General features: G+C 37.3%; 2 protein-coding genes across 2 annotated transcripts; both read right to left on the bottom strand.

Moving 5' to 3' along the window:
- Window positions 1-25,927: 25,927 nt before the first annotated feature.
- Window positions 25,928-42,099, bottom strand: emx3 (empty spiracles homeobox 3). The gene is made up of 3 exons (XM_028009661.1): window positions 41,327-42,099; window positions 32,907-33,091; window positions 25,928-28,076 (listed from the first exon to the last, which is right to left on the bottom strand). The coding sequence occupies exons 1-3, from the start codon at window positions 41,712-41,714 to the stop codon at window positions 27,909-27,911; spliced, it is 741 nt and encodes a 246-aa protein (XP_027865462.1). The 5' UTR covers window positions 41,715-42,099; the 3' UTR covers window positions 25,928-27,908.
- A 7,230-nt stretch (window positions 42,100-49,329) lies between these two features.
- ccdc69 (coiled-coil domain containing 69) lies at window positions 49,330-70,629 on the bottom strand. The gene is made up of 9 exons (XM_028009561.1): window positions 70,481-70,629; window positions 60,263-60,326; window positions 56,379-56,557; window positions 54,614-54,701; window positions 53,285-53,358; window positions 52,604-52,705; window positions 52,406-52,525; window positions 52,227-52,324; window positions 49,330-51,536 (listed from the first exon to the last, which is right to left on the bottom strand). Exons 1-9 carry the CDS (start codon window positions 70,499-70,501, stop codon window positions 51,368-51,370), a joined length of 915 nt encoding a protein of 304 aa, XP_027865362.1. The 5' UTR covers window positions 70,502-70,629; the 3' UTR covers window positions 49,330-51,367.
- Window positions 70,630-72,089: the final 1,460 nt, after the last annotated feature.

Below are 72,089 nucleotides of genomic sequence, written 5' to 3'. Positions count from 1 at the left end.
GTATGTATTGTCTGTCTACTACAAGATGCAGTATACACAGTAAAAATGCTGAAGAAACAAAGATTAACTCATCTATAAAAATCAGGCATCTCAACAAATAGGACCAGGAGAAGAGTCTCAGAGGGACATCACACCTCATATTCAACAGCGATAACATCTCAAATTGACTGTAGAAGCTGCAATGTTAGGCATTGTTTATGTTTATCAGCATTTTTCAATAGATATGATCAAGGCAAACATTATTCATACCCATGGATATCTGTTTTCCTTAAAGCTGCAGTATGTAAACAATTAAAAAGAAACATTATATTTTTTTTTTTACATATTTCTTGAAACTGTCACATTGTCGTGACAGTAAGTTATGAGACAGATTAATGTGTGAAAAAATTTGCTCCTTTGGCTTCTCTCAGTGCTCCTGGTTCTAACTACCAACAACCAATCAGAATAAGGAGGCGGGTCTTAGCACTTGTCAATCACAATCTCGTGTGGCGCTGCTCATTCCCCTTCCCTAAATTCCCTCTTGCTCTCTGATACCATAGCTTTCCCCTGTCATCAGGTCTTAAAAAAAAACAACTTATTATTATTTAAAAGTTACATACTGCAGCTGCACCTTCATCATTTGAAAAGGATTTTTGTATCTATTTGTCATCTTCATCTGATATTAAAATTTGATTATCTAAAATATGTATGTGTAAGAAAAAGCCAAATCTGGTAAATCAAAACATTTAAAAGTCTAAATCAATTTCATGTATCTCAATTATTCCAACTTGATCACTCTTTTAATTTCCATAGCACCTCATTTAATTGAATATTGACCATAAAGCAGGATTATTATGCTTTTCTCCCAACTGTTTTGTGACTTTTTTATTGCCTGTCGTGCTCCAGTCATTCGGTCTTTTTATTTCCGCTACTCCTTTCTCTTTTCTTTGTATTCTTATTTCTTCCTGTGTTTCTTCTCATTGTCAGTCATTCTCTGAGTTCTCCCCTTCTTAAATCTTCTCTCTTCTTCCTCACTTCTTGGTCTATATTTAGCACTCTTCCTCCACTCTCACCCTTCGTCTTCCTCCGACGCTCCCACATTCCTTTCCTCACATTGCAATCTGTCTCACTTCTTTTTGTAATTCAACTGTTTCGCCGTAATCCTAAATCTATCACTGGATTATTGGCCAAGACTTTGTGTACAAACAAGGAATTTGACTGTGGTTTTCAAGCACTCATAACGTGCAGACATAAAATATAAATACAGAAACTGAAGATGAAATAAAGGATACATTAACAGTATTTACATATATACAGACATTTTTTGTACAATGAAAATATGAAACAAAGCTGGGTTATGACTACATAAATATGCTTATATTGTTTCACATAAGGGTAGCTGACTTCTCCAGCTAAAATATTATCATTGTGTTCATCAGGAAGACACGTTGGTGGAAGAGGTTGGTTATGTAGCAGTTCATTTTTGCAGTGCCGACTTGAAGGTAAAAGGGTTACACTTTGTTGTTAGGACATATGGAGTCTGTAGGGATTTTAGATGCTTTTGTCCTCACCCTAAAATTGCACAAGTCTTAGATAAAAGAAAGGTCAGCCTCTGTTATCCTCTTGTCCAGTTTGCGGTTGAGCCAAACCACACAGTAATGGCTTTCCACTGGACATACAGTAACATACAGTACATAAATGTACTGTATGTTAGCAGTGCAGAGGATGACCTGAGCTTGATTGCTGGAAGATACTTCTTGAGTTGCCGCAGGAAATGTAGTCTTTGATGGGCTTTCTTCCAAGCAGTCAGTCAATCAGTCTGTCTCTGTCTGTCAGTCTGTCAGTCCGTCAGTCAGTCTTGAATTCAACTGAATTCAATTGACGTGACTCATTGCATCAGTGGACCAGCTGATCCTGTCCTGTCTCGTCATTGTCCTGGATCAAACCAGGGGTCATCTGCAAACTCCAGGAGTTTCACAGATGAAACTGATATGGGTGTGAGGTCAGTTGATAGATAGACCAGTTACCCATCTATCTATCTGTCTGTCCGTCCGTCCGTCATTTTGTAAATACTTCTTCCTTTTTTATCTCATTCATTATTTATCTCTTTATACAGCAGTGCAGTTTTAGTTCCTGTTTTTGACACATTCTAAGGTCTCCTTCATCCTCCTTTTCTCCATCTTTGACACATTTCGCCTCCCCTCTCATCTGTCAGGACAGACACAAGCACACACACACACTCAGCTGAGGAGAAGTCGAGAGGCTTGTCTTAGCGTGCCATCTGTCCTCGGCGCTGACGTTGGCTCTAATTACCACGTCTCCCCTGGCTAATGCTGCCTCATTAGGCCGCCGGAGCATGTGCAGCCGACACAAGCGCCACCGAGAATTTGCACCAGGAAAACACGAGCTCGAGCCATTATGGGATCAGGAAATCTGTCTGGTGTGAAAGGCAATTCACACCAGCGGCTAAACGCTCATTTTGCTTTTCTCTCTCCCTCTCCCATTACTTCTTCCTCTCTGTGTCAAGCTCTCTCGCTCCTCTCGTTTGGCTTTACAAAGTGTTTAAGAAGCCCAAGTCCAAGCACCAAAACAAAAGAGTCAAGCATGAGTTCTTCTCCAAGAGAGATGAATGTTATACTTGAATATTCTGATTTCTGAGAGCTAACGTTGTACCTGGGTTCTTGGATGCTTTTCAGTCACTCTAAACACACTTTGAAGCAACACTTAAGGAACCAAAAACCATTTTGTAGAGTAAAGAACCACATAATTGTTTTGTTTTGTTTTTTTTCTTTTCTTTTTTTGTATATCATATGTGTCATTTTTCCAGGTTAGCCCTCATGGGTGAAAATTAACACCTCCCAAAAACCAAATGTTGTTTACCGCACCCTTTTCTCAGGCAGCAGAAGATTTTTTCTATTTTAAATATAAACCCATCTTAATGAGCAAAGTACGTCTGGTGAAATCTAACCACAACCCTAACTATTGTTTCCTTGTTCTGACTTCAATCTGTGGAAACTGATAAATATACTTTATTTATAACAGATCCTGTCACTAACTGTAAATTTCCCTCCATCCTTTTTAAACAATTTGTTTCTAGAAGTTGCCCTTGACAAATTTACCCAAGAAACCATCAAAGCATGATCAAATTATGTATATGGGAGCGAACTGAAATATGCAATATTAAGGGTACAAAATCTTCCATGTATTTAACTAAGTGAAGAATGTGAATTCAACCACGGTGGGCTGACTTCAGGTGCCTGGACAGTTCCGTTTAATGACCCAAAAACAGCACGTTTCCATATTCCTGTAGGTGCATTACAAGCCACAATCATCAGCCCTCTTCCACCATGCTCAACAGCTGGTGTGAAGTATTTGTGTTGATATGCTGTGTTGGCTTTTGAGCTGTGCATATAGGGCAGTCATCTGTACTGTCGACTCATCTGTTGAACAAATATCATTCTAGATGTCTTGCCTATGGACACCAGTCCATATTAAATGAAACTCTGTAACACATAAAATCACACTGGTCATACATTGCTTTAAAACCAAACTTATGGTCCATGTAGTTTGCTCCCATATTAAGTAAAAATAACAAACTCAAGTACTATGTATTTATCATTATTCTAGTCACTTCCACAGGAAAGAATGGATTTAATTAGTTTCTCATTTGTGTTACTGCTGGACCAGCATGTAAGTCAGTATGGCGTAAAATATGTCATTTATAAGTTGCAAATACATACAAAAATTGTTAAAATGTTAAAATAAAATGGAGAGAAGGATTATAAGATTTATAATAGTATAATTTCTGATGATAATTACCTCCATCACCATCTAATTCAGCCAAAATTATTATTATTATTATTTTTTTTTTTTTTTGATGTAGCATCTTCACTTAGTTTTTACTGGTCTCAATGTTTCCTATATTTTTATTTGAGTTGCAAAGAATATTTCAAAGAGTGTTGCTTTTAAAAATGTTGCTAACATTTTTAGTATTTGAAACTGTTGTCTTCTGCACAGATATTCAAACATATCTGCTGACAAGAAATTAATTTTCTGTGCAGTCCAATCTGCTCATACTGGGCACAGACAAGATTTTATCTTAAAAAATGTGACCTTATTGATGATTGGTTTATTAATCTCTCAGTGCTGTCATTGTTTTAACCAATTTAAAGATTCATCATTCTTCCCAGACACCCACACTGAGGCTTCAGCCCAAAATACAACCAACAACGCTGACCTCAGCTCCCCAACATCCACCTTCTCAGTCAAACATCTGAATGGAGGCCTTGATCCAGACCGACGCCCACACTGTAACGTCAGCCTTCACTGGGCCAAACTCCCACCGCCTCCATGGTCCATGGGTGCCGACCACTACCCACGTCCGAGCACATCATCTGGGAGAGAGCTGGGCTCTTACCACTGTCGTCTGTTCGGGTGAGCCCTCAGACACCCACCATGAGTGGAGGGGATGCTGAGGAACAATTACAGCATTCTCATCCAAGATCTGGAAAATAACTGGAAAATAAAAAGAACACCTACTCATACAGCTCATATTATTACAAGGAATAATGATAAATAACTCAATTTTTTAACATTTATTTATTAACAACATGGTCCAGGGAAAGTTTGAAACAAACTGTTGAAGAATAAAGATGAGCTTCTTTTTCTTGATGGATGTTTATGGCATAAAATCAGAAATGATGACAGTATATCGAGTAACTTCTTTAATCTGCTTAAAATACGCTGACCAACAGTTATTTCCGAGCTTCCCTGCTTCTATTTTCAGAGCTACTCAGTGGCAGATGAATAAAAGACTCTATCAGAGCATCTCATGCGTCTGCAGCAGGTGGGGGGTTAAAATGTCAACTCGAGGCCCGCGCGCTCTGTGCTTTCGTGACTGGACGTTCGTCATTGTGTTTGCAGCCGGCCGTTGGCAAATGGGAGCTGCTCCAGCCATCCGTCTCGAGAAGCAAATTTCGGACTGGGCTCGAGCCGGCCATCTGCAGCTCCAGGCCTTCAGCAGCCAAGCGCAGAAACACTTCAGCTACCGGAGCGTTCGGGGGAGGGAGGATGGTGGAAGGAGTGTTCCTGTTACATTTATTTTTGAAGCAAAAGCTTTGAGTAGTCATGACAGCATGAAAATGTAATATTTTCTTAAAAACTGCGCTCCCAGATTCTACTTTTGCACCATTTCAGAATTTTAGAAAAAGGTCTTTTTGATGCTGCAACAGTTTGATAATAAGACTATTTAACAGGAACCTTAGATAAAGAAAATTAGAAAACTACAACATTTGGAAAGGCAAGAGATGAACATTTGGTTTGCATCTTTCACTTTTACTTTAAATGTAAACTGTATATACACTGTGTGTATATACAGTATATATTGTATAGAGTATTCAATTTGGATATATATATACCAGAAAAGTACATCCACCAAATAGAGAGACACATATGCATTTTTTTTCTAACTGCAGGAAGTTCAATCTGAAGAAGCTTCTCTTGTACTAGATCAGCTAGAATGACAAACAAATATTTCTACTTGCCAACTGCCACACTAATGAAAATAAAATGTGTCAGTATTGTTTATTAATCTCTTCAAAATCGGAAGTTTACATACATCTCATCAGAATTTGCTAGCATTGCCTTTGAAATGTATGACTTTATTCAAATATTTTTGCTTTTCTTCCAAAAGTTTTTCACAGTACTTTGCCTGAGTTCTGGTCCATTTCTTCAGACAGAACAGGTGTAAGTCAATCAGGTCTGCCCACAAATTATCTAAAGGATTAAGATCAGGGTTTTTTATTAGCCACACCAAAACATTGACTTTGTTATCCCAAGCCCCCTTGGAACCACTTTGACTGTATGCTTGGGAAGACCCATTTGGAACAGAGCTTTAACTTCATGGCTTTTGTCTTTAATTTAAAGATTTTGGGTCTAACCTAAGGTGTATTTGAAACTGTTCACAGTTTTATCTAACTTTGCCAAAACTTCTGTTCCATCTGAAAAAAGAAAGCCCAGACCATGATCCTGCCACAGTCACAACCTCCTATATCAACCATCGTATTTCACCCACAGTGAAATACGATGGTTGATATGGATGAAATACGATGGTGATATGGGATGTTGTTTCTGTACCAAATTAGATTTTGAAACTGTGGCAAAAAATAGGATTTTGTATTTAGCAGATTCTCCCAAGAGGTTTTCTTTGGGAGAAGTCTGGACATTTGAAGAATACTGGAGGTTGTTGTCAGATGGAGAAGACAACCAATACCAACTAGAAATTCTTGCATCTTTTTCAATGTTACCTTCTAAACAGGTTTTGTGATCAGTTTGTTTTTTTATCAAGTATAGAGAAATATCCAGTTTTCTCCAACTCTAAACCTATAAAAGCAAGCAAAGGCACTGTGATTATTTGGGAAATTTGCTGCTGTGAAACCTTGGGTTCTGCCATCTACATACGTAGATGCTACACCTCTGACACATCCACCTGCCTAAGCACTGTTGGAAGACACATACCACCTTTCATCGAAACGGTACTCGCTGACTCATCCTCTTTTTTTTAGGAGCTTGTTTGCTCCTAATGGAATCACAGGTTGGTATCTTAAAAAACAACCAAAACAGAAATACTGCTTTAAAAAAAGTCAAATACTGGACTGAAACTGAATGTTTTAATGCTGAACTCCTTAAGGAGAACTGTGCCCTTATAAACATTTTCAGAAAACAGATCATTTAATTAATACCTGTTAAGCTAAAAAAAAATAAAGTGTGACAAAAAACAGCACTTTCAGTCTTAATGTGGATTTCTTGCATCTTTGTTTTTTTTCTAGCTTCAGGTAAATCTCTTGTGTGTATGTGCGTGTGTTCAAATCACAGTCTGCAGAAGCTGCTGCTTGTTCAGGTTCTTTGTTGTTTAGGAGGAGGAAGGAAGGTGAAATTATTTCCACATTTAAGACAGCGGAGCTGACACCTCCAGCTCTCAGACAGGTGAGAAGGTACAAACAATCCAGAGCACGTAATGAGGACGACTGCTGGTCCCAACCTGACACATCTGCACTGAGACAATGGGTGTCTGTTCAGGTTAGGTCTTTAAACAAATTAAGTGTAAAAATTCAGAATTAAAGGTTAATTATCATTTACTGCCACAAACATTTTCTGTTTTGCATAATATATGTAATATATAATATAGGTTACCCATCAAAGTCTATATCAAAATGTAAAGATTACAAGACAAAACAGTTTGGTTTGTCATGTATTACGTAGGAATGTATTAGCTCACAGCAGAGGTGCTGGTGCTTATCTCCAGCAGTCGTTGGGCTGGAGGCGGGGCACACCCTGGAGAGGTCGTATTAATTTAATTGTATTAAATTAATCTTTTCCTCAGAACTCTACACACAAATATATTATTATGGCCCTATTTTGGAAAAAGTAAGACAAAAAAAATCCTTGAGGTTGGAGTATACAGGTCCTCCTGGTAATTTTAACTAGGTTTGTCAGAACACTGTAAAAGGAAGATTGAGTAATAGTAACTTGTGCAATTTTAGTGAGCATAGCTTAAATCTGAGTATGTTGTAGTTACTTAAGCAATACCCAAAGCGTATTCATATTTTTTCTTTTATATGTAAATAAACCACAAAGCTATCTGAATGGCTTTTTATTTATTTCTCTACTCAAAATTTAACATGAAATATAGAAAGCAGTGATATTTTGCTCACTTATTTCAGCAAATGCAACACAATCATATGCAAAGCTGCCTCCTAAGGCAGAGTACGATTGTCATGAATATGAACACACAACTTCCTCATGGTACAGGTTTTTGTGTGCAAATGTACATGCAAAAAAATAGCTAATAAGAGGTGTACTGCTTCACTAGATGAACAACTGCTTCGTATAACTACATAAACAATAAGCTAAAACCACTCAATTAATTTGATCAAAGTCTAATTTGTTTTTCACTATATACAAAAAACTTAGTTTGACTTAGTTTGCATTACCAAAACCTTAACCGTAGTAAAGTTATATTCACTCGTCTTTTTCAATTAAATGAAATGCTATGATTTACAGTGAAGTCTTTAAGAAAGACATTTGTTTTGTTTCACAGTTTTAATTTTCTTTTAATTAGTTTAGATTGGTCAAGGCATGGGCTTGACCAATCTAGCCAACTGCACTGCAGTGCAGTTGGCTTGCATAACAATTTTTAACAGGAAGGTCCTGGGTTCGATTCCTGGCCCGGGCTCTTTCTGCATGGAGTTTGCATGTTCTCCCTATGCATGCGTGGGTTCTCTCTGGGTACTCTGGTTTCCTCCCACAGTCCAAAAACATGACTGTCAGGTAAATAGGTCTCTCTAAATTCTCCCTAGGTATGAGTGTGTGTGTGCATGGTTGTTTGTTCTGTCTGTCTCTGTGTTGCCCTGCGACAGACTAGCAACCTGTCCAGGGTGACCCCACCTCTTGCCCGAAACGTTCGCTGGATATAGGCACCATCACCCCTCCCGACTCCACTAGGGACAAGGATGTACAGAAAATGGATGAATGGATGGTCAAGACATGTGACACTTAATAATTTGTACTCACCAAAAAATGTTGGATTCTTGGCATGGCCCAGGACCTATTGTGTCCTAAAAACTGAGGGATTTTCTTTTCTTATCACATCCAGATGTCATTTTGTTGACTACTATAACCATACTGGTAAAATAATTCTCAAAGTTGCTTTAAATCAGTTTTTCACTACACTGATAAAATGAGAAGCATACTTTCAGGAAGTGATGTAGAAAATAACATGCATTAGGTGTCAGGATCTGTGTTTTTCTGTGTGTTTATTTTGAGTTTCCTGTGTATGGGTGTCTCTGTATTGTCCTGCCTCCCTTTGATTAGTCCCCAGGTGTGTCTCGTTCCCTGATTACCTCCTGTGTATTTAGTGTCACCTGTGTGTCTGGGTCTTTGTCGGGTCCTTGTTTTTATTCGTCTCATTTGGCGTCTGTTCTGCCGTGTTAGTCCATTCGTGTTCTCTATTGCTACCTGTGTTGAGCCTCAGCTTCCGTTCAGCAGTGCTGCTAGAGATTTGGACTGTGTAATTCTGGATTATTTACATTAAATCATCATTATTCACCTCTACCTGTGTCTCCAAGCGTTCTGCCTCACCACCTCATCCACCACCTTATGACATTAGGTATTTTGAATACTATAAGGTTATCAAAACATTTACCTTACCAAAAAAAAAAAAGATTCAGAACATGACTGACAGAGTTTTAAAAGTTTTTACTTCCTTGAAAGAACTTCTTAGGATTAAAAAAAAAATTAAACTTATTCCCAGATCCCCTGAATCAAAACACATTCATTGTCCCATAACCTTTCCCAGTGTCTAATGATCTGTTTTGCTAACAATTGCTTTTTTCTCTCTTCTGTGTTTTTAGTAGTGCATATGTGGTGATAATTTATGCTAAGTAGATCTGCATTTTTTAATGAAATTGACCTTGATCTATAATCCATGAAATTTTCCAAGATTAGAATGTGCATAATAACTGTCAACGTCCAGTCCTCAAGAACAGCTGTCCTGCAGTTTGTAGATGTGCCACAGGTACAAAACACTGGAATGAAATGGCTTAATTACCTCCTCCTTGTGTAGATCAGTTCTCCAGAGCCTTGCTAATGACCTAATTATTCTATTCAGGTGTGGTGAAGCAGAGGCACATCTAAAAGTTGCAGGACACCGGCCCTTGAGGAGTTTGACACCCCTGCTTTAGTGCATAGGGATGCAACAACACAATTAGCCTGTACATACTTACAGTTATTTATTTTCGATTTTTATCTACTGATTTTTTTATATGATTAATTTAATTATTAGAACTATCCTTGTCTTGCTGCAGAAAAGAAACTAAAAATGAAGATGGTTCCCAGAGATTTAATTTTAAAAAATGCCCATGTTCTACAGGTTTTATGATCATAAATTGATGCTTTTATCAGATTTATAGCCCAGAATTACTGTAGTTTCACAGAGGAGCTGCATATTTCATAACACAGTTTTTTTTTCAAGTGTTGGAAAATCTTTTGGAAATATGGAGGAGAGAGCTGCTTACCTTGTTCACACCTCTGAAAAGAGAGCTGAGGTGTGTTTGAAGGTGAGATAATTAATTTGGACAGTTGCCAGGAAGCAGGAACATCTGCTGCATCTCCTGATGACTTCACCCTACAAACCTGAAAAATAGTTGAACTGCTTCCTTATGAACATCATTTGTAACACAAAGGCAACAAACTCTACAGTAAGAGGTTCACTGCTGACATGAGAGACCCACACATAGACAGTTTTGCTTAAAGATATAGCTAAGGTATTCCAAACAAGGAAGAACAGTAATCTTGAAGACTTTTATAGCAAATCATATGTCCAAGTTCAAACTGTTTCCACATATAGTACCTGAGGTAAAAGGATTGTGGGAATTGGGATTGGGATTACTCATTTATTAATGGTGCAGTATATCTTTTATAGAAATGTTTTCTTAAAACTGTCATATGAAAGAATGACAGTTAAGATAAGATAGATAATCTGTGAAAAATCAAGCTCCTCTGATTACTCCCTGTGGTCCTGCTGCCATCTGCAGAAATACAGTATACTGCTCCCATTGTGCTAGTAGTAGAAAAACAACTTACCATTAGAGGAAAACAGTCTACCCACCAACATCATGCTAACTAGTCTGTTCATTTGTTGTTGGTAAGATGCTGTAGCAAAGCAGAGAGCAAGGGAAAGGATGTGTGCAGCGCATACACAAACTGATTGACAATGTTAAGATCCCCATCCTGTCCCTGATTGGTTATTTCAGACCGGGACTGGTGTATTTCTGAATAAAAACATATCATAAAGAAAGATGAGAAGAATTACAAATAACAAGGAATATCAGGATTATAAAAATGTTTGAAGAGATGAGATAATGAGATGAGTATGTAGAGTAGATAAGTAGGATTTAGGTGAGAATGAATGAAAGAGGGGATGGGTGTGAGGTTTTAATACTAAAAGATAAACTGTGTACAATGGGTGGGACAACAAAACGTAGACTGACCAAGTAGTTTTTAGTTTCAATACCTTCTTTTCCTAAAACTATCAGTTTTTGCAATGCCACATAAAAATCCCAAATGAAGTCCAGAAACATATTCCAGTAAATAATTTATAACCAGAATCTTTATCTTAACATCATAATAAAAGCTTGTAGCTACAGCAAAAGAAAAGCAATACATCCTTGGACGTGTTGAACAGTCAACTTGAACTCTGTTGTTTTTACATTCTTATTTACAAGCATCCTTGCTGTTTTGTCTCATTGTTAGGAATGTGTTGATGACATGCTATAATAATAATGATGAAAACTGCAAAAAAACAGAAGATTGTATATATTTCATCACCAGGTCATATAGTCAATAGCCACATGAATGTAATTCTGGCCCTGATGATGAGTTTTCTGCAGTTTTCTGAATAACCTCTTCACAACCACATGGTCCTGGACATGTTTCAATGTGTGATGCAGTGTCACCTTCTCTATGACTTGTTTTGTGTGGAGCTGTTTGTTTTTCCATCTTTATTTTTTTAATTATTTATTTATTTCTCATCTTGCTGTGTTTCTCTCCCCACACACCCACTCGGCTCTGTGCTTCCTCAGAATCTGTTTCACTCACTAAATTGGCTCCTCAGACACCCTTCCCCTTCTTCCACATCTCTCATTTAAAAAGTGAGAAATTATAATTATCTGAATTATGCTTTTAATGATGCGTTAATTAGAGTCATGGAGTGAGATTAGCCTATGAATTATTACTTGTGAATTTGTTCCAGATTCATATGAGCTTCTTGTGCAGGCAGACATGAGGGAGAGAAATGTTGCCGTGCTCGGTGATTAGCGCACCAATAAATAACAGAACAGATTGTGGTGCATATGCTTACGATTACAACTTTTAAACCAACACTTTAAACTCACACCGACTGTCTAGTGCTGGCAAGAGGTTTCTGTACCAACAGCCAGTCAGTTTTTTTGTTCCCTTCTGAGGCTCTCTGTGCAATTCTCACCAAATGTGAACTATTATTATACTGTGTTACAGGAAAGCTGATTGTTGTCCTTGCAGCTTTTATTGCTTGCAAGCTGAACGGCTGCAAAATGACTCCTAGTGCAGGAGAGTGTTTAAAACATGGGAAATAAAGCTGTTCCAACTGAATCAAATGAAAGTCCATGGAAGGTTTATGTATGTCTTTGAGTTTAAGTAGAAAGTACTGAGGCATATGTAGAAGTTTTAACATGTCCTCACTAATTATAACCACTATTGTGCCTTTTTTCTGATCCTAGAAATGACATCTCATGCTGATGATATTAGGGTGAGAGCTGCAAGAAAACTCATGAATGAACCGCTCAATTTTCTCTTATGAAGAACTGAAGAACTTTGTGTTCAGAAACTGATGCCAATTAGAGATCGTACTGGAGAACACATAATTACAAATGGCAACTTTAATGGCTCCGGTCAGTCAAAAATTAAATAAACATTGTTAGGATAAAACCAACAGAGGGATTTATTTGTGAACCAAAACATGACCTGGAGGAGAGTCCACCACACTGAGAGCTGAACCCTGTGAGCATGTTCACATGCTGACTGTCACTACAAATTAAATTTACCCGCTGATTAGTTGGAGGACCATTACACTGATGGTCCCAGGTCATTTTAGTCTGATGGTCTTCTTTTGCAAAGAGCGGAACCTGATGATGGACAGAGCTGGAAAATTTCCATGGGCCCATGAATGAGAGAAAACTCAGTTGTGGAAAGACAGCTAATCAATCTACAGCTTTGATAAACACTGTCACTATGGAGATGTTTCTGCTCTTCACAATCATCCAGATGGCTGCAGAGAAAAGTCTGAGATGTTAACCCATAATGAAAAGGAAAGGAACCTTCTCAAAATAAACTTGGTGCAAAACAAGAGGCTGACAGCATCAGAAGTGTTTAGTTCATAAATTGTGGACTAATTACTGTTTAAGGTTCCAATTTATAATCAGTATGAAGGTTCTTTAGAGTGGGTAATTCATTATACTTCTGCTCGCTGAATGGAAGGCCAACCCTTAACAGTTTACTGCCTCATTGAATTTATGTAAAACATGCATTCCATTATTACCCTCCTTGTTCCAGTCAGCTTCACACATTTACATGGAGAAGGGAGAATTATTTCCATTCTAATCCAAAAAACCTCTGATGGTAAACAGAATTAATTCTTTCATTAGAGGTAAGATCATTCAAATCCTGCAGCACAATAATGAGTCCTGGTGTTCCAGGTTATATCAGTGGGCAACATGATCATGAAGGTGCTGTTTTAAGTAGCAATATTAGGGCCAAATTTAAGACTATTGTGCCACCAAAGTTGTCTACTTTCTTGTTGCATTCTGAAGCCAGCTACTGATCTGAACAATGATAGGCTGTCACCAGTTCCTGAAGAGCTAGGAATGGTAGAATGAGGAGACTATGCACATACGTTAGCGCTGAAAAGGCTAGAGGTTAGCATGCCTAGGAAGTTAATCTCTGTCTTTCTCCAAACACATTGGCTCCAAACACCACATACCTAAACCCTCTACCTGATCCTGAAATCCACATAAATGGCAACAAGATGGAAATAAACAGCAACTGCTAATGTCAGCTCAGTTGCATTAATCAGACTCATACCAATAAGTTAAAAAAAATATGTCCCATGATGATGCTAATGCTCATACATCATGCATCCTTACTTATGTGTATTGGATGTTTTTCTTTAATACAAACTTTAGAGGTAAAATTTGTGATACAGTTTGTAGACTACATTGTTATCAGTCACATTTGATCGGAATCAAATGTTCCAATGAAATTCTAAAGGAAATGAAATTGGGTCATTTTGACCCACTTATGCATCTAAGAGTTAAAATTACTTATTTACTTCCCAGTTCAAATCCTATTTGAGTTTCAAGTAAATAAGAACAAATTAAGTCTGCTTTAAATTAAAACAACACATGATATTATTGTTTTCAAAATAGACAATCACAGAGATTGGTAAAATGGACAAAGATAAAGAATAAGCTTAGCTTGCTAAATATAGATTTAGCAAGCTAAGCAGATATTGATATTGTGTTCAATATCTGCTCTAAACAAACTTATATACTCAAGACAGAAAATAAGTTTTTCTTCATCTAAACAGACTGCAAATGTACGGTGGCCTAGATTTTACTACCCTTAGTGTTGGCTACAATCCTATTGGCTACATTTACAATATGTTATGGTCCATCGTACCTTTTACGATAGACCATAAAACACCTCTGCTAATCTTTAATTCTGTTTTGTAAGTTAAGACAGTTGAAACCTAATTGGTAATGTCTTTGTCCAATATTAAAAAATTTGTCAAGCTTAGAAAATGTCCAAGACTGACTCATCTAAAATAGCCTCAAAAAATATGTTTATAGATTGTTTATGGAGCCATATTTTTTACACATTACTGCTCTTTGTAAAGATTTCAACACTTTCATAACAACATCAACTATGTTTTTGTTGTTGTTTTAAGGTAAATCTGCTTTGAATCAAAATTTTGCAACAAGTTATAAGCAATAAAATAGCTGTTTTTAAAAGAAACAGTTCATTCATAAGCTAAGAAAAAATCCTGAAAGCCCTTTAAGCCTTTCTTAAAAAGTTAACTTGATCAGCGTGTGCAGCTGGCCTACTATTGAGAGCAACAAGTGGAAAGTAAAGTTACCTTATGCTGTGTCTCCAGCTGCTGACTAACCTGTTTTGAGTTCTAATTAATTCTTACGATGGAACATTAAATTATTTTTATGACAGGGTCAGTATAACTTTTGAAAATATGTCATTGAACATTTAGAAAACCTTTAGACATTTAGAAAATGACATTTAGACCACTTAGAAAATTTGCAAAATAAAAAAAAAAAAGTACTTGCATTTTCTCCGAACTGTCAACCGCAGTGGTGGAGGGTTTATGATTTGGGATTATTTTCTGCAGTGGGTACTTTATTGTCACTGAGTATTCTAAAGTCAAATAGGAGGCAAAGAGATCAGCTTACCTTGACCCAAACTGGATCATCAGAAAATTTTCTCATTTGGTCTGTTTTTCTTTTGTTTTGTTTTGTTTTGTTTTTTTGCGATTTAAACCTAAATTTGTTTGTAATGGACTAGACATTGATTTGAATATTTTGACTAAGGTTCTGGGATTCAATGTACTTTTACTGCATATATATTGTTTGTATTTTACACTGGATTGATAATGTTACTGATTAATCATTGTGACCTAATTTTTCTTTAGGAGAATAATTTGACTGACTTTATTCCTTTCTTAAAAGTTTAATGCTAACCCACTAAGAAGTCTGGGTTAGACTGAAGACAACTTGAAGCTAATCATTTATTTTCCAATTGGACTTTTTGTTTTCCTGATTTAATCTAAAAGGACAGATATAAATAGTGAAATAAAGCTTTGAAATGAGCTGAGATCCACGTCAGTATCCTTGTTGTGTTTCTCGTGCCGATGATTTACTGATCTGCTGCTGCTGCTGGAACTAAACAGACCATGCACAGGACATTTGGGTAAAGCCTGCCTGTAACAACACTGACTGAAGCGTTTTGAATCGCCTTCGGTGACACTGGCCTCGTGTTTGGGGCTTGGCAATGAGCCGCAGGATCCTCTGTTCAAACCCAGCGAGGGAAATCAGCCTGCTAATTTGCAGGATGCGTCGTCCTCCTCCCTCGATTTAAGCATGCATGGCTGCTGCTGAACAAGCAGAGTGAAGGAGGAGGGGGCTCAGAGAAAAGGGTTCGCTTTCAGGGTTTGAAAAGACAGAGCCGGGTAACGAGGCCTCCTCTTAACCTGCCTGCACCTTTTAAACAAATGATCTGAACAAATGTCTCCACAGAGGCTGGGAAACCTGCGGGTGGAGGGCTCCGGAAGGTAAATAACAACCAAGTCTGAGAGGGTTTGAATGAAGAAATGAATAAACATGATGACAGGCATGAGATAGCCTCATACTGAAAATACAGCAAAATGTCTCAGATGACGCATTTTGACTCATGTAGAATCCAGGTGTGTTCATGTCTTCATCTGATGTTGTCAGTCATGTTCAACAGCATGAAGCTCTTAAATCAGAACTAAAAACTCTATAATATACTTCATTTTATTACCTTCAGTGTTATGAAAATACTGTTTTATATAAAAACACTCTAAAAGAATATGTTGACTTTGATATAAACTTCTGACAAAATCCTGATTATTGTCTCATTCATGTGTTTTCACTGAATAAAAAAAGACATTATATAGATGAACTTTATGTGAACTACATTTTCAAGCCTCTATTTCTGCTAATATAATTAATAAAAATTATGTTTGATACCTACTTAAAGGTTATTTTCAAAAGGTACTTTTACTCATCTGACAAATGAGCCTCATCAGAATACAAATTTTCATTTATTTAATATGAATGTTTGTTTTGCTTATTGTTACACATATGGAGTAGATATGTGGAAAAGAGTTATTTTATATATGTATATAATTATGTGCATGATTTAGGATGTTTTCACACCCAGTATATTTCCCCCCTTTCTGGTAGGGGTACTACACTGAAGGAAATGACATCAAAACATTTATCAAATCATTGATGTTGTTCTTGGTAATGTAGATGTGTTCAAAAGTTTTTCTGTCATTGTGCATGAAGATTCACTCACACACACATAGTGTCAATCTGTGCGAGCTCTGCATGGGTGCAAACAGGATTTTACTGTATCTCAGGAGGAGATAGAATAATAAAAATGGGTATTTGTCAAAGTAAACTTTTTCACATATCTACATAGCAATTAATAAAATCAACATGAAAGGTCAATTAAAAAACAGGAGTTTGGGATCAGTAGACAAACTGATTGCTACGGCTCTATGGGGTTTTTCACTGTATTTTCATCTGGTGTTCAATTGGATCTCCAGAAGATTCTATCTGCTCTCTATAAGTCTAATGGTTTGAGGTTATATCTTATAAAACATTATTTCTGCCTTCCTAGTCTTCTTTTATCACTGTTTTAGTTTCCAGCAGTGTTTGGCATCTTCAACACCTCTTTTGGTACCTAATTGCAATTCCTCTGACACTGTTTTAGTCATTTATTAGAGTTAAATATAAGCACAGCAGTAAGGTTGTGTGACTGTCTCCATCAAACTTGCTAATTGTTGCAATATTCAATTTTCCTTTGTCTGGAATGTGATTAGCACCCAGCTGGCATCAATGAAATCAAACATTATTTACACGTTCACTCTGGGCACAAAAAAACTGAAAACTCACCTTGCAAGCTGCAGGATCCTTTTTCCTCCCCAATCTAACACTTTAGTTTCTGCATTCAACTTAGAATAGATTAAAAAGTATAACGAGTTATTGTCTCGACTCCCTCCTGCTACCAGCGAAAAAAAGATGAGGAGCCCACTCTGGGTGTCAAAAGAGCTTGAGGGCCTTCAGCAAAGCCACCAATGGCTCCAGGTCCTGTTGTTTTTTTTACCTCACATGTATGTCAATGAGCCGCTGCTCCTCTCCCCTCACATGCACTCCACCCCTCCATCTAACATTAATTAGCACGGCGCTACCTTGCTCAATATTTGGTAACAGAACAACCGTAGGCGGATGCTGAAATTTGCAGGATTCAGCTCTTAATTAGCTGGAGGAGAGCACAGGTGCACTAACGAGCAAAAAGGAGCTAATTTGAATAAAAATTGTCCCGTTTATGGGGAGCAGGAATGAAAGATTGTAATGAAGGAATATTTACTGCCATTTATGGAACTTTACTGCCTTTGATTGCTGCACACCAACAGAGGAGAAAATCCTCAAGTCGAAAGTTTAAGTATAAATTGCTGTCATCTTTCAAGCAAAGGTACAAAAGCTGACTTTAACTGTAATGACAATTATTAGACGTCAATCATCTGTTCAGTTCTAACTCTTGCGTTTGTGGACGGTGGCAGATTTTTGTTTTTGGTTATCGTTTCCAGCCAGACGCGGTGTCTGAAAGCGGCCGACTCAGCCGTTTGGCGAACAGGTGCTGGCTGCAGACAGATGGAGGCGGGTCATGCGATGGTAGTCGCTGAAAGCTGACGTCCATGTCTGATCGGCACGTCGGGCGACTGTTTGTGTACCAAACAGTTGAATAGCTTTTTTTATGAAGCTGTCTGCTGCTTACCTGAATGACAGGTTGAGTCAGATTGTCCTGAGATGTGACATTCACTTGTCTGTGGCTGATGTGTCTGTCATGTTTTTCTTTCTTAAACCATTTTGTTGATTACCAAACACTTATTTTATGTTTGTCTAATTACTGACTCAACTCCCATCAAAGCAGTTTTTATTACTGTAATATAAGTAATCACAACATCATCAGTATGTACAGTATAGTTGCATATTGTTTGGCTATGGAAGCAATTATAAACTAAATGTGTTTGTATTTGGTGTGTACCAGATATAAAATTAATTATGAATCACTAAAAGTTTTAGTGATTCATATTTCACAGCCCAACCTGCACAGCTGGAGGCATGTATCTGCTGTCTACCAGATACAAAAGCATCTATATTCAAACTCTCTTTTATGAGGCTACAACAAGCAGCTAAAATACATTTTCAAGATTGAGTGGTTTTAGAAATAAGACATGACAGGCTGTAAATATGTCTGTTAATGTTTGCCGACCACTGAAGGCATGATTTAACGTGAATGTTACATTGTACGGCAGCTTCCTTTTATTTTATGTATTTTATTTTATTTTATGTTTGTTTTTTTATTTTTGTTTGTTTTGTTTTGTTTTTGTTTCGTATCTCATACTCATGTAAGGTGACTGGCAGCACAGTGTACAATTTTCTATTTTTTCTGTTTGTGAAAACACAAAACTAATAAAAATGTTTAAAAAAAAAAAAAAGAAATAAGACAGGACAAAGCCACGAGGAGCTCATAGCTAAGACAATTGACTATATACATATTATCTGGCCCAGGAACACTTCGGTAACGTCACTGGGAAGCTGTAGAATATTACCAAAGGGAGAATTATATTGATTCCCTATTGCATGTTACCTTTACAACCTCAAATTGTTTAAGTTTAAAAAAAAGAAGAAACTAAACTCTACGTTTCCCCATTCCAGCATATTCCACCCACACTCAGACTGTCTTGCTTAAAAAATTTGCAAAATAAAAAAAAAAGTGCTTGCATTTTCTCCAAACTATCAACCGCAGTGGTGGAGGGTTTATGATTTGGGATTATTTTCTGCAATAGGTACTTTATTGTCTCTGAGTATTCTAAAGTCAAATAAGAGGCAAAGAGATCAGCTTACCTTGACCCAAACTGGAGCATCAGAAAATGTTCTCATTTACTGCTACATGATCTCATACAACAGCAAATCTACATCAGAATTTCTGAAAAAAGAAAAGAATCCAAACAGCTTTGGTGGAACCTTAAGAGACCCATGTATAAGCAAGTGCAGAGAAGACCTTCACCATGACATGAAAGGGTAAATACTGCTAAAGGTCGTTCTGCAAGGTGAAGAATTGTTGACAGTACTTAGTGTTTCTACTCAAAGTTCCTCCATTGCTGCTTCATCTGTGGGGAATCCTTAAATTACAAGGTCCATTTTTCTGTCCTTGTCTGAAATATGGACCAAAGAGATGAACTAAAGGAGGGTGAACTTCAACACAGTTCACCCTTCAACACAACACATAACTTCATTGTTACCCTAGTAACAATGCTGCATTATAGGTACCTTGGAAGTCAGAACTTGGAGCTGGGTCTGACGTCCGACCCGAGGTAACAACATTCTCGTTAAGAAGGAATTTCAACATGGCAACGCTCGTAAAAATTGTTTGCATTACCTGTTACAAACGTCATTTTAAGCTTTACTTTCCACAAGCAAATACAACTTTTAATTTATTCAGTTTAGAGTTGCAGGCACTACATTTAAAATTGATCTTAGACGTACTCTTACATGCACATCTTGACAAATAAATTCAATCTGGAGAGACTCAGACGGAGAAAGAGAAGCGATTAAGAGAGTTTATTGACATGCATAAATTAAAGTCTTTGGCGCTCGGGCCCCGGCAGAGGACATAGAGCTGTGATTGCAATAAACTCGGACGAGCGTTCCCGACGCTAATAGGAACGTCATCCCCGGGACCCGACACTGGTGGTGGAAGTCGATGAAGGATGCATCCTTGAAGAGCTAGGAGAGTGGAGGTGGAGATGGGGTGGAGGTGGGATGAGCTCGGCTGGAAAGCGGAGGGGTCCTTGGATGAAGGTCCTTTTCAGCTGGGGCTTGAATGATGATGACATGGCTTGGTCCGGCGTTGATTGGTCGAGGGTGATGCGTGACGTGCGCTGATCGGTTGCTGAAGGTGTGGCTAGAGAGTCTTCCAGTTTGAATTTGCGCCTAGGCTTCATTATGTTTCCATCACATTTTACTATTGATGTGTGAGAAGCGGTCATATTGGAACACAAAGTTGGTCTTTCAAGTCGTACCTGGAGGTAGTTGGAGTTTTTCCCAGTGAGAAATCTGAGGGCGTTCCATTTGATTTTTACGACTGGGAAGTTGGAATTTCCCAGTTCCGAGTACAACTGCAACACAGCATAAGCAAAGCAATCGATACAAAAAAAAAACTTTAACTTCTTAACAGTGTGTAACTTGGTGAACTTGGAGAACAGTATGTGTGTGTGTGCGTGTTGTTGTTTAACCAAACAAGTTAAAGCCAAACGCTTTTCAATCTTGGCTTGAAGTGTGGAACTATGAAATCGTTCATTTACCACCTCTTAAAGCAATAAACTATTTCTCAGGCAATAAGCACCACATAAATTAAGCAGTAAATTAAATGACAGGGTGCTCAGTCTGCAGCGGAGCTTTAACTTCAGAATAAAACCTTATTTTCTTTGCGATTACCTGTAATCATCACAATCGTTGTTCTGCACACTCACACCAGCCCTCACTTCTCGTTACTCAGGAGTCATTACTCTTAATTAGAGATTCTTTAGTGATTCATATTTTACAGGCCAAGCTGCACTGCTGGAGGCAGCCAATCACTCTCCCATGAGTTCCTCTCAGCCAATCACAGCAGCTGGTCCAGGTGGTGGATCCTGAGAGGTGAGGTGGCCTGCGGGCTCTGATTCAGGACCAACTCTTCCTCCCACTGCTGTCCTTCCTCCGCCGAGGCCTGAAGCTGATCTGGGAGCAGTCCGACCAGCTCTTCCAGTCTATAAACGCAGCTAGGCGCTTGAAAACCCATCATTAACCCATCATAAGTGACATGAGCCACACCCACTGGCTCTGTTGTCACAGCAACAAATTGTCAGGATGTTTTAACTGTCAGCTCCTTGGCAGGGACTTTTTTTTTTTTCAGACAAAGTTGTACGGGGTTCGGTTTACAGCATTCAGGACGAGCCATCGCATTTTGTGTTAATTTGACATTTATTCCGCTGTGCAGCTGAGGAGGGAGGAACATTTACCCATCCATCATCTCTGAGCTCATAAACGGCAGTTAGTGAGGTGCAGCAGTCAATAAGTACAGGTTGATAATCAACAGTGATGAATCACTGACTTTTATAGATGTTCTGTTTCTTTTTTTATGACATTTTCAGGGAGACTAAACTGCACGCTACTCTTTCTCTTGCATTGTCCAGCTGTTCACACCCCTAGAACGATACTTAAGAGACATTAGATGATCCATCCATCCATCCATTTTCTGTTCACCCTTGTCCCTAATGGGGTCGGGAGGGTTGCTGGTGCCTATCTCCAGCTACGTTCCAGGCGAGAGGCGGGGTACACCCCGGACAGGTCGCCAGTCTGTCGCAGGGCAACACAAAGACATACAGGACAAACAACCATGCACACTCACACCTAGGGAGAATTTAGATAGACCAATTAACCTAACAGTCATGTTTTTGGACTGTGGGAGGAAGCCGGAGTACCCGGAGAGAACCCACGCATGCACAGGGAGAACATGCAAACTCCATGCAGAAAGACCCCGGCCGGGAATCGAACCCAGGACCTTCTTGCTGCAAGGCAACAGTGCTACCAACTGCGCCACTGTGCAGCCCACTGTGCAACCGCAAATTTGAAGAATTACATTCTCATCTTTTCCCTTTGCAGATACTTTTTATTTCCAGACTTGAGGGAGATTTGGAGGTTATCGCAAGCATAATGTGGATCTTGTTTGTGCTTGTGTCAGTTAATCCCTTATCACGTCATCAAAACTGTTATATAAACAAATGGATCCAAATGACAGCAATGACACATCTTTACCAGTAATTTCAGCCAAATGAGTTTTGGTTATGCTTTTAATCTTGTTTAATTAAATTTAGCTTTAGTGTATTAACTACCGATTGTCTGTAAAATGCCCCAGTTTATCAAACACATTTTAATATCAAATATATAATTTCTCCACAAAGCTAACATGCAAAATATTTTGAAAACTTTGAACTTCGAGAAATGCAGTTTTTTAAGTTTTGCGCATCAACCAGCACTCTGTTTGGGTGAATGAAAGATTTATAGTGTATGCTTTAGGAGCAAACTTTGGAAACTTCACAGAGAAAGAGTCACAGTATTTCTCCTCAAGGCACAATCTCAGTGTCTGCTGAGTGTCTGCATGCCTGCAGGCAGTAGAGACTCAGTTCAGTCCTGTGAGGACCCATACCGGTAATTTAGGCCCATAACTTGCTTTTAACTTAATTGTATGAATATTAAGAGAAAGCACCGACTCCAACCCATCAATTGTTTCAGTTTTGCTAAGAAACTATTAAAATACGTAAATGAGATCAGCGGTTTTGGAAATTCAGTCATTCTAAAACACAGTTCATGTAAGAAAAGACAACGGGAGAGAATAAAATGGATAAAATCCTAACTTGTGTATGAGGTTGTAACTTAAATATATATATAGAGAGAGAAAGGGTTCTGCAATAAAAAAGACTTTCTGAAAACATATTCTCAAAATCCTCCTCCTTTGTCTTCTCAGCCATGTTTTGTAGAAATGTAAATTAAATCCTAAACCACAAATGTTAAAAATCAAACCAATCCCTGTGCCTGTGAACCAAATTGTTGTCTATTTCAAAGAGAAGTAATAATGTGTGACTGATTCATGTTTTATACAATTTCAAGAGAAGCAATGTTTAGAAAGCTGTACAACTAATTAATTTTCTATCCTGGCAATGAATTTAGTTTTAAGAAACTACTAACATTATCGAAAACTGCTTGTTCTCCACATCTTTCTGCAGCCTGATTTGTGTTCCCAGTATGTGTTCAGGTGAGTATATCAAGGTGCTTACATGAGTCTAAACTGTTTCTAAAAGGGAGCAGATTTCTAGTTGCAGCCTTTTTAGCAGCAAAGTGACCCACACTGATGTGAATCGCTTTAATTTGTTTTAATTAAGCTGATTTGGTGGATAACGGGGGTTTGATAACGAGCAGTTGAGTTAATTTGTCTTGTTTGGATAAATACTTTGATTAACACGACTGAGCTGCTGAGCCCCACTGATCCAACACACACTGAGACGATTGATGGTAATTGTGGCTCTCAGCTGATTGGAGGTCGACAAGCACTACAAGTGTGTTGCAAACTTCAGTGAACAACAGAGCAAAATGTTCAACTGTGAAAAAAAAAAAAAAAACACTCACCAGGACGTAATTGCTTGTAAAATGCTTGTCTTACGGATCATTTTCAAATTACTCAAGAGATCCTTACTACTGATTTGGAGAAAATTAGGAAAGTTATACTTTTAATAGCAAAATAAATACACACTTATGGGACAAAAGTGAAAGATTTTGGGCAGTTTAGTGACTGAAACTTGTTTTTAAACTTTGTGATTTCAAAAGCATTGTCATGATTAATATAGAGTGTCAATTTCTTCTGTTTCTTTCTTAATTAGTGATATTTTCTCTAAAGCATTTATATTATAAATCCGTGAGGAACTGTGTTAAATCTTCACTCATTTCACCTGAAGGCTTAGAGGTGTTAGCTGGATCCTCGCAGCACCTTGCAAAGCTATATACACTTTGAGCTTTTCTGCATTTTTTCACATTTCAGTTGCAGACTTCAGTGTATTTTAATGGGATTTTAAGTGATAGGCCGAGCAAAATTGCATGACATTTTGAATTGGAAAGAAAATAATACATGGACTTCCTTTTACAAATAGAAAGTCTGGCGTGCATTTAGTCCTCCTCCTTTACTCTGATGCCCCTAAGATCCAGAACAGCCAATTATCTGCTGAAGCCACCTAATGAATAAATAAATAAATTAAACAAGGGCGCTTTCAATTTAAAGCCAGAACCTATATTGAATAAAATAATGACATACAACACAAAACAAACATCAGTGCTACTCAGTTTGAATACTTTACAAAATGTAATTTAATCTGTTTATGTATTTGTGTTAAAATACTTTCTTTTTTGTCCCTCTTTCAAGTAAATTTAGTTTAAATTTTCAGATTGTCCATAATTTTCTTGATTTTATGAAGAATCCTTCATCGCAGCATCGTCCACAGAACAGTCAGGCTTCTTTATCAGGACTTTAAGTCCCTGGTTCTGATGCTGCTGCATCCAAGGAAAAAATCAATCTTTACTTTGCTTTGGACTTCAGAATCTCACTGGAGAGTCTATGCATCATCTTCTTGTGCAAAATGTTGCAGAGAATATACATCATCTTGCTGCAAACGCTGAAGAACCTCCTTCCAGAAAGTCAGTTTGCTCTGTCCCTTAATGCAGATGGCTTCACTTTGTTTATGTATTTTGCCTGAGTATGAAAGATCCTGAGATTCTGTCATAACTTCTGATTTTACGATTATTAGTTACCCCCGCCCTCATCTAATCAAACATTTACGCAACAAACAAAAGAGTCTCTACAGTCACACAATTCCACCTTCTGCGGCCGGTTCAGACCTGAGGCTCATTTAGCCTCTCGATCTTTTTTTGTTCGTTTGTTTTAACTTTTTTTCATGATGCCTTCACTAAACCTTGGACTAAAAAGGCCGGTTGTTTCTGTCTCATCAACAATATTATGGAGAATATTTTTTGCGCTGTTACGAACTTGCACACTAGTAGATCGAACGTTTTTGTTTTGTGTATTTTTTTTATTATTACTATTATTAATAATTTATTTTAGTCAGAAGACAGAAAATCACCCGTAAACAAATCGCACAGTTTCTGTTTCTTTTTTTCAGGACAGGAACCAAGCATGATCTAAACATCACCGTAAAGATGGCATGCTTTGCCACCTCCATGATCCGCCAGGCGGGGTTGAGGGATTTACTGAAGCCAGAAAAAAGGCCCCAGGCTGTAGGTGGAGCCGGACACCAGGCCGGGAACCGCTACAGCTGCCGCAGCCGCTGCGTCCTCCGTTGGATATTTGGTCTGTTTGACGTCCACATTTGAACCCATGTCGTAAGAAATGTTTCATGCTATTTAAATATACCCAAATCTTCATTTGTCATATGTCATGCAGAACTATTGGGAATGGACAAAAGTAAATATCTTGTGGCATAAATATACGCGTTTTTTTAAAAATTATTTATTCCAAGAATAATTGTATTAAATATTGAAATAGTTTTTATTAGTTTTATTGAATTTTTGAATTGCAGTTCTAGAAACTTAGAGTTTGCCTACAAGTACTAAACTGTGAGATGGCAGCCAAATTTTAAAAACGCGAAACTATTAATAAATTAAAATATGAATTGTTATAAATTCAAATGTAATCAGATTCAAATGAGCATAATTTAGAAAAATACATAAATAATGAATGCAACATTTTAAAGAGAACAAATATTTTTATTTACTTAATTGGAAATGATGATGTTAAATTATTCTTATTTTGAACATTGTGAATCACTCCATTTATCAATAAATAGGAAATTAACCTAAAGAGAAAAATCAAAATGAGAAAAGAAAATCAACTATAAAAAACGAATTAAGCAAACAAAAAAACATTTTAATTGTATTTCTTTTATTTATTTATTTTTTTTTTCTCCAAACTGAGCACAGGGGGTACAAAGCTCCTTTCATCTTCTCAGAGGTTGTACAGTTAGTGCATTCGGTCCTAAAAGAATGAAAAAATAGATCTGATTAAGTAGAAGTAGAAGTGCTACATGAGGAGAAGATGAGGTAAATCTGTCCAGACGGAAGAAAAAACTAATGTACTGATGCAGAGAAAAAACAAAAACACACATCATCGTCATTAATAATATTATCGTTATATACACACATTAGATGCATAGAATACTTTCTCATCCAGTTTTTACATAAATACCTATATACTCCACCCCAGAAAAACAGCTGATCTGGGATCCTACTAGTTTCTGTACCTGTTGCTGTGCTTTGAAATGAAAAGCTGCATTTTCCTGCATTTCTTTTCTTTTTTTGTGTGTAATTTTCGTAAGTCAGATTTCGCTTACATAATTACCTCAAACAAAGATTGGCATTCCAGATTTTTTTCTGTTGGTGAGGAAAACAAAAGCTGCTGAATTAGTTCTCCATAAAGGAACCTGAACAAACCACAGGATTTTGAGACAGAATGCAACAGCAAGCCTAAAAATTTGAGCTCAGCTCGGATTTTGCATTCAGAAATAAATAGCTGAGTCAACACCATGTTCTCCAAGTTCAGGGTTTAGAGTGAATGTAATTAAAAAGTCATCTGTCAGTGTTGCTTAGTGTATTTCATACAAGTTTGTGCAGATCCATTTTAGTTTACATTCCTCATGAAATGAAGAGCCATTTATGTTTTTTTTGGTTTCTAAGAATGTGGTTGGATTGTAGCAAATTTGGAGAACCTCGTTCGGTGTGGGGCGATGGTTCACTCTTACTACTGACTAAGCAGCTGAACTCATACCGGGCATTCATGGTGTGAGTTCAGGACCCTCCTATAATGATCCTACCACCTCAGACCAACACCAATACTATTGATGATGTTGTTTTACTGATAAACCACTTTGATAAGGAAGTTTTGAGCATCTTTGAAACCCTCAGAGAACATTCATGATTTATTATCTGTAATGAGGGAGCACATTGATCCTTAATTACCATCTAAAAACATGCCCAAGACTCATCTGAATTCTTGCAGGGTTCTTAAAAAATTGCAGGGTCTTCATCCAGTGTGAAGGAGTCCTGTTTCTATCAGCTTTAATTTAACTGCATATGGGAACACAGGATAGGAAAATACAAACTTACAAAAGATTGTAGCTGATTTTATTTATTTTTGCAATAAGTTTTCAGCAAAGCTATCATCCATCACATCTAATCGTCTGGATTCCTTATTGAAAATTGAGGGGGAAGCAATAGACTCAAAATCTTTCAGTTTGAGGGTTTTGGAAGCAGCTTTGCCTCAAACACCTTCAGTCAGGATTGTCAAAAATCTCACAGACTAATGCTTTTGAACAAACTCCCAGAAGGTTCCTCCTTGCTCTCTGTTGAAGGAACATTGTTTCTCCCAGAAAGCCTGTGAGCTGGTTCAGAAACCTGCAGCCCAGCAGCTTTGAAAGTCTTTTTTTCTGTTTAATTTTCAGGACACAGTCTTTGTTTGGCACCAGAACCAAAGTCAGGTTATCATCCTTTTTTGCCTCTTGGAAGCATTGAAACCTCGTCAGTCCAAATCTGACAGAAAGTTTTCTTTTTTCTTAGGAAAACAACCCTCTGTTCTTCTTTTCCTTTTCCATTGTCCAGAACAGAAAGGTTCATCGTCCATCTGTCAGTCCATAGCAATAAAAGCTGTCTGTGTCTGTATGTATGTGTTCATATGTGTGTTCGGTTTTACTCTGCAGTGTGTGTGTAATCTTGCAGTGAAAAGGGTTAAACCTTATTTTTGACTAAAAGTCACAGGTCTCAATTCCTTAATTTTAATGTATTTATTTGCTTTTTTAAATTCAAATCAATGTATTTTTTTTGTGTGTATATATGAGATGGCGCAGAGACAACTGTAGTCTAATCGTCGCTGATGACATCCACGTCCTCGCTGCCAGGCTGCTGCGTCGCTGCTCTCCAGCGGCTGACGTGTTGGCTGCCCTTCCTCTTCTGCTGAGCTTCAGGAGACTCTTCCTCCAACTTCTGCCGCTTGTGCTTCGTCCTGCGGTTCTGAAACCACACTTTTACCTGCACACACAAACACACGCCGTCACATCAGAATACAAGGTTCATATGAAGCTTGGATGTTGAAAATGTCTGCTTGCGCTTACTGCTTCTGGTTTTCTGTGGTTTAAGATCTGAATAATCCAAAATTACTCTTGAAATGGCAATCTCTCACATGCTAAGAACGGGTAAGCATTACTGCTGCTAAAGGTGATTCTATAAGCTACTGTTTTCATTTAACACTTTTTAAAGCAAATAATGGTACAGGCACTTTATATCTGACATTGGATTTACCTCATTTCATGACAAAGCAAAATTTTAAAAAAGTTTGTTTTCACATTTTGATAAATAAATTTGGTTAACCATGATTTTAACCAATTTATTTGAACTTTCCAAATTCCCAAATGCTAGTTTTTGTTTGAGCATTTGTGACTCTCATAGTTTCAGAGGCGAAACTCTGAAAAGTTTCAACTCTGCAGGATTTTAGAAAAAGAACATTATTAAGTGCAAAGGTGTGACAGTCATTAACCTGTGAAGATTTCTACTGCTTGTAGGTGTTATGATTTTGATATTTTCCAGAGGTGTTCCATCAGTTTCGATCTAGTGATGATCTCAGCAATACAGTCAAGCAAATGTGTCTTGTGTTCACATATAAAGATGTATCTTTTCACAAAGGATTTACAGACATGAAGCATGCTTTAATTTCTTCCCGATTCCAACGATATTAAACTAATTAAGTTCCGTCTGATTCTAATCAGACGGAACTTAATTAGTTTATCAATTAGTTAGTTTACTTAATTAGTTTATTTGACAGATTCTAATCTGTCAAATAAATAAGCTGGAATCCACAGAATCCACTTTGTTTTGGGTAGTTAAAACACAGAAGCTGTTTCCTCCAACTGCAAACATGCCTGAGAACAATGACGAGCCATTTGGAAATCTTCGCACAGCTACCAGCCATAACCACAACAAGCTGTGATTCTGTCACTGATAGGAATGATTGTGTGAGAGCAACTCGGTGATTTAAGACCTTTTCGCTGGTAAAACATGACCATGACATGTAGAGCTGTTCAAACTCGCTGAGCTGGCTCCAAGATCTTGTTGCGCAACCTGTCAGAGGCTGTAAACTCTAGATCAGCATGATAGATGCTCTAATTACCTTCAAACATCAGATAGGTTTACCACAGATTCTACTGAGGATTCAAAGTAACACTTCTTCTTTACAGTGAAGAGAAAAACAAAGACAAGAAGAGATAACATTAAGTGAAAGATTTTTTCTGATATATTCAGTTAATCTATTAAATCAGGTTTTTGTTGTATTAGTACAGACTGAAAATGCAAGAGCAATCATTAACAACTGATTTTATTGCCATATTTTAAAGTAGCCTTTAAAGAAAGTTAATAAATTCCTTGATTAATGTTTCTGTAATCTGATTTTTGTATAGCTGAAAACACAGGCTATTTGGATAAATATGAAACATAATTTTTAAAAAAGTACTTTAATGAAGCTGGCTGGGTTTGTTTTCAGAAGGATTACCCAACAGACAAACTTGTGCTGCTCAGCATCAAGAGGGAGCACTTCCACGATGTAGAGCCCACGCACACTGGCATGATTTGTAATGGAAAACTTCAAGTTTGACTGACCATGCCAGCCTCATACCAAGGCTAAAACCTTGCTACACTGACAGCACTTTGTGTAAGAAACTGCAACACTCTGTCCAGCTGTAATGACCAATTCATTTCTCGTATGACCATAAATACTGGCCCATGCTTAGTTGATCTTTATTTTCCCACTGGATGATAAACAAAAGGCACTTTTTCAAAACTGATAGTGTAGACCCAGAAACTCAGATATTTCTGTACCTGCCTAATCCATTCAGGGTCCTGAGACATGGTTTCTATTTCTAGTGATCAATGGGTGTAAGACAGGGTAAACCCCAGATAGACTGTCAGTCCATCACAAGACAATATCAAGACATACAACCATGCACACTAACACTTGCACAAAGGACAATTTGGCCAATTAGCTTAACGTACATGTTTAGTAGGAGGAAGCCAGAAAGAACCGGGGACTCCCACTGGTCCACCATATAGCCTAACCTGCCCCATATATAGGGAAAATTCACAAATCAAACAGGATCATTGAAAATATCCTGGCACAGATAAAGGATCCAAAGGTTGATACCAATGATACAATCTGAGAGAGCTGTGTCAGTTTCTGGACTGGGTTGTGGTCCCATGCAGTGTACCTCAAGGAATAGAAATGTGAATAGGCTGCTAACATCTAGGAAATTATTAGCATGAAAGAAAGCATCTCTCTGGTGCAAAAATGACCAGGGAATATTAGCCTGATAAAAAAACACTCTCTTGTTTTTTTGTGTTGCTCTGCAAAGAAGGTCCAGACCCTCAGCTATTGAGAAACAATTGTTTGCTGGAGGCGTGGGCCCTGTTGAAGCTTTAAATTTTATGCAGTTGATAACATTTGACTATGACGGTATGAAGCTTACCGTGAATTGCCTGCAAGGTAAAAAATAATCTGCCACTGCGAAAAGAGAAGTGTTGAGCTGAATGAGATGGTCGTTAATGTTAACTCAATATTTGCAACAATTTTCACTTCATGTGCTCCAATTGGTATAACTACAAGCGGACCACAATTCACAAATTCTCCTTCTGTTCACTGATTGACCCGTAGAAATCCTACCAGAAAAATCTAGATCTATGGGAGAAATGTCAGATGGAGCACTGAAAGCAGATGAAAATTGAGCAGAGTTGTGCAGGATGGCAGAATGGCAATTGTTTTGCAACATTTTGCATGAATATTTTCTGTATTATCAACAGTTCAGAGGGGGCTTTTTGGATCGTCAGATACAAAAATGACATACTTTCCTGGTGAGCAGTTCTGTTCACACTTCAAAAACAAACATCCAAAACATGCACAGCACCAACATTTTTCACTCTTAGTGTAAAGATTCAATTATTTAACGCAATGATGGTTTAGATGATTCTTATGAAAACTAATATAAATTAAGTAGATTTTTATAAGACCTGCGTCACTTTTTCTCTGCAGGGCCCCTTGTAGCCCCCAGCAGTAAGAATTAAAAATGTATTGGCACTTATTTGGACGCCAGCCCTGAGATGTCCCGCAGGAACGTTGATCACTTGATCATTACTGCCTGTAAAGGCGCGCTGATTGCACAAAGCTGTGACTTATGAGTGATTAATAACCGCCGCTGGCAAGTGACTGGCAGAGCTGCATCCTTCTCTTCCTGTCTGCTGTTGTGAAATGAGCTCATAATTTATGAATCACATCGTTTCACTGGCGTCAGGAGTCCAACCACCGCACCGACTTGATGACAAACACCATCCTGAGAAAAGGATGAGTTCGCTGACTAATTGCCTACTCAGCATTCCTCACAATGCAAAGAACACACACTGACATCACAGTTAATAATGCCACTGAGCAGAGCAGCATATATATATATATATATATATATATATATATATATATACATATATATGTGTGTGTGTGTGCATGTATATTTAGTGTGCAGATTATTAATTTAGTCATGATCTGGCATAGTTCTATCCACTAGATGACAGCCAAGTATTTATGGCTGTATGATTGGTGGTGTGCCCTGAAAATGCATCAACAGACAAGAGAGGCATACTGTACAAGTGGAATGACATAAATTTGCAACAAGAGTCCAGTCTGAGTTGTTAAAATCACTTTAGCGTCTTTGATTTATCAGATTTGTCCCAAAAAAAATATTGATTTTTTTTTTTAACTGTCAATCTTGACCAAGCAACATCTGCAGTGTAGCTTTACCAAAAGCTTCTGCAAAGAAATATATATAGTTTATCACTTTAGAAAATTTATGAACCTTTGGTTTATAAGACATGTGATTAGGAAACTTCACAGATCTTAATCCTCGTTGAGAAAAAGTGGTCAGTTCTCAAAAACTAACATGAAGAAACTGAGGGCAGCAAATGAACTCCAAAGAGTGATAAGGTAAGACTAGATCCCCGTCAGTCTGCATTTGAATCAGAGGTTCGTATCCAATATGTCAGATGAATTACAAAAGAAGAAAAAATCTTCTTTGGTATACTTTGGTCATTCTGTTTCCTTTACTCTGCTTTTTTTTTACCCCTCCAGGGGGTCTTTTGTGGGCTCTAGTGTCCCTTAAATGATAGTAGGCTGACAGAAAACAGGGAAGGAGAGGGGGGAAGGCATGCGGCAAATGTCTTCGGGTCCGGGAGTCGAACCCGCGACGGCCGCGTTGAGGACTCAAGGCCTCCAAATATGGGTCGCACTAACCACTACACCACCACGGCACGCCCTTTACTCTGCTTTTTAAAATAATTATTTAGGTAGAAGACAAACTCAGGCGGAGCTTAAGGCAAGACTCGGTAAGCCGGACTGATTTGCTAACTCTCATCTGTTCTGAAAAATATCAGTCATATCTGCAAGGATTTATGTGTCCCACTGGTTCATTATTCCCAGAGTTGTCAGTAACTGTTTGAACTAAAATCTTATTCTCCATCTGTCAAAAACTTCTTAACATATTCAACTCCAGAAATGGGATCCAGTTGTTTCTTTTGGATAGGCTGTCAGTAACAAAGAAACATCAAAAGCAACTAAAAAACAATACATGATTATTATAAAAAGGCAATACAAGATTATTATAAAAAGACTATTATAAAAAAGATATGGCTGCTTTAAGGCAGATCTGTTGTTTCAGGACTTTAACTCAGTACTGTCAGTTTTTTTTGTCTAACTTTAGTATTTACCATAACAAACATCTTGTCTGAACCGCCCCATCATGCACCTCTGCCTCTGTTTCCAAGATGCCTCACCTGTGTCTCAGTCAAGCACAGCCCACTCGCCAGTTGCTTCCTCTCAGCTCCGACTACGTAATGGTTTTTTTCAAAAGCTCGCTCCAAGCGCAGCAGCTGGGAAGGTGAGAAAGCCGTTCGGATCCGTTTGGGCTTTCTGGAGAATGGGCCGTGAAGCAACAGGTTCTCTGGACTGCTGTCCTCTCCTGAAAAACAAACAAAATTCAAACAGTTGTAACTCTTTGTATTCGGTTGAATTCTTTTATTGCCATTCTGCAGTAAAATATAATGTATCCAGTGGACCACAAGGTAATCATTAATGAAAATAAAATTGTGAAAAGAAATTTAAAAAGTAGACTGGAAACAAAAAAACAGATAAGCTATGCTAAATGAAGACCTTATGCATGTTCAATATCACCTACTGATGTTTATCTCATCTGCAGTGTAGCTCGACATCCCCCTTTTTAATTTTTTGATGAGAAGAAAAGTTGGAATGCCGTATTTGGTCCTGAATCTTATCTGGAGGCTAAAGACCATTCTGCATGCAGCCTGAAAGGCTGAAGTCAGGCCCAATTATCTAAAATTGCCACATTTTATTGTTGATAAATTAGAGTGTCATTGAAAGGTCCATTTATTTCAGTTACATAATTTTAAAAATAGTTTTCCGCACAAGGCTATGATGAGTATATTTCGTAGCTGAGCAGAAGTGTGGTTTCAGATTCTTCCTTGAGTTCGACTGTTCCACAAACTTTGATATTTTCCTCTGGTCCAATAAATCTGAATCAAGTTCTACACAGTCATTACAGTCATTTAAGTCAGGTCTGTTGAAGCAGAGGCACAAACTGATCAGCAAATGTAAAAAAATTAGAAAAAATAAGGTCATGCCAAAGCATGTAGATACCTATAAAATACGTGAAAATCTAGACTCTAAAAATACTTTCATATTACCACGGCTATAAATAATACTACAGTTAGGAGTCACATGTTAGGAAACCTTTAGAGATTTACACATTTAGTGGATAGGTTCTGTAGTAATTTATTTAACTTCATTAGAGAAACTGGCTAGTGTTTGATAAATATGACAGTGATAACTGTTTGGCATAGTTTAAGTGTAACATTTCACATGAGCTAATACTGAGCTCCCGAGTGTTTAAAGGAGCCCTTGAACTTCAATTCCCAGGGGTCAGCATGGTTTTTAAATTCATATCTGAAAGTGGGCTGTCAGTTTTGAAAATCGTTTCTTATATTGGTCTCATGTCTAATTTTCTGAAAAACTGAATTTATGTTTTTTGTTAGCATTAAGCCATCGTTTTCAAAATGAATAGGAATGAACACTGCGTGTAATGGGTTTATGTAAGAGTTTCATTTTTTGGTTTGAAGTGCTGATATAAATAAACATTTTACTGACATTAGGATTTATTCAGATTAACCTGTTTTTCAAGATTCAATCATTTCAGTTGCAATCAATTACTTTATTCCATCAAAACAAAACTGGAGCTGAAAGCAAGAAAGTATAAAACTTCTGAGACCTGAACAGTCAAACTGACTGATGTCTCTGTCTTTGCCCTGCATGGTGAGGATATAAACATGAGGGCAGTCCTTTTCCACATTATTCCCACACAAAAATGTCCCTAAAAGCCTAGTTCATTGTTTCTAGACATACACTGATCACTTCCTCAGTTTCATTTCTGAACTGAGCAAAAATGCAGAGCTCCTAGTTGTTGCAACATGCCTTTGTGTGTCTATTTGTTCTGCCTAATCTGAACAAACACCTTGTCTGTTTGACATTTGCATCTGAATCAAGAGTTGAGCCGTAAACTGAAATTGAAACGCTCATCAACAAACATAAAAAAGATTGGGAGAAACGTGAATGGGTTTGCTCAGATCCCAGAGCTCTGGTTGTGGATCCTGTTGCTCTGCTGGGTTTCATCTCTGCAGCAGAAACAAAAAAGGTTCTGATAATATTTCAGAACCTCAGTGAGAAAGGTTTTTTTTGCGTGTGAAACATTTAGAAACTATTGCTGTTTGGTCATTAGATTGAGACGATTCAGTCTGTGAAGAAGATGTTTTGAACAGAAGAGATGTATGCCCACTTTTAATATCTATAATGTTCTGCAATTTAAAGTTAGTCAGTGCAAATTAACAAAAACACAGAAGCTGGGGAGACTCTGTTTGACTGACAGAAAATAAATCCTATGGAGCTCCTGACATGACTCTTGTATTTTGATACATCATAAATTAGAATCTAAAAATAAAAAATAGCAGTCAGCATCTCAATCTGGGTTTAGGAATATTTAAGTTCAGAAACTCAAAATTTTTTTTTTTAAATTGTTTGAAGAAAATGAGTTGCAAAAACAACTAAAAAGATAAGGTTTTAATTTTAAACGTGAAATATTTATATATACGCTATAGGTTTATAATTTATTTTTATCAAAAGAATATTTTTTTGCATTTCAAACATTTGCTTCAAACCAGATTTTAAACCAAAAATAACCTTTATTTAACCAGATAAATACTTCATTGAGATCAACAATCTATTTTTCATGAGGGACCGACGTTTGTTTTGTTTTAGCCAAGAAGCGAGCTTACGCGTCGATGTTCAAACCACAAATGAAAAACAAGATGCAGCTGTGCTAACTCAAGCTATCTAAAACCTTGCGCTTTATAGCGCTAACCGACTTTATTTCCATGCAGATCGTTTTTTGCGTTTTTCCATCTCGGTTTGTCTAATTTTACTGAAGTTCTAAAGCTAGTCTTCTCACTTTTGGGGCGAACTCGAGTCTCATTTGTTTACGAGGCGAAGCGGTTGAAAACTCCGTGTGACAGCGACGCTGAAACGGTTTCTTTGTTTCTTCGCCCCAAACCGACGTGCAGCTTCTGCTTTCATTTTTCCTGACTGTTTATTGAAATCGCACGTAAATCTATCAATACGTTTTTACATACAAACAAATATACGCTTGGGTTCCTTTTAGCCCGCTGAAAAGGAGTTGCGGCCGCCATCACGCTCTACGCAAAAGAGCGGGCTGTACGACAATGATGGCGGGCGGAGAGCCGGCACGTACCGGGCACCTTTTATCTGGCGTTAGCCGTCTTATTCACATGCAAATTCAGAGCCGTGACTAGTGGCCGTCATGGTTTGCAAATGTTTCTGTTCAATGTCAAATGATGCTGTAATGTAGCAACTGCTCGAATCGAAAAAATTAATCCGCAATACTGAAGAATTCAATATTTACTCTAATTTTCCTCCTCATTTTCCAGTTTTAACTAATTAAAGAGATTAAAATGGTTATTGAGATATTTGAAAAGTTTAATCACTAGCTAACAGCTTATCTGGGAAGTAAAGTGACATCATTGATTTTGATATGAACAAGAACAGAAAAATCTGTTGATTTTACCCTCTGTAAAAATATGCTCCGATGTGTAGCACAAACAGAAAACAGTTTGTTTTTATTAATGTTGATAAGATGCATGTTTATTTATTTATTAAAATTTTAAGAAACATGTTTATTAGAAATTAGCATTTAGTTTCCTACAGACGCTTCTGCAGTATCCCTTTTTAAATTAAGTCTTTCAAGTAGGGAGGACATGGACCCCGATAAACTCTGAATGAACCTTCATCATAGATGCAGAACAAAGATTAGCAACAGCAGAAATTCAGAAGAAAACAGAAATGCATCTCTGAATCAGGATAAATAAAACTTCAGGAGAAACATCAGGCATCACATTAACTAGAGATTACTGTCATTTCTATTCCTCAGTTAAAGTTTTTCAACACTCTTGCTGTTTAACTTGGAACCTTCAGTAGTAACCCCACAACTCCTCCAATGGTTGATGCCTTGTGCTGAGCAGATGAAGCAGTTGATTATGCTAGATACTAAACCCTGCTGCACTTTAACACAGTCTGCAGCTAAGCCGGAGCTTCTGCCCTTTCCAAGAATAAATTCTCACAGTTTTCATCAGGTTAATGTCTCATCAGTGACCTCTATATTTAATATAGAAAAACGTTTCTCAGTTATAGTTCTTAGACATTTAAGCATTTGTCTTTCTGAGCAGAATTTACACTAGGAGTAAACAGAACACAGACAGGGAGAAAGAAAAACCTTCTAACTTAAACCAGACCTGTTTGCATCAGATGATTAGCCTTGTGAACACCTGCATTCAGTTCAACTGACAATATTATACTGAAATCTTCTTTTGTTGATATTTTTTGTGTAAAATGAAACTTATGCTTTTTCTGTTTTCTTAATAACGGTATAATTTGATGAATGAAAGAACAATTATTCAGAGATCGGCTGATCAGTTGGTCAAATATAAACAAAAAAAAGTCAATTTTATTAATCTAAACACTCCCACCAATTTCAGTCTTTAAATGCATCAACAAACAGCACATGGTTCCATTTACCTTTTTAGATTTAGTGAGAATCGGATAAACGTAAGTAGAAGTTTATTTGCATAGCATCTTTCAAGATATAAATCCTAAAGTGCTTCAACAAACAAAATAAATGCACAAACCAAATTTAAGCAGAAGAAACTTACGGATATGCTTTGACGCAAAAATTAGAATTCTGTAATTCTTTCATTTAGGTTTAAATCTACTAGAGCTATCAAAAATGCAGTTTATTTCATGGAACTGGTGAAGTTCAGTATTAGCAAGCCTAACCTCAAAGAAATATATCATCAAAGAAAGGCCTAATCTCTGCAAACATAAAGCTTAACTCAGAGCAGAAAACTAAGCAACTCCAGCAATGATTTAACAACAAACTACATAAAAACAAGCTTTGTCACACCCACTCTTATGGCTTTATTTGCATCAAAGAAAGAACAGTGACAAATTTCCTAAATAAATAAATTAATTTTAAAAACACCACTACGGCTACTAGTGAGTCATTGACAAGCAAATTATAACTTTTACTTCCTTGCAGTTACTTTCAAAACACACGGTAGCATCCAAAAAGAGACACTTCTCTAAAACCAAAATGCAAAACAGATGAAGTGAGCCTTTTAAAACTGTTTCCTAGATTGTAAATAAAACCTGACAGATTTTATTTTTTTTAATCTGGGGAAGTATGAATGATCCCGACTAAGCTACACATATACTTTCGACATAAATTATTTTTTTGACAAAAGCTGAGCAAAAACAGAAAAACAAAAAAAACAAAAAAGAAAAACCTGTGAGTAAAAGTCCACTCTTGTTAATCTATTAAATGATGACTCTTTGGCACTTCCTGACCCTGGGGAACACTCAAGTGAGTTAGCACAATGTAAAGGTTAAAAACATCAGCAATCTTAGAGAAACAAATCTGTCCATCAAACTGAATAATCTGAACTCCATCAATTAATAATAAAATATGCAAGAGCTTCATCTCAGACTCTGCAAGTTAGTGTGTTAAATGTTCAACTCCGGTGCAGGATATGATCATTACTAAAGACTGAGTGTAAAAACCGCAAAGCACAGTGGTGGAGAGTTGATGAGCTGGGCTTGTTTTACAAGCACACAAACTTGAATCAAATGTGAGGTCACCTGCCGGACAGCGGAACTGGAACATTGACAGGACAATGATCAGAAACACAGCAGCAAATGCATGAATGACTGAAAAAGAAAAGAACCAACATCCCTACCTCAGTCTGTGGTTGGACCTGAAGGTAGCTTTGTAGAGACAAAGTTCAATAAACTAAAGCAGTGCTGGAAAGATGACTGGGCCACAATTCCCCAACTTCCATATAATCAGAAAATGACTGGATTTATTGCAGTAAAGTCGATTCTACAAGCAGTTAGACCATGAGAGGTGACTCTTTTAACACATGGATTTTCTATTTTGATGTAGTTCTTGTTAAATAAAAGCATTACAGTGTAGTATGTGATGTGCGTTTATATTTAGTGAGTGCTAATGTTTCATGTCACGCAGAAGCGAGGACAAGGACAGTTAAACTGTTCCATGTTGTAAACTGGAGCCGGAGAAGCAGGAGCTGCAAGAGAAGTGAGGCTGTCAGCTGCTTCCACATAATGAAGAAAAATGTGTCTGTATGAGAGGAGGTGCAACAGACAGAGGAAGAGGAGGTGGACAAGAAAGGGTTAATGGGACCACCTGTGTGGGACAGGTATCAGAGACACCTCAAACCCACACTGAGACTCAGATTCATCCGCTTCTGAAAGTAGTTCTTTTGGCTGTCGTACTATTCAGTTCTTTATTAAATGTGTTGCAAGGCTGAAGTTATCTGAAGCAGAATTGTTCTCCTGAGATAAAATGTAATGAATTAATGTCAAATCAAACAGTGACAAATGTTCCCTTTGTAAATGTTAAAATCTGCATTTCTGATTTTTATCAAACCCTTAAAATAATAACATTAATTATAAGTCATCAAAGGAGCTGCTGAGATAAAAATATCTTTAAAAATCCATTTGAAAAAATAAAATTGTTAATTCAAACTAAAAGATGCTAAAAAAAAAGTCTGAACTTTAGAATGTTCAAATGATATTTTAGAAATTTTTCTAAAAAAACCCCCAATGTCCACAAAAAATAATAATTATGCTAATCTTGCCTCTCTCATGACATTTATGAGTATATTTACACATGAAATACCAGAATTCATATCTAAACAGCTAAAAATGGTGGCATTAGGCAGCCTGAAATGATTTTGTAAAACATAAATTATTTGAAAACTAATTTATGAGTAATTGTATAATGTGTTTTATTTAAAATCTGAGATTTGGTGTGTTTTTGTATGAATTCTTATTTTCTGAAATATATGAATATATACTTTTTTTGCTATTTTTATTGAAAAATAAATGTTCAAAAAATGTATGACGGTATTTTTAATATTTTTTATTACAATGTTTATTATGAAATCTTTTTATAGTGCAATCATAAATTGCTTCAATAAAATAATATTTTTAACCAAGTATCAATTTGAATAATGTCTCAATTAAAGTAAAATAAAATGATGATGAATTTTGGTTTAATATGATTTATCCTTCTGGCTTCAAGTTGTGTTTAAATTTGACTTATTTGCTCTAACACTTTGACAGTTTCTGAACGTGTAATAAAATAAATACGAAGATTTGAGAAAGTACTTCAAATAAGGTTTTATTTCATGACTGATTTAGAATTTTATACACATTAACAATTAGGTTTTGAAAAGAGAAACAATTAAAAAATCATAGAAGTTGCAGTAAAGAGTTTAGACATAAACAAATAGAAAAACTGTGATCTTTTAAACAACCAATAATGTGAATAACAGAAAAACAAGCCGTGATGAAACGGCGCAGGTGTGAGATGAGTTCACGGGGAGTCAGAAAACTTTGTTCAAACTTGTAGGATTTTAAAAGCGACAAAAGAAGAGAACCCCGTCATTTCGTTATTTTATTTTATTTTTTACTAAACACTTCTTTTTAAGTGTAGATATTTGTTTTCATCTTTATGTCTAAAACGAAAAATAAAAAAAATAATAATCTGAAATAGTTTGACAAAATTATAACATTTTATTGGCAGAAATTAATTTGCAAAAGTTTTCAAGTTTAAACTAAAACGTATTTATTTATTTATTTATTGCTTTCATTTTTCCTTTAATTCCGTTCGTTGTTTTAGTTTTAGTTGTTTTTTTTTTAGTTGGTTTAGTATGCTTTTTTTCTAAGGCGTTAATTTAAGATTTAGTTTTTTATTCTAAATTCAATATAATCCCACAAATCATTACATTTTACTTTGTTTTAACTTTATTTACGCTCCACCATTGTTTTTCCCTACATATGTTAATAGCCGCTTTATTGTATTTGCTCACTTATATTATTTTACGGCTAAAATGAATTAATCGTTTATGATAAAATACAATAACCATCATTTAGTGAAAATCATTTCTGCGTTCTGAACTTCTGATCTGGGTCGAACCTTCAGGTGCTGCGCTTTCTGATCACTGATATGATCAGCTGCACGTGCCCCGAACGTATCTTCAATTTATCAATTAAAACAAAATATATATATATAAAAGGGAAGAGCAAAGAAAATAAAAGAAACAAGCCCACAAAATGCTTGCGGAAAGCTTCCACTGCTTTTCGACCACAAACAAGAAAATTATTTTAATGAATAAAACAAAATGATCTATTTATAGTTGTCATTGATCTGTGATGCAGCGCTAATGATGAACGCCATTCAGCTCCATTCTATATCATAAAGCCAAGAAAAGATTCAAGCTTGGGAAAGACCAGAGATACACTTTATATGTAGCAGAGTTTAATTCTGTGAGAGTGAGGGCAGGTTCCAAATAATAAGAAATTGTCTCTGGAATGCAACAACCTCAGCTTTAATGTGTACACACGAAGCAAAGTTGTGTTTAGTCAGTGTCAAAAAGAGAAGAATCTTAGAAGATCAGCAGAGACAAAGCATGGACAAACTGAATATGAAGGAGGAAAAGTTGAGTGAAGCGGCGGCGGAGCGCCCTCGGCTCACCTTGGAAGCGGTGTCCCAGGAAGCGGCTCCGCAGCACCCAGGGGTAGAAGCTGAGCGCGTCCCGATGCTGCGGGCTGAAGAAGCTCTGAGGGGGGATCTGTAGCGGGTGCAGCGGGAGCCCGCCGTGGCTCTGCGTGTGTGTCCCGGTCTCCTGCAACATCATGTCCGGCCCGGCAGAGAACAAAGTCCTCCCGCTGCCCCCCTGGAAGCAGGAGCCGAAGACCCCGGTGGCTGAAGCCGGGTGCAGAGAGTCCGGGAAGCGGAGCGCAGTGGGCCGGATGGGTTCATCCCCGGAGCTGCCCCCGCCGCCGCCGCTGTGGCTGCTCGCATCCTTCCCCACCAGAGACTCTATGGTGAAACATTTCTTGTTATTACTGTGTTGGAACATGGTGAGCACCTGAGCGGAGAGGATGAGGAAGAATTTCAATTATTCTCGTCCAGTTAGTCCTGTCCTTCGGACTCTTGGGGTTCAGATTCCCAGTTCTTCCATAACTCTTCCCGATTGTCGGCCTGTGCGCACCAGCCGTGCGTAAATTCCAGATTTGAGCTCCCGAGAGTTTCCTCTCTCCGCTGCAGAACGTCAACAAAAATCACAAACTTGATCCGGATCGGGGTGCCGCGCGGAGTCTCCGAGCTGCTGCAGCCGAGTTCGAGCGTGTTAGCCTCGGATCAGTGGGTGTCTCCACGAACCTGCTGCCGCCTCATGCTGGAGTCTGATGAACCGGGAAAGCCTGCACGAGCGCACATACCTGCCGGAGGTGTGCTGTGAGCATGCGCAGAGGCAGCCACTGCCACAGCCATTTTGTTGATGGGGTGGATGAGGAGGAGGAGGATGTCAAAGGTGGTGATGATAATGACTGACAGTGATGATGAGGATGATTAATATGAGGTCACAACAAATATTATTAATAGGCACGCTAATTAAAACTCATCAGCAATGAGTGACTCATGTTCGATTTAAAGAGCTGAAAAATATTCGGGTTTTCAAAAAGAACAACAAAAAAAGTGCGGTTCTGCTTTTGTTTGTTTGTTTTTGCCCATGCTCTGATGTGCCTTGTTTTATTCTCTCCGTTTGTGTAGTTTTTGACCGCCGAATATATTATTCACCACAGCGCGTATCCCTGATGTACATTCGTTTGTTTCTTCTTTAAATATTGTTTTGTTTTTGCTTAATTACATAGAGCATTCAAATTTTTGTGGTTACTGAAAGTCGTATTTATTACAAATAAGGTTTTAATTTGTATGTTATATTTTTAATGATTATTTTTAATAACCCTGTCCAGGGTGAACCCGCCTCTCGCCGGGAACGTTAGCTGGAGATAAGCAGCCGCAGCCCTCCCGACTCCACTAGGGACTAGATTATAAAGAAAATGGATGGATGGATAATTGTTGTTCATTTTGCAGCTTCGTTGGTTTTCTTTTCAGTAGTTTTATTTACCGTAAATTAGTCATTTTGTTCTTTCAAATAATTTTTTCGTTTCCATGTAGTTTTTCGTTGTTTTCTAATTCTGTGTTTCTTTGAGTTTAATCTGCTGCGCCTCTTTAATGAGTTTTATTTCAGTCTCTGATTTTTATGGTTATTTGTTTGAGTGTTTTTATTTCCTTTTTACTTTTTTGCTGCCCTCCTGTCAGACCTTCCTCATTCTTTGGGCCATTTTATACTATTAAATTATTTTGCATCAGTGTTGTGATGTTTAGTTGCTGCCTTTGTCTCCATATGTTATGTAGTTAATCAGTTTTTTATCTCCCTATTTTTGATCTTTGACTTTTTGCCCTCTAAAAAACAACTGTCAACTATTTGACCACTACTGGATTATAATCTTACTTTCTACTCCTAATAAGACATTAATTTTATTATTCTTTTGTTCAAAATGTTGTCCAATTCTGGTTTCCATTTCTTCTGTACTTCTGTTTCATGTTTTTAATGGTTTTCTTCAGCATATTTCTATTGTGTTTATTTATACATTTTAACTAAATTGTTAAACTCACAGAGATCCATCCGAGTCATTACATTTACATCAGTTTGAAGTTGCTGTAATGCCGTGTCAAAGTTGTACAGATACAACAGAAGAACTCTGAACATGCCTGTGCATCCCTCAGTGACCCTGCAGGTCAAAGGTCAGATCCATTTCCTCTTGCAGTTCTTGTTGTCTTGTTAGAGCCTGGTGTTGTGACTAATCTAGACAAATTAACTTCACATCCGTCAAAATTGACTCTGACCAACTCAGCTGGAAGTTATCCAAAGCCTCAATCATGAAAATAATAAAAAAGTAAACAATTTAAATAATAATAACAATAAAAAGACATTTGAAAAATAAAAAAAACAAAAAATCTAACTTTTGATTTTTGAATTTGGGTTGTTAATTTTAATTAATAAAAGTAATACTATAAAACAGAAAACAAATAAATACAATTAAAATGAAACAAAGCTCAGAAGAAGAGTGTAGAATCAGTTCCAGCATGAAACCACAAAACATTTTTGCAGTCTTTACCTGGTTTAGATTTACATCACCAAGACAAACCTTTCTCTCTCAACGCCACACAACCTGTCAGAAGTGAGGACCAGTCGGACAACTTATTAAAATGTATTTAATTTTACCATCATAAGTTGTCGAAACTTCCCTAAAGTGCCTCAGTAGTGTGTAACAGCAACTATCTGAGTACCAAAAACCAGCCCATCTTACAATACAGCTGTATATACAGTAACAAGTAATAAATAAATACATATGTAAATAAAATAAAAATAATGCTAATTCAAAGAAAAAGAAAAAATAAATCTAAAATAAATAAAATTAAAATAAATCAAATGGCAGAGGAAAGAGGTCTGAACATTCTTGTTTTATTATAAAACCATAATGAAAACATATTTTAGGTCTTCAGGATGGATTTATGGATTTAGATTATCCCACATAATTTTTCTGTCTCAGCAGGAAAATGTTTCACACATTATAGGTTGATCCCAAGTTGTCAGAGCAACAAGTCAACTCCACTAAAATAGACTTGATTTTTTTCTCAGAAGTTGTGAAAAGTTCCCTGAGAAGGAGCTTTATCTAAAAACTAGACAAAAGGGAAGATCTTTTATAGCAGATTTTTCTATAAACAAATAAAGGTCCCTTGACTGTCAAATGTTAAGCACTGAAATCTGTAGATTGAAATGAAATTCTCTAATTTATGTCTGAAAAGGCTATTTTACTGAAACAGAGTATGAATAAGGGCTGCATGTTGTATATAAGTTATTCAGTTTTTGCACCTGTTACTGATGTGCAGGGGAACAATGCAGTCCAGAGGAATTACTGCTGATGAGTCAAAGAGCTTGACTTAAAAACTGATGTCTGATTAAACTTGTAGTTTTGGTAATGACTGAATGGCTCTTGGTTCTGAGGGCTTAGTTTTATTGAATGTTGATACAAAAAGGTAAGATTTTAAATGTTGAATTTTTGTCAGAACAAACATGAAGCTCTTATTTTGCCTGAGTAGCCTAAGTGAGAAATCCTGATTGGTGCACTCTGCCTGGATTCAAACATACATATAGTTTGGATTCAACGTTACTGATGCCTGGTTCTGCCGTGCAGTCCAGGCCCAGATGTTGGTTTCAACCCGCGCAGCCCAGACCAGGCCTAGACTTGGCCCGGACCTGTCTCTTCCTCTGCAGCTTTGGGACCTGCAGGACAAATGCCAGCCCATTCAGGAGCCGCTAATTGTGGCCCGGCAAGCCCCTCAAAGGCCCCCTGCCTCCGGTCTGAATGGGCTGCCCTGCAGAGGCCCATGTGAACCACAGTGCCCCTTTTGCCTCCCCATCCCGTTCCCCCCATCTCCCTCGCCCGCTCCACATGTTAATTAATAGGCCTTACTTGCATATTTGGATCCTGCTCTGCTTTGATGGAAGGCAGCCATTAGCATCTATTAATTTTGCCTCTGGCGTTCCACCGGCGGCTCTGAAAAGGAGAATTAAGCGGTGTGAGTCATTGTGAGGCTGAGTTAAAGTGTGATTATTGTCCTGCAGCCTGGAGCTGTTGCTAACTGCTGCTAAGCCCTCTTGAAAGTGAAGGGGCGACTCCTCCTCATTAGTGCCCAACAACGGAAAGATATTAACAGGAAATAGCTGCAAATTTCTTTCTTCCACATTTTAATCCTTCCCTGTGAAAAGGGCACTTAAAAATGTAGAGACGCAAGCTGGAGCACAAGTGCTGAGGGCAAACTGCTGCTGTGATGATACTGTAGTCCAGCTGCTGGTTGACAGATTGCAGTTTTGATTTTCAAAGCTAAATCTTCTCTGCAAACCGTTTTATAACCAAGCAAGAAAACTATTGTGCTAAAAAAGAATGTCTCAACTACAGCGGTGGTGGGAGCATCATGATGTGGGGCTATTTTGCTGCTAGTGGGACTGGGGGCCCTGTAAAATGTGAATGGATGAATTTTTGTCGCATTTACCAAATAATTCTCCAGCTTCATCACAAACTAACAGCTAGATGCCTGAAACTTGGACATGACTGCATGCTCTAACAGGACAGTTTTCATCCAAACTGGCTTTGGGATGGATGCAGCAGCGCTAGCATTGGATTTCTAGGGCAGCTTTTTCAAAGCACCAACTTCACTGAAATTAATCAAATTAAATACATCATTCCGTATATGGCTTTAAGAATAATCAAATATCCAGAAATATGACATAAGTTTGTTAATGTTTACAAAAAGACTGTAATTGAGGTGCACCTTCCTGAGAGACATTTCATGAAATGTTAAGCGGATATTTGCAGATGTATGTGTAAATTTGTCCCTGCAATAAATTAAACATTATTCACAATTCTTGTTTGTCATTCCATGCTGGAAAAAGGACTGTTAGAATATGTCCTTTAAATGTACACTTAAGATGCAAATCATTTAGATCATGAGTGGATTGACACTCATGACCAGAAATATGTGGACCCAAACTGAAGAAGGTTTTACAAGGCAGCTCATGATGCTGATGCACAGAACCAGAGTTACTGCATTTTTATCCATGAGCATCTCAATGAATCTGGTTCTTTATGTCAGGAGCTCATACATAAATCTCATAGATGTTCGAGAAGATAATGTTTATGACTGTTGCATTTGGGAGGATTTAAGTTTGACATTTAGCACAGACAGAAAAACATTTAAGACTTAAATCTAAATCTGCTTGTTGCTGTTCTAACACATGACACGCTAGAAAATGTAGTTCTGATCTTGATTAAAACAAAGTAAAATTAATGAAGTAAAACTTAACACTAAAAATGTAATTAGATTAACAGAGATGAACTGAAAGGAGAACTGTGAGGATGTCTGCTTTCTCTCATCTGAGCAGCACTTTGTGTGCTCTTCAGGTGTTTCCAGGTGTCTGTGTGGTGTCATGGGAAAGCTGTGACATGACAGCAGAGGCTTTGACCCATAGTTGCAAAAACACAAACACTTTGGTGGACATAAGACCTACTTCCTGCTGACTTAAGCTTATTTTAAATGGGTTTTTCATTTCAAGCTGCCTTTCTATGCAGGTGCATCTCAGTGAATCAGAATATTGCCAAAAAGTTACATTGTTTTAGAAACTGAATTGAATTGATATATCATATATATGGATTACACCTAGATATGCATATTCTGGGTGTTTCATTATGTTTTTTATAATTTGGCTGTTGAAAATTCAGAAGTTAGCTTCTCATATTCAATAAGAAAAGTTATACTTACTTATTTATTATCACAGAAATATTGGTTTGCGTCCAACACAGTCATGTACGCTGTGTTCATTAGTCATTTGCACCTTCCATGAGGAGAGTAAGCAACAGCAGGTCATTCCAAAAAGCAGTGGACTGTGCGGGGCTCTATATCTAAGCATAAATAAAATTTGGTGGAAGAAAAAAAGTGAGGTAATTGAAATGTGCACAAGCAACGGAGATACGATTTGAGGACTTTGGGGAACAGTAGAGAGCTACAGAATGAGTTGTGAAGTTTCCACAATCAGTTACGACTGAGGGAGGAGGGCGGGAGATTACACCATGTGTTTTTGTTTGTCAGCCATTTAAATTCAGTGCAACTGTAAAAACGGAAATAGCATTTTGTGCTTCCCAAACTTTACAGCAATTCTGACTTTATCCAATTGGTCTTGACACATGATCAAATTGCCAATACAATCCCGATGACAGTATCACTTATTTTTAACTGACCACCAAACCAACCCGATCCATTGTCAAGGTGAGGAGGGACACCAGAACCAACTATGTAGATGAGATCAAGGCCACAATGAAAGCAACCCGAGTTCCCTTAACTCCCCAGCAGAACCACTGGCTTTTTACCTTCAGGCCATGTTCCACTGACAAAATAAAGATTCCCAGGGGACTGAGTCCAAATACTGTACAGTACCTGAAAATACTTTTTGGAATCCCAACATTTCTGTTTTTTTAAATCTTTATTAGTCTGAAGTAAAGCAGCCTGTTAAAACAACCTGCCTGTGCAGTGCAGCGCCCCCTGGAGACAAAATTAATCTAATCTGACCAAAAACAGGTCAAAATATCTCAAACTTGGATTCATTTTCAACCGTAAACATGGTATAAAATTAACTGAGTAAAAGCACATCTACTTTCTGTACTTTGCAAAAATAGCAACCAAACACTGTTTCTCTGATAGACACCACACAAAAAGCCAGGCTTCATCCTTTTTCTGTTTAAGAAAAATAGAAACCTACACTGTTCCCGTAAAGCTGCGGGATTTGTTTCTTTACTACAAAGCGGCTGGGGAATTGAAACAGCTAATCTTAATAGGTAAAATTCTCAGCATAAAACTAAACACTCAACAATTAACTGCCCCCTGCCGCCACCTAGCGGTCAAGACTGTATATTACACATTTTTCAAGTCTGGAATTTAAGATGCGTGTTTGTTTTAAGTTTAGCTTAACCTTAATCAGAATTTCCTTAGCTCGAGTAACTTGTCTTATTTGGTCAATTTTTAATTACTTTTTGGTCCTTTAAACTTACAACCCTTTTTTCCTCATAGACCTTGTTCTCTGTGAATCCCTATAAATGCAAGTCCCTGCTGACAATCTTGCCTTTTCTCTATGAAAATCTAAGAGGCATTCAAAGTTGAAATCACATTTTTTTTTATAGTCAATTTATATCAGCATACACTAGTAAGTGAGTCTCACTGAAAAATCAGTAAATGATCCCTTTTACAATTATTTATTAGAACATTATAAATCATGATGAAAATTTATATTTTTGACCTATCAAGGCAATCAAATATGATCAAGGATTCTGTTGCAGTAAATCTTTATAAATAAAGATTTACTGCAATCTTTATTTATAAAGATTCTGTAAATCTTTATAAATAAAGATTTACAGAAGTATAATTGAACACAAAATAAGAGATCAACTTTTTCTCTTGACTTTTCCCTACAGGGGCCACTACAGCGAATTATGTAATCCTATCCTTTATATTCTCACTAACTTCCTTTATGTTTTTATTTAACAAACAAGCTTAATCAGAATGTATTTTCTAACTTATTGGGATGTATTCCTGGGAAGGGACAGCTTCCCAGAAATATCTTATTAAAGGATTAACTTTGATAAAAGTGTTTAAGAACTTTTTACAGAATTTTGAAAGAAAGAATTCATTCCCTAAATTTGAGTGTTATTATCCAACATTAACTTTTTAGGGGAAAAAAACAAACTTGAATGAAGAGAAACAAAAGTATTGTTAAACATTTTCAAACAGCTCTGGAACATTGATTTTTACAATTAATGACTCATTTGAGAAGCTGCTCTTGAATTACTAAATTAGCAAAATAAGGTCATCGATATGGGATACTTTGACATTCGTTGACAGATATTCAGGCAGCTTCTTTAAGAATAAACTTCAGGATGGATTTTGAAGACTCAGGGATGCAGGATATACAAAAGTCTGATTACGGATAATTCCAAGAACAGATAAATGTACATAAAAGGTCAGACTTTATAATTCATAATGACTGGACCTCAACAGCAATGGATACAATCAAACTAAGTTTCATTTTTATTTTATTTTGAAAGCCAAAAAAGTACAAGTATCTACATGAAAACAATCGGCTGCACTATATGCTGAGAAAAGATAAAAAGCACTTTTGTAACAAGCAGAAATATTATTCAAGGCTGTACAACACACCAAAAAACAAGTCTATAGTACAAATTCCTGTAAAAAACCTGGTCAAAGTGCTGGTGCATATTGACAGAGCTGACAAAACACTGACAACTTTATCTTTTTTTAAGCCACCAATACGTCAAATACAAAAACCTAAATGGTTTAAAAAAATACAAATGCAGCATAATACAGTGACTGTTTTATGATAGCTAACAATGTCCTGATCGTAAACTGGGATAGTAAACATACTAATAATATACATTAAATAAAAAAAAAAAAAGCTAGCAAGCTAACATTAAGCTGATGTGCCATCTAACTAAATGTAATTAATTGAGTAAAGTGGTAAACAGTCAAAAAGAAGCGTTACTGACCCCAGCTCTGAAACAAACTGCTGCTGTGTAATATTAGCATGTATTTCATTCAAAACTCCACATTACCATCTATATGTAGTACAGCTAGCACATTAGCATAACTGAAGATGGTTCAATAAAGCAAGTAAGGAAAAATATTGCTCAACGTGAAACACTAAATGTTGCAACTTGCTATTCAAAGTCATGTAAAATACTTCTAATAGAAATGCAACAAATTTAAACATCCAGTAAAATAACAAAAAATAAGAATATATCCTATAGGCACAAGAGGGATCTGTGAAATTGGTTTTATGTGGTGGTAGGGAGTAAGGATAGCATTGTAGGGGGAAAAAAAAAATAAAAAAAGAAGCTGAAAAAGTACAGTTATTCAATTCACGGTATCAAACCTTCCAGCATGGCATGTAGGCACAGATTAGAGTCCAAAAACTGAATCCAACATGGCAGATCTGCAGTGGGTCAAAGGCTGATTGCTTATATTTTATGACAATCAACAATCTGCCATGCCTAAGTGAAAGAAATCTGTTTCTCTTTTACAACCAAAATCCTGAACTACTTTCTAACATGAACAAAATGCTATCCAACAAATTTATGCAGCAACAGATTCCTTCAAAACCGTCACTGAGCTCTGCAGAGAAGAGGCACGTCCATCGGTGAGAAACTAAAGCAGAAAGTCTGTACGTCAACAAACAAGGCACTTTATTTCCAAGCCCAGAAGGTGGACCAATACATTTAGACAAAGTCAATAGATGCTTCAGTCTCCAAGTCATTACTGTGAAATAAATCTGTAAACAACAGCACTTATTCTATCAGAAAAAAACAAACATATTACGATCAGTATGTCAGACATTTCGATGAGGAAGGTCTTACTCACATCATCAATTAAAGTCAGTGGCTGACCAGGTTACTTTTTGGCAAAAAAACAAAAATAAAGTGAAAATACATAATACAGGATTTCCAAAGCTTAAAGCTAACGGACATCAAAATTTGATTTGAGAAACTGGTTTTAGCTTCTCATATTGTATTTTTGTTGAGTTTTACCAGTGTTTATGAAATATTTGAAGTATGAAACAATGTTTTGCAAAAAATAAGAAGTAAAGCTGAGTTTTAGCTTTGTGCTGGTTATGAGTTCTGAGATGGAGACATTAGAAAACCAAGTTTAATCCAGGGTGACCTGACATTTTAAGGCATTGAATCCCCTTTTCCTGTTAGCTCATTGTATCAGAGACTGATTGGCTTTCTCCTTTTTCAGTTAAAGAAACCACTACAATGCAATGAAATACAAAAAAAAAAAACCACCTGTACAGCTCTAAGCAGAATGTGCTCGCAGTCTCAAATCTACCAGCCTGTGTGACAGCACACTGCATAGAGATTCAGCCAGAAGGACAAATTGTGTCCCATTTTTAACATCCTGCCCTGATCTGTTGCGGTTCGGCTCCAGACACTTTAAACCGGATCCCAGATGGTTGTCAGTTCAGTCTGAGTCTCACACCCCGAGCAGTAAACCAGGTCAGAGAATTCAGAGTCACGCTTTGAGAATTGTGTGTAATCAGGGTCATCTGGGGGCGATCTCCTGCATCATGGGGGGCAGGTGGATCCCTGGACATGAATCTCTGTGTCTCAGTTTGAACATCAGCTGCTCTTTTTCCTGAGAAAGATTCTGGTTTACTGCCATCTGTCTCTCTAGCGCCACCTTCAGGTCCTGCTGTTCCTTTGAAAACTGCCTAGAAAACAGAAAGAGGAAAATTAACAAGTGTTTTAACATTTTTTTGGTTTTCTGATCATTTTTGCACAAAGCCTATTTTGATAATAAACATCTACTTGATAAGTTTATTAACTTCACAAATTTTTATTAGAAAAATTGAAACTCATCTGCTATAGATTCTTTACATTCGGTGCCAAGTACTACTAAAGAAAACCCAAAATTTTGTGTCCTCAAAATGTTACACAAAACTAATCAGAAAATGATGTATAATACATAAATGTTATGTTAAGACTGAAACAACAATGGGGAACACTTGACATCTGGCCAGCAGAAAGTTATTGACAGCAAACACAAAGAGGGGAAAGCACAAAAGATAACTGCTGAAGAATCTGGCCGGTCGCAGAGCTGTATCAAAGTATTTTAATGGAAAATTAAAAGGAAGGAAAAATTGTGGTAGACAAAACTGCAGAAGAATTTCTTTTTATTTCCTAATGTACTTACATATTTATATTTAAATGTCTACCTTGAGTGCAAAGTGGAACAAATGTCAAATCTGCACAATAAGAGCCTTTGTGTTCTAAATAAATAAATTAAGGTTACCAGTATGAAACTGTGATTATTAACTGTTGAATCCTCTTCAATACAAATGTTATTGTTAGTTTGGTTGGAAGTTGGCCTGGCCAGCAGGTGGCCTCATATTTGCACTTACTGAATGAGGGTCTGGCAGTTGTCTATCCGGACCTTCAGATCCTCGTTCTGCTGCAGGACGTGGATGATCTGGTCGTCCAGAGACAGATTCTTCTCCACCTGAACAGAAGAAAACCAAACGTCTTCAGTGAGACCTTTAAGAGCTCAAGGAGTTACAGTCTTAAAACTCTTTGAACCTACCAGTTCATCCATCTGCTGCAGCTTCCTGCTTTGCTCCTGCACACGCTCAGCCTTCATCTCAATCACAAACAGCAAAGACTCCTGCTCAGATTCCCAGAATGCACCTGGGCTGCCATGTTCCTGAACAATATCGAAGAATTTTTATGTAAAAACTTCAAAATTCTGTACTTTATTTTCTTAAGCTGTGTTCAAAACTACCTGAATATTTCTTTGCAAATTCTTTTTAAAAGTTGAATCTTCAACTCGTTTCTTCAACTCGTTATAGACTTGCAGCTCAGCTGTTAACTGCTCCACTTTGGCCTTCAGGTAGAGCAAAATTACAAACACAAGTAGAGAAAGTTAGTAAAAACAGACATGATTTCACATAATAATACACAGTCATCTCCAGAGACATTTTGCTGTCCTGCCACCTTAACTGGCCTGGTGGGTGTTATTATTCAGTCACAACAAATCTCCCTAAAAATGATGATGAATTAGTTCATATTCATACCTGAATCAAGGTTTATACTGTTGTGCTATTCTTAGTGGTGATCTTATACAGAATACCAACCGTATTCCTGGTTGATTCAAAATCTTGGCCTCCCCTTTTTTATTTTATTCCTCTAATAATTTCTCATTTTTATTACTGAGAAAAAAAATACAATGTTCCATGTCAATCTGATCTGTTTTGTAATTGAATGAAACTCTGGAAAGTAAGAATTCAGACTTGAGATAGATTAATTGAAATTTAAAAACCTCAAGATTTTATTTAATCTTTGAAAACTACTGATACTGCGTTATAAACACTGCGATATTCATTTTTTCTCATATTCTGACATTTAGCTTTACTGAGACCTCAATATCAGAGAGGCTTTATGCCTTTTGTATTAACACAGTTACCTTGAGGATCTCTTCAGCCGCCTGAAACCTTTTTGTCAGTTCAGTTTTCTCCTGTTCATGTTTGGACTGCAGCTCTGCAAGAAACAACAAGAAGTTTATTTTCAGCAACATCACATGATAAAATACACCATGCAAACAATGTACTGTAAAATGGGTTTCCATACTATTTTCACTGACATGAAGTGGTGTGGAAAAAACATTTCAGATAGAAATTTGAAGGGTGCCAATGCAGCAACTCTCTGAGAATCCAAAATCAACTGCCTTTTGTTTGTTCCACAAAAAATTGAAACTTATGTGGTGATGAATTTATGCAAGAATGAATATGCTGCTGAGTAATGTTAGAGGGCCTGGTTTCTATGGTGATGCTCTCTTTTTAGGAAGCGGGGGAGAATGTATCATCACTTTATCAGACAAGAAGAGAGAAAAAAAGTTACGCCTCAGACTCTCCCTGCCTGAAAACTACAAATTATAAGAAACATATTTCTTAACCAAGAATGGAAAAACCTTCTGGCAGCGACACGCGCACATATTTATCTCAAAAGTTGCTCCAGGTGGGAGCAGCTGAGACCTGAAGTGTCTTAAAAAAACAATTCAATCTCAGTTTGGAAAGAAACTCAGAGTTGAAATATACTTGAGGAGAGCTAGAGTTTGGGATTAAGTACTCTGTATTGTGAGACAGAAAAACAACCAGAGGCGCTGAGGTAACAACAGACAAAACACCTTTGAGTCCATTTAACGATTAAACAGTGGCTATGAAAGTAGTGTCTGAATATTTCAAATGCCAAAAAAATATTTGTGACATTACTCTTGGATGAACATTTCATGGTCAAATGAAAAAAATAAATAAATCAACTGTGATTGTGTATAACTGTAAAAAATTTACATTTATGCAAAAAAAGCCCAACTTCCTCTGACCTGTTTAAAGGTTTATTGCTGTTTCTCCTGTGAAGTGGAGGAGGAGGCTGCGCTTTTTTCAGTGGTTTGACTAAAGTTCAATTGCAGTCCACAAAGAAAATGCTGATGCATGTTTTGGCTTATTTATCTTTTTTTTTTTTTTTTACTGCTGCGTGATAAGTAGTGAACCAGAAGTAGTGACAGAGATGGAAGAATGACAAACAGGAACTTTGGAGGAATTCTCATGCATTCCTACACAAGACAATTCAAATAAACACAAAGGGGTGTTAACATCCACCCACAGAAGAGCTTCACAAAGTATTCCCAAAAAATGTGAACCGACAGCCCAGACATGAAAAATCCACCCCAAGAGGAATGCAAACGGAAAGCAGGACAAATGAATGAAACAAAAACCATGACACAGTGAATGTTTACCTTCAACATGCCTCTCATGTTCTTCTACGGCTGATTTACTTTTGCGTTCATGCAGAACGTTCAGATCAGCTGTCGTCTCTGTTCTCACCTGCAGAACCGGAGATGAGTCAGTTCCACCACAGAATGAAAGACGGGAGCAAAAAGAGGGGGAAATTGAGAGTTGTACTATGAAACTGCACAGCAGAAGGTGTCTAAACATCTTTTAAAACAATGTGGATTAATAGTTCTTTTTCATTAAACCTTTTGCTAGAAGGGTTATTTAAAAATTTGAGAAAAGTGGACAAATTAAGTGACAAAATATAAAATGGATCCAGTGATTACTGCTGAATCAGGGTTTTTTTTTTTTTTTTTGTCCGGGTCAGAGCGAGGACGCAGGCAGACAGTACAACGTGGCTGACAACATAAATCACATGCAGAGTAAACAAACTCCTGGCTGCTAACTCAGAAGGCCACATGACTTAAGCTGCAGGATTACAGCAGCTTCTGACTACGGAGCAGAGTCAAGAGCTCCCAGCTTATTTTCTTGCATACAAACAATCCCATGAAAGGCAAAACTGAAAACCGTGACAGTCATGACAGGTTTAGAGAAGCAGAAGTCGCTACAATAGTCGAAATGATAAGGATCTTTTAAATTCAGGAAAAAGCCAACATGATGAAAGAAGGAACAAAGATGCATTAGTTCTGCCTATAAATGATAAAAGGTCTAAAAAAAAAAAAAAAAAGCTTTGTAATGCAGGATTACCTTTACGTGGCCATGAAAAATATAGCGCTGAGAAAAAATAGTTATCTCCAAAAAGACTTGTGCTTTTGCATTTTTTTTTCTCAACACTTAAATGTTTCATTTCAATACAAACAATTTTATATTAGACAAACATAAACTGAATAAATACAAAGTGCAGTTAACAAATGGTTGTTCCATATAAAGATCTAACCAACGTGGCCCAGTGCAGAAAGTAATTGCCTCCAGTACCTGGTAGCTGGTTGTGCAATACTTGGCTGCAACAACATCCATCCAACATTTGTGATAACTGTCGCTAAGTTTTTAAAACCATTGTGGAAGAAAGTCACACCACCTTCTATGCAAAGTTTTGGGGCATTAATTAGATTCTCATCCAAACTTTAAATAGATCCCTCATTTTTATTTTTTGGAGCCATTTAGAGGCTCTTTTGAGAGATCAAAACTTTCAAAAAGTTTAGCTTTTCTCTGATCAGTCCACAGAATAATTTTCTGAATTTTGGGGGTGGGGGTTCATAAAGATGTTTATTTTTTAGAAGCCCGAGACAGGGTCTTGTGCTTTGGGGGGAGGGGTGTGTGGAGAGGCTCAATCATGGTTTTGGCCTTGGAACTTTCCCACAGGAGCCTTTTTTATCCAGTTTGTTTCTTGTTAAATCCCCCACTGTGACTGAGGCTTACAGTGCTTTAGATGTCATGGTTGTTTTGAGACCACCTATATGTATAAGTCGCCACTCGCTAGCTAGCTAATGAACTAGCTAGCTACTAACGGGTTATCCAATTGTAGACAATGACTCTTGATGTGGTTTTTGGGAGGCCCAGAAGCCTTAGAAATGACTTTCCTTTTTCAGACTGAAAATGTCACACCACATAATGTTGTTTGTCAGCTGTTCTTCATTTCTTTTCATTGAGGCATGATATATTCCTACATTTATTTAAGCATGTTGTCAGACAGGTCCTGTTTAAGATATTCTTGATTCAAAAGGTCTAACAATTAGCCAGTATTTTCAGTATCAATCAGTATTTTCTCACCTTATCGAGGATGCTCAGAACAAGTGCGCACACTTCTTCGTCAGTGTGATGTTTCAGTAGGTCCGCCCTCTCTGAACTCCCATTGGCTGAGAGCACTTCCTTTAAAATCTTCAGCTGCCACTCGAAACGCTCCAGCTGCTTCTCAAGACAAACATCCAGGTCACTAGACGAACGTTTACCTGCGAGGAAACAAACCAGCAAGAAAAAAAAAGACTAAGCAAATCTACTACCTTGTTCCCATGCACAGTTTATACATGGTCCTTAAAGGAGTTCTTTAAAAAAGAAAAATAAAAAAAAGTTTGTAAAATTAAGACATTATGAACACAAACATATGAAAGCAGTGAAGCTTCAGTTTGAAATTTTTGAATGAAATATCTTCCACATACTAAACCTGTTTATCAAACATTATTCATGTTTTTGGTACAATCGAGTTCAATAAAATTATCTGTTAAGATAGAAATAATACTAATTAATAATAATAATAATGGCACACCACATAATGTTGACATTATGTTTGTTTCCTGAATGTTTACTGCGTTCCGTTGGTTTAAGTTGCTGATAAATCAGCAGGCCTGGTTAAGTGTGTGATTCTCAGTCTTTCAGTCATGAAACTAAAACCAGTCTGTTAGAGTGAACACCTGGTCTTTTCAAAATCTGTGATGACTGTGAAATTGTAAACGGTAAGCAGCTTTGTACTTGTATAGCAACTTATCAACTCCAGAGGACCCCAAAGTGCTTCACAACACAGTCATTCACACATTCACGCACACGTCCACCCACTGAAAATCTGTAATGTGTCACCTGGCTAAGGTGACACATTACTTTAGCCAGGTAATTTTGTCAATTATGATAATAGAAATACTTGTCATAAATGTGCCATTTACAGGATAAAAGAGGAAAATACCTATCAGACAAGATCAGATATTGAGACATGCATGTCATTTCAGCTGTAATCAGCTTTCTTGAAGCAGAAATATAAGCTTTAGAAGAAGCTACCTATCATTTGCAGAAAACTATACAAAAAAATAAATACAATCAAAATCAAGTTTTAACCTAAGCCTAGTTATCATCCTACAAATCAATCATCAAAATTTCCAACAGCTCAGCCCTACAACACTCAGGAAGGGATCCTGACTGTAATTGATTACATTATGAACGTGAAGGGACATGACTTTAGACACATAAACACACACAGATCATTCATTTCCAATGACGTCTGTTTTAATGAACCCAGTAAGCCCAACAAAAACTGTCACAAACTCAACTAGAGCTGTTTTTATGACGGTACAGTGCTGAACATGATCTGGCAGAGTTCATTTAAAATATGTGCAAACTTAAAAGACTTCAATCTAAAACATGAATCTCAGATGGTGTTTAAACAGAGGAAACTCCCATTGCTATTTAAATTAAATAATAGTATTTTTCTGAAAATCCCAGAACAAAAGCGATGTGGAAACAGGTCAGAGCCTGTCTGCAAGTGAGCTAACGGCTTCACTAGACTTTATTCTGAAAGATATGCAGACCAAGAGTTGCTCCTTTTAATATGAACATAGGAGCGAAAACACTTCTTAATGAATCTGTGTTTAAACTGGAATACGGTGTACTGTAAAAACAGACATACAAGCTGTTTCTTTCTGTGAACATGCAGCAGCTGATTCATGGCATGACGACAGAGTGTCCCGTCTGAAATTAGTGGTTTCTGCGCTGTCGTCTAACTGCTCATAAACAGCAGGAAGTTAGGAAATGAGAGAAGTTTAACTGACTGTGAGTCACATTTCACTACAGATGGTTCAGGCTCCCACAGCCCAGTAAAAAAAAAAACACTCACAGGTTGTTTGGTAATCATTTTCACTGTTCACTGATAAGAGGGGTTTCTCACCAAGTGTCCTCTGTGGACCACAAAGGCTGTGGTCTTTTATTTTATTTTTATTTTTTACAAACGTAGTCTAAAGAAAAGGCTTCCAACTTTCAACTTTTGCATTTATGTTTTTAAATATCAGTTCATCTCTTAGCCTTGATCTTACAGGTACATTAACTCTTTAAAAAAATCTATTTCCCAGAATAAAATCCCTGAAACATAAATTCCAAAATATCAATACCTGTGATGATTACAACTCAAATAACTAACTAAAATGATCTATGTAAAGATCCAAGTGTGTCAAATCTGATACACTTGGTACCAAGTTTGAGACACTTGGTATAAAAGTGTGTCAAACTAAAACACAAACATGTAACGTGGGAGTTCTCAAAGAAACAGGAAGTGAAGAAGGTAAGCGAAGTGAAACAGTCAAAAGGAAACCACATTCTGAAACGATAACATTGAAGTCTTGGTGGAAGGAAGATTCATGCTCTGTCAGTTCTAGGCTATAATACAGTGTCATTTTTATTTACTGAAAAACTAAACCGGAATGCAGACAACGTGAGTACAAAACCCAGGAGCTAGTAAAATAGTCACAGTATTCACCTCTAGAAACATTTTGGCAGTGTGCTTACACAATGCCAGGAAGGAGAGAGCATTAGCAATTAATCAATAGTTTGTTTGCCTATAAGGTCTGGGTCATTTGGGGACGTGTGAATGCTCAATTAAACTCTGATGTGGATCAAGAAATCCAACTCTGATCTGCTTAAAAACCTAGGTCTCTGTACCGTTGAAGTGAAATCCGACATGGTTCAGATATGTGAATGTCAAGCGGACCAAAGACGGCTCCGAAATCAGAATGCAGACTATAGGGCAGGGCATTTTGGGTAAATACAACCAAAACAAATGCACAAGTCTAATGCTATAGGAAGAGATGGCTTACTGTCTTTTACAAACAACAAAAGAAAAATCCTACAACTACTAAAAGTTGATGCTATGCCATTTTTTGTTTACATTTTGTGAAGAAGGAAGTTGCACTCATGTCTTCTTCAGAGGTTTTTTTGTAATTTCTCTCAGTGGTTCTTGGTGCAGCGCCACCACAGGCAATGGGAGGTACACAGGTTTTTCAAAGGGTTTGGATTATTTGACAGTGCAGTGTCAAAGCAAATCCCACCAGCTGAAAATGTAAGAAATGTTGCAGTTTTGGTTCCCAATCAAACCAAGTCTACCCAGTCTATCAGGCATGAAAACACCCTGAGAAGTGAAAATCGCTTCTCATTTATCTGGAAAAGATAAGGAGGTTTATTGTCATTTTTAGCCAAAATGCTCAAAAAACATTTTTGAATCTGAACCCTGCTGTCATGGACAGTGGTGGTTGAGGGATGCTGAGTGCACTTAAGTTTATCTTAGAGCCACAGCACTTGGATACCTTGTGTCATAAAGTCGAACATGGACTCTCCATATACCAAAGTATTCTACTGTCAAATATGAGGCCATCTGTCCAACAACAAAAGCTAAGTGTCCTGCATAAAGTGCAATCAACAGAATGGCTAAAACACAAGAATCAATGTGTTGCAATGGCCTAGTCAAACTCCAAACATCGACCTGTCTGAAATGCAATGTTCAGCCTTAAAAGAGCTGTGAAAAAACAAATTCCTGCAAACCTCAAAGAACTGAAGAAATGTTGGGAAGATAAGTGGGCCAAAATTCTTTCACAACGTGAAAGAATGTGGGAGGCTGGAAATGCCATCCAGGAAATTATTGCTGCTAGGTGAGAATCAACAAGCTGCTGGATAATGGGATGAACTTAATTTTTTCTCACACTAATTTCCTGTTTTTGTTGAGAATTTTTATCTGTAAATAATGAAACAGTGTAATGTTCCTCTAAGCTTAATTTAACACCTACTGAAGAGCAGATGATTTTTGTTTCGTCTTGAAACATGAGACCATTAGAAGTTAAAGAGCATACTTTATTTCACACCTCATGTGTTTGGATACAACACCTCCCTACCAGATGGAAACTCACCTCCTTCATCTTGACGGCTGCTGTCCTTCTGTTTCTTCTCTCCTTTCTTGCCTTTGCTCTTTTTCTGCAGAGAAAAAAAATGGAAGATGTCTGAGTTCAATTTATTTTTCCCTTTTGAGACTCTTTACTTTCCACAAGTCTTCTGCTCACAGCTGTAAGATGGACCAGTTTTGACAGAAAGTGATCATAAATCAGATAACCATCAACAGTGTGCTGTCAGCGAGATGCAAATCTGCTGGTGTTTCACAATTGAAGCCGGCACATTTTAAGTACGACTAAATGTTTCCACTGTGCTCTATGAAATGCAGGATTCCCAGATCCAAAATGGGGAAAATGTTTTGCAAAAAATACTGTTATATAAGATGAAATGCAATCATCCATCCATAAATTACTATAGAATAGCTTATATGACATTGGATTGCAGAGCTAGTGGGTATATAAAAGTAACACAGATACCAAGGAATTCACATGGAAGAAAGGGCATGTAGTCTTTCTAAAAAGTTTTGTGTGTTCCCTTTGGTCTCCCGCTTACGGAAAGTCCTAGAAAACTTTCAAAAGGAGGCATACCTTCCTGAAGAGATAACCCACTCCAGTCCATTTTATGTAATGTAAAGGAACTTTATTCATAACTCCACCTGGATGATGGAGCTCCTTTTAGTAACTTCTACCCAAGATCTTGTTTCAGTCATGATCCATGATTCATATCGCTTGACCACTATGAAGAGTTGGAACATAGATTGACCAATAAATTGAGAGCTTCACCTTTCAGGGTACGTTCTTCATGGCAACAGATCATGAAGCAGCTTTTACTCTAAGCTGCTTTTTATATTGACAGCATGTCATATTTTATTCTTATTTTATCTTGTCTACATTGCTACTCAGTGGTGGATGTTGTGTGTCTTGTCTCTATGCTGCTGAACTGCGAAATAATTTCCCTGCTGGGATGAATAAAGTAATTCTATTCTATTCTATCAGAAGAACCCCCTCAGGAGCAGATTAAGCTCTGATCTGTCAATCAATCTCACTGATTCTGTATATGGTGTTGTGGAAAAGAAGGCATCCGGTTTGGACACTTGAGGTCTTATCTTTGCAGGTGATAATGTTAAACTGATTCAAGCTATAATCTTCTTTGTGCTCTGAGGTGATTCAAAACTAGAAATAGAGAAGAGCAAAGAGCTCATTACTGCAGATGAAGTCGTGATCAATCCAAGCATCATCCACCAAGATTCTTTAACTCTCGATGCAGACTAAACTTTCAACTTGGAAGGTCTCAGCACATAATAAAGGTTATAGCTTGAGGACATCAACAGAACTGCATCATCTACAAAACACGTAATATAATCCTGCTCATAAATACAAACAGAATTGAGACCAGGAGCAGCCCTAGAGGAAACCTGCAAGATGACTGAGCTTCCCTCATTTTGGGGACAATGCAGACACAGTTCTTTAGTTGTGAAGATACTGTATAGTGGTCTGTAAAAGCAATTCTAGCAAACCTGGCATTGCATCTACTATGATACAGTGAGGCAGTTATGATTGGACATTGAACTGAACTACCATCACTGACATTCTAAGAGTTCAAAACACATTTTAGGAACTGACAATGAGTGTTAGAGAGTCACCCATAGATGTGTTTTTAGTTAATTTAAGCATAAAAAGGTATTTCAGGATGGAAATGTAATTTGATCACATTGCATCCAGGATGATCCACTCAAAGAAAACTGCTCTCAATCATTTAACCCCAACAAACTAAAGACTAATGTTCAGCTGGATGAGCAGAATAAACCCTGAACCTCAGAACAAGAGTAGGAGGTTTCTAATTGTGCTCCACATGAATGAAGCTGTAACTTTCTCTCTTTTACTGAAGCATTATGTAACCTCAGTGGCTGCATGACAAGAGACCAGTGTTTGTGTTCTAGCTGCTGGCTTTCAATGATTATTTCTAACAAACACAACAAAAATCACAATACAATATTAAAGAAAAATAATTACTGTATTACAAAAATGACCTGGGATCTTTATTATATAGCCCAGTTTATGTTTTGCAAAACATCAGCTGAACATGTGATTACATCAATGGCTAAAGCCCGTGATCATTACCAGATATTTTCAGTAGCTAATGGTCAGTGGACCAGTAGATAAAAAAAAAAAAAACTGTACATAGAGATAGCACTGTTATCTAGATACCACGTTCGATTTCCTATTTTTAACCCATTTCTAATTTACACAACTTTGCTAATCTACCCAAGTTCCTCTGTCTCCCAGTCCACACTCCAATGAAGACATTGTTGATCTGGATTACTTCAAAAAATAAAAAGATAAACGTGCCTAAAATCCATCCAGCTCTGCACTTTGTAACACAAACACGGTGAGGCGTGGATCCAAACACTCGCAGAAATCATTTCTCCAGTCAAACACAGAGAGGTCAAACGATCACACCTTAAACCTGCTGCTCCCTTCACACACTACATAAACACTTTATTCAAACTGAGCTGGAACAATAAATATCTGTGGCTCAAACACATCGACATGGAGAAAGAAGGCAAGAAAGAGAAGGAGGCGGAGGGAGAAGGTGGTGCTGAGGAGAAGCATGTGTTCTTGCAGGGGCCCTGGCCTTCATAAAGGCTGTAAATCTCAGCAGAGGCTCTTCTGTTTCAGCAAAGCTTTGCCTTCAAGAACAAACCTCACCACACAGAAATGTACAGCTAAGAGCAGTTACCAGGCTCGGGAGAACATCCAGGCAGTCAACTGATTGGCTTGTTTAAAAGCCAAGGGTGGGGCTAAATTAAAACCATAATACTTTTAGAAAAAGTTAAAAATGACAAAGATCCAAATAAATTCAACATAAAAAAATAATTAAAAATTAATAAATCTACTAGAGAAACATTTCCATTCACCTAGCATGGTCTATTATATAACTGTAGTGATCTTTAAAAACAAGACCTAGCTGCAGGAGTTTACATTTAGTTAGGATTTTCTCAAATCCACATGTCCAGAGTTATACATATGGACTAGAAGATAAAAATTACATTCACAAAGTTTTTAGTAAGAAGCACTGAAGACTCGTACGATTCATCCACCTTTGACTAAATCTTTAGAAAAGTGTTTACTCTTTAAATCATGATGACAAGAGAAATTACCCAAATGATCAAAAGCTCCTTTTATCCTGTGGTGCACTGATGTTTCTGGTTTCTAAGTCATGGGGAAAGCAACAAAATATGTCAAATTATTTGCAAAAAAACATAATCGAACTGTAAAACAAAGGAATCTAAAAAGATACCCAAGCAACTAAGAATGCTAAACAGGAGTGTAAAAATGAGAGATTGTGTTGAAGCCTAACCATAGTCAGGTAGACAAACTAAAAATTTCAGCAACAACTGCCAGGAAAATTGTTTAGGATACAAAGAAAAACCCATAAATAACTTTATCTGGACTCTGATAAAAGACTGTTTCAAGATATTCTTGGCCAGAAAAAAAGCGCAACAAGGTTGCTAAATATCCCAAGAGGAACAAATGTATCAGATGTAGGCATGTCACAAATGGACAATGTATCGTCCCAGTAATTATTGCAATAAGCAATGATGTAGTCGAAGAACAATACATTTTAATTTTGTAAAGAAAGCTTAACACCTAAACTGCAAGATATTTTAAAGCTCCAAAATAAAACACAACTAATAAAAACAATAAATGAAACAGAAATGAAAAACATAAGAAAAACCACAGGACTGGACAACATGGCTAATAAACGCATCATAAGCATATCAGTCGATATAATTATTGATATGTTTTTTTTGCTTTAAATATACTGCCAAACTAATGATGACCTTTCCTGTTTTATCCGCACTTTTCACTCCAGCTTGTGTATCTTTAAAGCAGTTATGAGGCACGAGGGCAAAACAGTAAACTGCTGTTGCGGAAGTGACTCAAGAGATTGTTGCTAGGTAACCAAAAAGAGAGAGAGTTAGTCGACGCCACCCACCTTGTTTAGCTGGCCTTAAGAGGCAGAGCGGCTAAAGCCTTGCCTATATTCCCCAGAATGATGTGCAGTTCTGGTACAGAATTCATATTATCCATTGATATTAATCAGGTATCAATCGCAATATATATTACTGATTTATTGTCCAGCCCTACAAAACCATAAATAAAAAGGATCATGATGTCACCAAACAGAATTGCCCCTCAAAAATATAATCAGAATAGAAATTATTGAGCTCATTTTATTTTATCATCTGATTAATTGGTTAATAGGACAGGTTTAGTCAGATGAAAACAACAAACAGAACTTCCAAAATAAATTAAGGTCTGAGCCACGTCCTGCTGAAATCTGATGCAATAACTCACCACCAGTGACTCAGAGGAAACTAATCACAAAGAAATAAAAACTCTGGCTCAGCTGACTGTGAGAGGTCTTACTGTTGGGTCATTAAGAGCTTATTGTAAGATGAGTCAAATATATCAAAGGGTGAGTTAAAATCAGAGCAGATCAAGCAGCAGCTTGGGTTCTTTCACAGCTCCTTTGAAGAACTACAAGTTCCTCTATTATGACTTAACAGAAGCTCAGAACTTAGAGGAAAATATCTGTATGTGATTATTTTCAGAGTTTACTAGCAGCTATCTACTGCATAATTATTAAACATCTGCTAAAACAACAGATGTTCTGGTTCACATCTTGAGCTTCTGAGGCAGCATCATCACAAACTAACTAACAACCCCCTGCTGGCTGTCTGTACACAATCAGCAGTTCGGGTGTCAGAGGGCTCACAATTAAATCCACTGGAAGAACATATTTTGAAGTAGGTGACTTTGAAAGATGAAAGAAGTTTTGTTCCCTTTTTTCCAAATATATTATGTAGGATTTAGACGCTGTTTTAGCAGTTATGTGCAACACTATAACTAAAATTGGGGCTGTTTTCAGAAACAAATTTTTGCAGTTTTTGGGGGCGGGGATCAAATCTTTGTTTTTAACATAACGTTCCCAAATGTCTGAGCCCTCGGTGAGTGCAGAGGACAGAAAGAGTTGTCGTCTCTCATTGAGGAGGAACGAAAAGGGGGAGCAACATGTTTCGACATGTAGAAGACATCAGAACATCAGGGAGCAGCAGTGCATCTACTCTGGTTTCTGTTTTATTCTGAGAGGACAGCTGCTTTAAATTCTACATTTACATGATTACTGCTTTAACCACTCATATCCCCAAACTTACTGGTAGTTCTGTTTGTTATCTGAAAGGCAAAGCATAATAGTGGAGTATATTCATGGATGAAGATTGATCTTGCCTAGCTACTGCTTCTCCAAATGAAGAGGAGTTAGCTAAAGTGGCTGATCTAACCAGGATGTAACCTCAGTCCTTACTTCTGGACTGAGGTTCTTCCCAAGCAGAACCCAAAAAGACAGGACAGCAGAAAAGATTCATGTCTTTCTGGAGGAACTGACTAAAGTTCAAACCAGACATGCATATTAGCCTAAACTGACCAAGCACGGGAAAAGTTTAGTCTCGTTTAATATCAGACAGTGAGAAAAAAAAACAACACATGCCTCTTATACTGCCTGTGTAAACATTTGGTTTCTACTGTATATATTCCTCATGGTCAGGGAACGCCTTCAGATTTACCAGGAGGAATTATGGAAAGGGATCTCTGGAACCTACTGCCACAGTTACCTGGCCTCATCCAAGTAGAAAACAACAGATGGATAAATATTTGGATACATACACTTTAAAATGTTTAAACAAATAATAAAAAAACAAAGTAAATTGTGGTAAAAGCATAACTTATCACAACTAAGCACTTTTTATTTTCAATTTGGTTTACTCACAAGTTGGGAAATAAAAGGCTTTTGTTCATCTTTAGAAATGAAGGGCTTTATAAAGTAAAAGAGACTTCTCTGATGATAATCAGAAAGAAATGACTCTTTCCTTTGGACACATATCCTTTTAATGAGGACAAGTGAAGAGGTTCCATTATCAAAATATCCTTTTCTCAAAGGACAATGTTACAAGAAGATGGGTCAGTACTGTCAAAATTAGACATGGCTGCAAGACATAAACTTTGAGTAAAACACCCGCATATTTTTAGTTCATCCATGAAAGATCATAAAGGCTGTATTCTTTCTAAGAAATGTCAAACTTCCTGTTTTGTTTGTTTCCTGTACTGAAGAGTTTCAAGGTCCTCAAATTCAGCCCAATGCTCCAAACCTCTTCATCCTGTTTAACTTTGAAGCTTTCAGGCTTCTTGTCTTGTTTCTCTTTAAACAATTAGGTGAGCAGTGGCCCAAACAGAGACGAGAGATAGCTTTCAGGGTGGGAACAGTGACAACAGAGTCTCATTCAAAGAACAAAAACTGGACAGGTCTGAATCAATCCACAGTCGACCAAGATTCCTGTAAGATTTCTGCATTCCATTTCTGTTTAGAAACCAGACAGACTGTACATAAATGCAATCCAAGTGGGATTAAACTTCCAGGTTGGAACTGTTACCTAAAGGTAAAGGTAAAAGTAAACCTGATCAATACATGGTTTTCCAATGTGGTCCAGGTTGCTAAGCCAAGGCGGACATCAGTCTCCCTGACCTGACTGGGCTTGAATGGACCAAAACCTTTAGGGTAATAGGGGCCTGACCTTTTTAAAGCCAGAGTAATGTGCACTCTGTGTTTACATCCAATATGTCAGAACTAATTTGGTCTGTTTCAAAGAATAATCCCGTTAAATCCACCAGGGTGGGACGATCAGCCTGTTGGACCGACCTGCTTCTGTTCTCAGCTTATCAAGGATTTACCAGGCTTTCCTGTTACACAACAGCTTCGGGAGACGGCTTCTCTGATGAAGAAATAAGTCTGGAGGAAGTCTAAGGGCTAAATTATCCCTTTTTGTTTTCTTCAACTGAAATCTTCCCGCTAATTGTCGGCTCTTAAAGTGTTGAAAAGATGAGGCTTTCCCTGGAAGATGTTGATCTCCGCTTTTCCTTAATTTGCAACAGGTTGAATCGATAAGGAAACAACAAGATTATGTTATCCAGTTATGCAACAAAGCAACCATCTCCGAATGTTCTTAATTTTGATGCATTAAATAAATCAGGAAACAGTTTTTTTTTCCTTTCAGTGTTTGACCTAAATTGATCATCGGTCAGTGATGACTGACAGATAATTAATGGATTTTGATTTATTGGGAAATTTTTAAAGCAGGTCAACATTCATGCTCAATCACTCCAGACTGGATCACTGATAACTCAAGACTGATAACTGGATTATGGAATTTTAAAAACTTTGGCTGTTTTGATCAATCAAATTCAAACAAGACTACCCAGTTTAAAGAGTGTTGTGTTGGTTTCTGAAAATTTTCTCTGCTTATTCCAGCCTTTAATCTAAGTGCTCCAGAATAACATCCTGGAAACTCGGCACAGAAGCTCTCAAACTTATCATCATGAAGCAGATGTCCACAAAACCCTCCAAGTGGCCAAATCAGTATGTCAACAAATCAAAAAAGGAGAAAGAGCATCTATTATCAATCAGAGCAACCTTAAAGGGACAGAAACTAAAACAAAACTTTTTGAACTCTAGGACAGTTCAAAAAGACAGGTCCTCACAATTCACCGACCCATAAAACCTTGACAAAAAGAATTCTGTTCCAGAAAAATGCCTTTCCTCAATAGATCTCCTGAGATTTCTGATGCATCATTCCAAATCAAGCAGCTGTTCCCAATCTTACCTCTGCTCTCTCTTATCAGTTTAGTTTGCATGGAAACATTCTTGATCTGACAAGTTTGGTCATTTCTCATCCAGACTACAGAAGCTTCCATAGGGTATCCAAACAAAGTCTGTTCCTCCTTTAGGAAAAACTGTAAAACAATCAGTTTGTTTAGTGCTTCCAGATTTGGTTGAGAAATACACAAGAGTTCAGGTGTATGTGTTCCAACTACTCTTGTATACAGAGCAACATTTAAAGATTCTTAAAACTTTTTAAAAAATGCTGTTTATTATCTTTCCACAGAAAATCAATTATTTTCATCCAACAGAAGAGAATATTTCTCCATCCATGTCTGACCTTTTGATCTAAATGCTAGAAGGTGTCATTCACGAGGAACGAGACCGTCTTACTGCCTCCTGTTGATATTTCAGTGATTTCACCCTGAATTCGTCAGCACTAAACCTGAAGGGTTGAGTCGATCCACCCAGCAGAGGAAGGTCATTTTAGCTGTTCATACTCAAGATATAACCCACAGCTCCTAACCACAGAAGAGAGTTGAAATACTGATTTACTAGTAAATTAAAGCTTCACATTTTTGCTCAGCTATCTCTTCACCACAATAGACAAGCACTACAACCTCAATACAACAATCTCCAGCTCCATTCTGCCTCCACTCATAAACAAGTGGAGGTACTTAAACTCCTCCACTTGGAGCCGTAACTCATTACAATCCAAAGAGGGGAATCAACACATTTTCTTTCCACCTGAACACCATGAGCTCAGACTGCCAAGGTGCTAATCTTCATTGCAGCTGCCTCACACTCTGCTGCAAAAATCTCTGGTACATGCTGGAGCTCTGTACTGGGAAGCCAGCAGGATCTGCTCAACTGTGCTAAAAAAATATTGACATTAAAAAAACAATACGCTTTAATCCACAGAAAAATAGAATTAGTGAATTTGCATTAATGACTGTGGACTAAACTGTGACATTATTATGTAAAACGCTGGAGAGAAAGGCCTATCTGGAAAGACATATAAGAAGCTATTGGAGATGTAGCAATCATGGTCTTACTAGCCAGTAACAAAATCTAGTTTTCCTTGAAGGCTGACATCCTGATTCCAGTTTTGACCTATTCAAAGTTTTTTTTTCTATGGACTGTTATCCACTAAATAAAAGACCAGCGCAGGTATTTTGATAGAAGTTATAGTTTTGAATACAACAGTAAATTGCAACTCTGTCCTCAGTTTTGCATCAATGTATCAGACCTTAAACATTTCCTAAAACAAAGGTCTGATTTATAAGCTTGACTTTCTGATCACGGGAAAACTGATTTTGTTATCTGGCTTAGAGACTGACACATATCAATTACATATCTATAATTACTTTGGTCAGTATTAAAATAGCCTAAATACCCTTTTTTTGTTTATAGTAAAGTGAGGCATGTTTGACAGTTTCTTTATTTTCATGTCTGGTTGTTTTGCAGGAAAAAATATATAATTTCTCTTTCAAACCTGATTTCTCAGGACTCAGATCTCAAATATAGATGGACCATTTTTGCTCCAGAAGGAAGTAAACATGATCTAAAAATATTTTTGAATAAAATGAAACTGTTAAGAAGGCGTTTAAAGGAACAATGCACAGATTGATGGATGCAGTTCAACAAAGTATCAGAAAAGATTCAAATAAATCTAAATCAAAGTCCGACTCTGCTGCAACAGGTCCACGGGCCTAGTTTTGGACACCACATGGAGTCACTTTCTATCAATAACCGGAGGAGGACAGCAGCTGTCAAACTTCATGTTTTCCCTCTGAGAGGAGGAATTACTGCCAGGAGCTCTGCAGGACAGGGTCTGCAAACCATGACAACTTCCTGAAAGAGTCTGACATGAGGGTAGGAGATTGGAGAGCACATGATCGCCTTCAGAGGTCTTTAAAAACTGAAACTATCTAGCTTTAGACTTTGTCATTAAACTCCTCTATAGGCCCAGGTTCAAGTTAAGTATCATTCAGGTTCTGGCCACATGTAGTCCAAAGTGAGACAAAATAGCTTGAGTTTTGGTTTATTTTAGGATTTATAGACCAAAAGCAAGGCAGGAAAAAGCCCGGGTTGATGCAATGTATTTTATATCTTTATTTCTCTCTTTTTTTTAAATACCTTATCTCAAAAAATGTTGCCTTTACAGATTTTAAGCGTACTTGTTGTGTCTGGAGTACTGATATAGAGAGGGGGTTGAGAGGAGGCAGGCGTGGGAAAACCCTGAGATTCAAACACGAAGCTGATTGAAAACAGATGTTCACAGAGCTTAAGCCACATTTTATCTGCTGGGCAGAAACAGACCAAAGCCTCCGGCCTGTCCGCCTGGTTCTGGTCCAAAGGAAGGTTGGCATATGTGGGCTCAAACCGAGCTCTGGACGCCGCTTACCGGGAGCTGCAGCAGCCGCTGGCCGCCCGCTAAGAAGCATCCTTCTGACAAACAACCCGAACTTCCCCCTGTAATTCTCCGCGGTGCTTTAAACCTTTTCAGCGGAGTTTCTCACCTTGCTGTGGCTGCAGCCCATTCCTCCACCACCTCGGAGCTCTGCTGTTGGCTTCTCTCCGGTGCTCCGTCCCGGTGATCCGGATCTGCTGATGACAAACTTTCAAATTGAAGAAAAAAAAAAAACTTGAACGCAGCGCGGTAGACGCTGATCAAGGGGTGGGGCTTATCGTGGTGCATTAAAAGACACTCAGTAAATCTAAGCATTATACATTTATTTACGTAATTATTTAGAGGGCTTTTTTTTATCAAGTGCTCTTTTCTTCTTTCTTTACTTTGTCTGCTTTTCATTCAGTCTGATTCTTTCATTTATGTTTTTAATGAATTATGTTACTTCATTTAAAGGGAAAGTATTACGTATTTTCCAGGCACATAGTGTCATTTCATAGCACAATCAAGTAACTATGTTACCTTCAGTTGTTATAAAACTGCTAAAATATAATTTAAAATTAATTTGTCTTCATACTTTAACAAATTAAAATTGGACTTCTGTCTATCTAAAAACTCCTGCTCTTTGTGAAATTCTGCCTTCAGGAAGTCATCACATCACTTAAAGATTAGATTAAAGGATTTCTTAAACATGCATGAAAAAAAAAATCATGGCAAGGTTTTTGATGATTGAATAATTTTATAACATGATATAAAGCTCGCAAAAGTCGATTTTACATAATACCACCCTTTTGATATTTATTATTATTTATAATTTGTCTGATTTGTATTTTATATGTTATTTTTAAGCATATTTTATTAATCCTATTTAGTTTAATAATTTCTTTGCTGTGTTGTTGTTTCGAGACTAATTACAGATCTTTAATATTTTATTACTAGTTTTTTTCTTTATTTTAATGTCTTTCATGGTGTTTCTTTTATTTTTTAAATCGTTTAATTTATGGTATGAAATAATTTTATTTTTTTCACCTTATTATATAATAATAGGTACATAGGTATTAGATTTTTTTTCTTTGCATATTATTTATTTATTTATTTATTTTTATATTCATGACTAATTAATTTGATGTTTGTTTGTTTTACTTCCAAACTGTTTTTGAGGCCATTTTGGTTATTATCTTCCCAGCCTTGATAGAAAGTGTTTTAGAGTTTTGTTACCTTTTCACTCAGCTTAAGTTCTTGTATTTAACCAGTTTTAGAAGAATGCATTTTGTTTGGATTTTTTTTAAAACCTCTTTAACCTTGACAAATACGTCATTCAGATATAAAAGGTTAATAGTTCTTCCCACAGTACGAATGTCCTAATGTACTGTGGGAAGTAAAGCTTTGAAAGTTGCGTAATTTCTCATAGCACCTGAAGTGGCATGTTGAAATTAAGCATGCGCAGACGCGCCTCTTTTGTCTGAAAGCCGTTATGATAAAGTAGCGACATTTCAGGGTCCTTAGAGGTTTAAAACGCTCCTCAAATTTCCCATCTGAAGGTTGTTCGGTTTTTCCCTACAAACCTTAAACTAATCATAAAAACCAGGGGGGATGGTGTGACGTTCAAGACAATAAAAAGCTTATTTATCCAGCAGACTTTCCTGATTTACCCTGATATCAAAAGCATCTGAGCTGCCTCATGTGATTTTCAATAGGACTCTGTGAAATTAGGGGGCTTT

Source organism: Xiphophorus couchianus, chromosome 23, assembly GCF_001444195.1.
Source record: "Xiphophorus couchianus chromosome 23, X_couchianus-1.0, whole genome shotgun sequence".
Lineage (NCBI taxonomy): Eukaryota > Metazoa > Chordata > Actinopteri > Cyprinodontiformes > Poeciliidae > Xiphophorus > Xiphophorus couchianus.
This window is presented reverse-complemented; position numbering and strand designations above follow the sequence as displayed.

Excerpts from the sequence above, each read along its gene's own strand:
- emx3 (XM_028009661.1), bottom strand. The coding sequence starts at position 41,714 with ATGTTCCAACACAGTAATAACAAGAAATGTTTCACCATAGAGTCTCTG. Across the intron at positions 33,092-41,326 it reads CCTGGGACACCGCTTCCAAG|GAGAGGACAGCAGTCCAGAG; the intron begins GTGAGCCGAGGG and ends TTTGTTTTTCAG. Across the intron at positions 28,077-32,906 it reads TGTGCTTGACTGAGACACAG|GTAAAAGTGTGGTTTCAGAA; the intron begins GTGAGGCATCTT and ends TTGTGTGTGCAG.
- ccdc69 (XM_028009561.1), bottom strand. The coding sequence starts at position 70,501 with ATGGGCTGCAGCCACAGCAAG. Across the intron at positions 56,558-60,262 it reads CAGCCGTCAAGATGAAGGAG|GTAAACGTTCGTCTAGTGAC; the intron begins GTGAGTTTCCAT and ends GTTTCCTCGCAG. Across the intron at positions 51,537-52,226 it reads AACTGCCAGACCCTCATTCA|GCAGTTTTCAAAGGAACAGC; the intron begins GTAAGTGCAAAT and ends TCTGTTTTCTAG.